At 36.6% G+C, this 69,848-nt stretch overlaps 8 protein-coding genes across 12 annotated transcripts; 3 read left to right on the top strand and 5 right to left on the bottom strand.

Annotated features, from left to right (window-relative positions):
• The first annotated feature begins 14,383 nt into the window (after positions 1–14,383).
• Positions 14,384–20,511, top strand: LOC129745233 (probable ATP-dependent RNA helicase spindle-E). 2 transcript variants are annotated; one of them, XM_055738173.1, is made up of 7 exons: positions 14,384–14,833; positions 15,443–16,507; positions 16,572–17,720; positions 17,842–19,320; positions 19,414–19,535; positions 19,620–19,865; positions 19,946–20,511. In XM_055738173.1, exons 1-7 carry the CDS (start codon positions 14,648–14,650, stop codon positions 20,076–20,078), a joined length of 4,380 nt encoding a protein of 1,459 aa, XP_055594148.1. In that variant the 5' UTR covers positions 14,384–14,647; the 3' UTR covers positions 20,079–20,511. The 2 variants fall into 2 exon arrangements, with proteins under 2 accessions (XP_055594148.1, XP_055594147.1); XM_055738172.1 differs by having other exon boundaries at positions 17,842–19,535.
• A 1,914-nt stretch (positions 20,512–22,425) lies between these two features.
• Positions 22,426–24,985, bottom strand: LOC129745362 (coatomer subunit delta). Its single transcript, XM_055738388.1, has 8 exons — positions 24,572–24,985; positions 24,287–24,510; positions 23,819–24,222; positions 23,583–23,756; positions 23,204–23,517; positions 23,034–23,145; positions 22,796–22,961; positions 22,426–22,734 (listed from the first exon to the last, which is right to left on the bottom strand). The coding sequence occupies exons 1-8, from the start codon at positions 24,612–24,614 to the stop codon at positions 22,606–22,608; spliced, it is 1,566 nt and encodes a 521-aa protein (XP_055594363.1). The 5' UTR covers positions 24,615–24,985; the 3' UTR covers positions 22,426–22,605.
• Positions 24,986–26,512: 1,527 nt separating this feature from the next.
• Positions 26,513–27,693, bottom strand: LOC129745469 (proteasome subunit beta type-5). Its single transcript, XM_055738575.1, has 3 exons — positions 27,440–27,693; positions 26,969–27,361; positions 26,513–26,909 (listed from the first exon to the last, which is right to left on the bottom strand). The coding sequence occupies exons 1-3, from the start codon at positions 27,584–27,586 to the stop codon at positions 26,601–26,603; spliced, it is 849 nt and encodes a 282-aa protein (XP_055594550.1). The 5' UTR covers positions 27,587–27,693; the 3' UTR covers positions 26,513–26,600.
• A 21-nt stretch (positions 27,694–27,714) lies between these two features.
• Positions 27,715–34,624, top strand: LOC129745466 (uncharacterized protein K02A2.6-like). 4 transcript variants are annotated; one of them, XM_055738573.1, is made up of 5 exons: positions 27,715–27,991; positions 28,053–29,664; positions 29,736–29,821; positions 30,270–32,003; positions 32,104–34,624. In XM_055738573.1, the coding sequence occupies exons 4-5, from the start codon at positions 30,819–30,821 to the stop codon at positions 34,513–34,515; spliced, it is 3,597 nt and encodes a 1,198-aa protein (XP_055594548.1). In that variant the 5' UTR covers positions 27,715–27,991; positions 28,053–29,664; positions 29,736–29,821; positions 30,270–30,818; the 3' UTR covers positions 34,516–34,624. The 4 variants fall into 4 exon arrangements, with proteins under 4 accessions (XP_055594548.1, XP_055594545.1, XP_055594546.1 ...); XM_055738570.1 differs by having other exon boundaries at positions 27,715–29,664; positions 30,270–30,519; positions 30,585–32,003; XM_055738571.1 differs by having other exon boundaries at positions 27,715–28,483.
• Positions 34,625–34,688: 64 nt separating this feature from the next.
• On the bottom strand, positions 34,689–37,733 carry LOC129745468 (uncharacterized). Its single transcript, XM_055738574.1, has 2 exons — positions 36,716–37,733; positions 34,689–36,630 (listed from the first exon to the last, which is right to left on the bottom strand). The coding sequence occupies exons 1-2, from the start codon at positions 37,717–37,719 to the stop codon at positions 36,624–36,626; spliced, it is 1,011 nt and encodes a 336-aa protein (XP_055594549.1). The 5' UTR covers positions 37,720–37,733; the 3' UTR covers positions 34,689–36,623.
• A 2,325-nt stretch (positions 37,734–40,058) lies between these two features.
• Positions 40,059–40,723, top strand: LOC129745583 (cysteine-rich PDZ-binding protein). Its single transcript, XM_055738736.1, has 2 exons — positions 40,059–40,364; positions 40,438–40,723. The coding sequence occupies exons 1-2, from the start codon at positions 40,189–40,191 to the stop codon at positions 40,565–40,567; spliced, it is 306 nt and encodes a 101-aa protein (XP_055594711.1). The 5' UTR covers positions 40,059–40,188; the 3' UTR covers positions 40,568–40,723.
• LOC129745582 (mitochondrial DNA helicase) lies at positions 40,611–43,319 on the bottom strand. The gene is made up of 4 exons (XM_055738735.1): positions 42,965–43,319; positions 42,293–42,708; positions 41,920–42,232; positions 40,611–41,846 (listed from the first exon to the last, which is right to left on the bottom strand). The coding sequence occupies exons 1-4, from the start codon at positions 43,161–43,163 to the stop codon at positions 40,720–40,722; spliced, it is 2,055 nt and encodes a 684-aa protein (XP_055594710.1). The 5' UTR covers positions 43,164–43,319; the 3' UTR covers positions 40,611–40,719.
• Positions 43,320–65,453: 22,134 nt separating this feature from the next.
• Positions 65,454–67,514, bottom strand: LOC129745295 (tubulin alpha-1 chain). Its single transcript, XM_055738276.1, has 2 exons — positions 67,336–67,514; positions 65,454–66,968 (listed from the first exon to the last, which is right to left on the bottom strand). Exons 1-2 carry the CDS (start codon positions 67,336–67,338, stop codon positions 65,619–65,621), a joined length of 1,353 nt encoding a protein of 450 aa, XP_055594251.1. The 5' UTR covers positions 67,339–67,514; the 3' UTR covers positions 65,454–65,618.
• Positions 67,515–69,848: the final 2,334 nt, after the last annotated feature.

Here is a 69,848-nt window from a genome sequence, read left to right as displayed (position 1 = left end):
TACACCTGACCATTTGCTTAAACCCGTAACCAGGATCAAGCTTTCTTTTTTCATTCTTCACCTGACCATGAGCTTATACTCAGATTCAGGATTTTGTCAATTTGTTATTCTACCTGACTGTAGGAAATAAGATATGGGTAAAGAAAATAAGGGTGATAAAGTGGAGTCAAGCTAAGAAAAATAATATGATTGAAATGTCCGGGAGCTTATTTACATTCGTATGTTTGAATATTCTATATTACATAAAAATATAACTGATTAAGAAAAAAGACTATTGCAAAGCCCCTCGGACATATCAGAATTTTAAGAGAGTGAACTGATTAATTGAGTAACGCAAAAAGGAGAACATGGAGATTTTGGAGAGTTCCAATAGGGAGCGTGAGAGGGAAAAGAAGGATAGGTTAAATGAGAGTGTAGGGAGTATTGAGGATTCAGTTTATTGACTAATTTCAGTAAGTAAGGAGGGATGTAACAAAATTTGAAGGAAAAAAGGACAGAAAGGAGACGGAAAGATGGCCGCCAAACTGGTCGGTCTCGACACTGACCATGAGCCGTTACTCAGATTCAGGATTTGACTGTATCTACCTGATCTTGAGCTGAAACTCTGATTCAGGTTTGCTTTTTTCAATCTATTGCGCCTTGGGCTTGACCCGACTGCAATTATAAACACTGCCATGAGCTTTACTCGGACTAGTGTTTGACTTAAAATTTCTCTGCATCTTTCTGCACATATGTAAACGCACCGTATCATCTTGAAACTCGCAGCAGTCTACGCAAGGTTGCATCGTGTTTACCCCAAAAGCCAGCATTTGTGCTCAGCAATATTACGAGCATTGTGCACCTAGCGCTTTGCACCACGTATCACTCACGATGTTCTAACACGCAATCTTTGAGATCCCAACACATCTCATCCTGTCATTATTGCTTTTACACTATCGTCCTCACGCCATCGCCTTCGTATTGTCGTGCTCTCGCCAACGTTCCCTCACTTTGTCTCTCTGGGATAAAACAAAAACTCTTTCTAAACTAAACTCTTTCTCCAGTAAAAAGTAACGCTCCTGGCAGGTTCGCCAATGTAATATTCCCGATCTGGACCGTCCGCTGGTTCTCTTCAGACTGAGCCCCTGCTCTCGACTATACTAGCTTTTAATAGTCGGTTATACTCGGGCAGTTTACCTCGTCCGTTAGGATACCACAGTTACCATGACATCGAGCATATTGTTTGGTCGTGCGAGGTCCATCTTGTCGCCAGAACGAATTTTATAGACTCCCTTAGGGCCCGAGGAAAACCACCCCATGTTCCAGTGAGAGATGTGCTGGCTGTGATAGACTTGGACTACATATTCGAAATATATCTTTTCCTAAAAGCTATTGATCTTCGTCTATAATTCTTTTTATTTTCACATTTCCCTATCTATCTTCTATCTTTTCTTCAAAAAGTGAACTAGATATAAGCACACAATTGTAATCAAACAAAACGAGTTTGGCTCCTTAAAGCCTAAGGTCGAATTCACAGTGCGCGCGAAGCGAAGTGCGAAGCGAATTTCTAATTCGCGCGAAAAACCGCTTCTCATTGAAACACGTTGAAAAAAACATCGACCGGCCACAGTGCGAGCGAATTTTCTCGCGAAGAGCCGGCTCGATCGCGCGAATTCATCCAGTTCATCCGGACATACACTGAAGATATTCTCTATTTTTTATCGCAAATGATAATTATAAAAAAATCTTTTTCAAAAGTTTATTTATTTAATTATCATTGCCGTTTCTATGTTGGTTATGAAAAATGCACGGTTTTTCAGCGTAGATTTTCACAAATAACGCGGTGTCAGTCTTTTTCAATTGAAACAAAATCTAACTGGCAATAAACGACCGGTGCCACAATATGCACGCAGCGAAAAGATTTTTTATTTCAAAGGAAAGTGTCGCAAAAACAAAGGATTTTTTCCTTTGATTTTGGGATAAATAAAAATTCTTTTGATTCAAATGCAATTTCGCTTGTTCCAAAGAATTTTTCTTTTGAAAAATCTTTGAATCAAAATATTAATGCTTTAAAACAAAAAACAGTTCCATTTGATGCAAAGTTGTTCCCGTTTGCTACAATGTAATTTAGACTTAGATTTAAAAGGACTGGTTCATTGAACCATTTCCCTTTTATTCCAATTGGAAGAAATATTTTCTGTTGTCTGAAGTTCCTATAAGGAATTTTGAATAATAAAAAGAAAGAATTTACATTTTAAATTAATTTTTATTCACAAAATTAACACTAACACTGGTTCACCATAATTGAATCATCCGGTCCTAATATTGACCTGAGGGCATTCTTTTGGGCCGCTTAATAGAGTTCCGGAAGCAGCTCTAGTTGCTAGCTTTAGAGGTCATCCAACTGGTGATTGTCGCTGAAGATCGGACCGAAGATAATCAGACCGCTGGATTTGGGGCGGAATCAGCCGTGGTCCTGTAACGATGCAAGAGTTTATTTAAAATCTTAAACATTCACTTTTTGATTAATGGATTAACAGACACTTACCATCCTTTATCCTGAATCCTCCTAAATAGCTATCTCTGATTCACTAGTTTTAATTTTCAACACAACCGGACAACTTTATTCGAAATTCGGTTCTTGCTAAATCCAAAATTTCTTCTAAGTTTAAAATTTTAATTTAAAGAAATTATTCCTTTCTGTTGAAAACAATTTTATTTGGTTGAAAGAAAATTTACTTTGTTTTAAACGAAATGTGCAATTGAACAAATTTCTTTTGAATCAAAGAATTTGTTTAAAATCAAAGTTCAAAACTATTCAGTTCAAAAAATTAATTCTTTCTTTCAAAAATTATTCATTTGAATCAGAACGATAATTCATTGATTCAAAGAAAACAGGAGTTTGATTAAAAAAACTGAATGTTTTGAATCAAAGTCAGTTTTGTTTTGTATCAAAATCCAAGTTTTCTCTGCGTGTGTGTATAGGGCGAAGGGGCTGAACGGATAGAAGTTGGAATTCGTTGTCCGACGCCATCTTGAAATCCAATATGTCCCCTTCTATTCAACTTTAAAATGCTGGAAGTGACTGAAAAGCATGAAACTCCCACATCTGGGTATCCGATGAAAGGGCTCAATAAGAAGAAGTCGAATTTGGCTGTTCGACGCCATCTTGAAATCAAAGATGGCGGTTTCCGCTTAATTCAAAGGGCAGTAAATAACTGAAAATCGCATGAATCATCCACATTATAGGTAATTAGTAAGAGGGCTCAAAAAGTAGATGAAAAATGATTGACAAAAATTGAACAAAAATTTTGAGAAAACTGCAGAAAAGCACTGAAAGAAATGACAAGTGTTAAAAAATAAAGTAATAATGACGAAAATATAACAAGCTGTGGTAAAAATATAAATAACTATTACTAAAATTTGACAAAGGACAAAAATTTGAAAGCACTATGACAAAAATATGACAAACAAAATAATGACAAATGACAAAACTTTGAATAAAACACGACTAAGGTGCTGAAAAAATTATACCGAAAAATATAACAAATATTACAAAATTAGACAAAAATATGAGAAAAATTTCACATAAAAAGCAAAACTATGACAAATGTGAAAAAAATATGACAAAATTATAATCAGAATTTGACAATAAAATGACCTGACAGAACTAATATATGGATAAATATTTGACAACTAATTTACAAAAATGACAAAGTAATTAAAAAAATTAACAATAAAATAACAAAACTGACACATATATAAAACTATAAAAAATATATTTCAAAGGTGGTAAAAATATGGCAAAAATTTGACATTAAATTGAAAAAAATAAGACAAATGGGCTAGAATATGACAAAGTTCTCAAAAAAATATGACAAAAATTTGACAAAATAATGACAAAAATCTGACAAAATTATAAAGAATGAAATAAAAAGATAACAAAATACTTTTAAATACATGTAAAAAAATTACAAAATGATGACAATTACGACAGTAATATAACAAAAGTTTATCAAAAAATGACAAAAATCCTAAAATATAATGAATAATGTGTTACAAATATATGGCAAATATGAAGAAAATATGACAAAGACAAATCTCTGGGCTTCCCGCATACTAAAAAACTGAAGCTCAAACAGTCTACCCGAGCAGACTTTGATGCCTCAATCGATAGCAAATAGTAACCAAAATGAGCTATCTATGCTAAAATGATAGCATAATTTAGTATCGCATTTTCGCCGATAGTAAAATTTGGTATCAGTGAAGCATCAAAATGTCGAAAAATGATGTCTAACCAACACCTTAATAAGACATTGAGACCAAAATGAAAGCACTATTTGGTTTTGTGTTTTTCAAGATAACAAAACGAGGCATCATTACGGTTTCATTTATTATGATGGACCAGAAAAGTGAAATCAAAAAGATAGCATGATTTGCTATTCAATTTTTTGTAATTAAAAATCAGATTCAATTATGTGTTTAAAATTAAATCCAACTGAAAACAAACAGTAAATTGGTCGAAGATCTTAATTCTTCAGTCAGTAAATTGGTAATGATACTGATGACTTCCATGAGCGCTTCGGGTTAATTTGACCTGGACCATTTAGGAAGATTACTTTTTCAATTAAAAAAATTAAAAATCCATTCATGTCCATGAACAGGAACGTAAATGACTAGATTTTTGAAACTTTGTATTTATTTAAAAAAAATGGACGCGATATTCAAAAAACAAAATTTATTGTTTTCAAAAATCCTCAAACGCCTTGTTAAATTAATAAACAATTTTTGAAAAAAAGCTTCCTGTATTGTTTACTTCTGGTAAAAAATAAGATAGCATATTCCAACTTTGATCGTTTAAAAAAAAGCATTCCAAAAAATATGGGTGAAATTTTCGAACAAATTTTTCCCAATAGAATAACTTGCACATTTTAACGCCTTTATGTCTACTATTCATTGATTTAGAATAGCAAACTTTATTCTCCTCTTGCTTCATTTTTGTATCTCAAGCGTTGCCTGCTCAAGACCGCACATCGTTATCAATTTTTTTCTTTATACGAAATCTTTTTACGTTGAACATACATTAAGGCGTTTGGCCATCTAGAATTTTGTTTATCACGTCACTGAATCGTACTATAAAGCCTAGTCCACACTAGGCAACATGAACTGCGATTTCGGTTGATGAGACTTGTTTATGTTTACATGTTGGTTGCTGAAAGTCTCCCATACTTGTCGGGAGACTTGAGACATGCATCTCTTCGTCTAGTTAAAAATGAAAACATAAACAAAGTCTCAGCAACCGAAATCGCAGTAAAGTTGCCGAGTGTGGACTAGGCTCAAGGCATTTCCCGACTTGTCAACCGAACAGCTGATTTATCATGTTTACAATTTTCGGCATCTGGTGGTAGGGTTAAAAATAACAACAACACTACGCATGTTCAATGGTCGAATAGTAACGAAACCAAATTGGCAGTGCAATAGTAATGGTTATGCAAAATTCTTAATTTTTTAAACTAGCCTAAATTAAAAAATTGTAGAAATGACATACTTTGAAGGTAATGTTGATGTTATGTGATATTAATTTGAATGAATTATATCTTTTGAAGAAATAATTTAACAGTGCTAATCTACCACCAGATGCCGAAAATTGTAAACATGAGAAATCAGCTGTTCGGTTGACAAGTCGGGAAATGCCTTATACAATAAAAAAAAAAGACGATGAATCATTCCAGTGCATAAAACCTGAGTTGTCATTTTGTGCGGTAGTTGTTTTTGTTTATGTTGTGAAACCAGTGTTAAATTGTTCCTCAGTTTTAAACGAGTTTTTGGTGATCTGGGAGCTCCAGTTTTACCTTCCTACTCAAGGGTCCGGCGCCGAATGACCGACGCATAGAGCTGGGATAAAAGATCCCCACTGCTGGCGTCCCGGAACCATCGTCTTCATTTGCTGCCAGCCAAGTTTTTTGTCAACTGTGCGGATTTCAGCGACTGTACTATGCCTCTTCTTAGATGCCCATCTGGATTCCAACTCCAGGTATGCCGTCAAAAAGTTGCGACAAAATTCGTTCAGACGGACGAAATCTTCTTGGAGTATTGCGCGATTCGGGACTGGAATGATGTTGTGAAAATGTTTGCGAGTAAAGTCAGCACACAGACAACAGCTAACGAAAATGCAGGTTTGTATTCCAGTTGCTCCGAAGGAACGATATTACCTTCTTAATGAACATATTTTTATTGCTGCCCTACAGTTTGCTCTTCCGTTTTGTGTGTGGGTGTTCGATTGCACAGAAAACAACAAGATTGGCGGCAACATGATATTGGCGAGAGGTAATCTGGACTTTAGACTGTAAACATGCCCTTGCGCTCAATCATACAGGTAAGAGTTTATCAATCTACTGATTTGCACCAAGAGTTTGATGATGACACCGGAAGGTCAGCTGCTGGTGTACGTTATAAGAATTTTTAAACAGTGGAAAATAAATGACAGACAAATTTTGAACTGCTCACAGAATTGAAAAGTCTTTCAAAGTACTTCCATTTAGATTCCCCCGTTGTTAAGAAGAATTTTAAATTATAAAAACTGATTCTGGATTGATCTTTCAACTATTCCTCACCATGTTCCAAAACATCGTTGGTTTATCATCGAATTGAAATTTTGTGCATATTTCTTTACAATTTTTTCTCAAATACTTTTTATAATTTATGTTATTTGAAACGGTTGATAACTTCAGGTTTTAGGAGCCAGGACCATCTTCCGGAGTCGGTGTACGGCGTACTCCGGGAAAAAGCCGACCGGTTTAAAAACAACATCGGAGTTGGAAGTATCCTTTAGCTACAAGTAGGTAAGTCCAAAACGTTTCATTTCCATTGCAGATGGCTACCTTGGCCGGCTGTTTCTTCGCACAAGTTGATAAAGTTTTATTTTCCAGCGTTTCAAGAGTTCTCTCAATAAATTTAAAAATGTCGGAAGTTAAAATCTCAGATGCACTCGTCCACGGTATCACTGACGCAAGACCTATTGGCAGGATGTGCCAAAGCAGTCCCTACTCGTCGAAATATTAGTGGACGGTATTCACGAAGCCTGCATAATCATTGTCGGACATCAAGTCATTCTTTGTTTACTGGCCGAAAGCTGTGATAAGCCTCAGTACAAAAATATGATCAAGGTTCCGTGGAACGAATACTAGATTCTCCATATCCGGTTTCAGAATGAACAAGAAGGCCATCCTCGCATGATCAACGGCGCTGCCCTAGTCTTGTTGAAGCCATACAATCGCGGTAAGTTTATTTTTATTCTCAACTGCACAAGGCAGTTTCTGGATTCCCAAGCATTCAAATCCAGTTTTTGACTATTTTGGGGACACTGAATTCAAATTTGTATTTTTTTTTTCTACCAGCTTTACATTTTTGGAAAAGAGATAGAGAACGTATAGATTTTAATTCAATGATCAACTTTCTCGAAGACCACGATTTTTCTGTATTTTTCTTCGTTTTTAAGCGTTCTAAGGAAATTTAACCAATGAAAATTATAGATATCTTTTAAAGCTTAGGTCAAAACGTTTTATTAACTTCAAAAAAGGTGTACTTAAATGAGTTCGCAATCTTCAAAACCAAACACTCAAATACGTCTTAAGGTAATATCTGAAATAATTTAAATTGTATCTATTAAATTTCCTTAGAATTGTGGAATTAATTTTTTTAAAAGCATCGTATCTCTGAGACAAGAATATCAAGCTTAATTCTGAGTTTTTCATTAAAAAAATGATAGAAAGATCCCATATTTGATTTTGTATTTTGGTTTATTAGTTCATGAGTTATAAATGATTGAGTTTAATCAAAAATGAATAATTTTTAAACTTTTAAACAGACAGACAAATTCGAATTCAGAACACCAAAATTATCCAAAATCATTTATTAAAAGATTAACACTTCGATATCAAAAATGCTGTTCCCCTGTCCTATTATTTATGTAGGTACTTTGAAATCTTTTCCAGATAAGGAGCCCTTGACCGAATCTGATTCTGAGAAATATATACGGCAGATATGTGAACAAATCACTCCGGTTTAAGCTGCAAAAATAAGGAAATGATGTCAAAAGGATAACGATAGGAGTTCGATAAAGTATACATTCAGGCGTTTAAATTAAGCCAATTTTAAAAATATTTACATTTAGTTTTAAGTAGGTGGTTACAATATTCAAAATTCTCTAACTGACACTTTTCACCTAATCGTATAGTTTTGAATATTTTAATCACTTTCTTAAAATTTTAGGAAGATTATGACAATATTCAAAATTATTCATTTGAGTGAAAGTTGTCACCTAGTAAGAGAATTTTGGATATTGTAATCACTTAATTAGAACGAATTTTAAATTATTTCTAAAGTTTTAGGAAGGTGTTTACAATACTCCAAATTGTCCGAGTACGTAAAAATTGTCACCCAATCAGAGAATTTTGAATATTGTTATCACCTTAGTTAAAACGAATTTTAAATTGTTTTACGAACATGTTAAAAACGCCTGAATGTATACTCAAAATTAATGCGAATTAAACAAAATAATACACAGAATGTATTCCTTATTCAAACTCTGTGGGTCGTCTACACATAGAAGTTTAAAATGTGTTTTTTGAATAATTAACTTCCATTCAAATTTCCAAAGTAATTTCGAATTAGACAATGAAACTGTACTGTTTAACGGGTTACTTTTTTTATTACTCAAAGCAATTTTAACTATTTTTTTTCAAATCATTAACCCACTTTTCATTTGTTTTTTTTTTAGATATGTTGAACTTTAATTCTTTGTAAGGCCAAGAGTCTCCGATCCCCAGCGACTGTTATTATCTGGTTGGATATTCAGAAATGGCAAGTTTTGAGAAATGAAAGGTGCCGCGGATAGGTATAGGGATTAAATGAGGAATTTCAATATTCAAATGGAAATGCAGGTGAGTAAGTGAACCATGGTTAATTTTATGTTTTGACTCAGTCACTGCTATACAGAGTTACGGTACTTTCGTGGGATGCATCATAAAGCCTCGATATATACATAATATGCATATATCCTGTTGTGCGGTAAACCCTGAGCGGACTTGTAAGACAAATTATAGCAAACTTTGCTATCACGCCTTCAGAGTAAAATTTAGTCTTATTTAGCTTGACATAACTTGGTTGACGTGGTTAGCAACATGGTACAAAATTTGCTGAAACTGAGACCTTAGCTACACCTCAATTTTCGAAAGATTTGAGAGCATAACGATGTTTAATTTTGCTATCATTTGAAAATACGTGATACCTTATATTGGCATCGTTGTGCTCTCCAAGCTCTCGGTAAATGAGGTGTAATTTGGCTCTCAGTTTTAGCAAAATTTGGTATCACTTTGCTAACCAAGTATGAAAATTTTTGCTCTCATTTTTGCTGTGTACCACCTTATGTCAAGCATAATGAGAGCAAATTCAACTCTCAGGGCGTGATAGCAAAATTTGCTATAATTTTGCCATAAAAGTCTGCTCGGGTATACGAAACATCAACAGCTCAAGAAATAGTTATGGCCTCTGTAAAAGTAGCTGTAATATTAAACTTTACTTCTACAACGATAAAAACGAAACAAGAACGTTCGTGTGGAAAAGTGATGGTATTTGGAAATGTGAACGAATGGTATGACGATTAACTTCAATTTTTCTGGAATCGTCAAAATTATCCCGAACCGTTACCCATAGCGTTCATGTTTGCTGTCAAACTCACGTCAAAAATGACCGGAATGCGAATCCCAGATGCCAGATGATTTTACAAGAAATCAGTACACATTTATTTAATCTTAAATATTTTTTTTATATACTTAAACAACTGTTTAGAATAGATCTACTTAAAAAAAAGTTTTTTCTTGAAAACGCCTGCATGCATTGGTTAACACTCTTCTCGATTAAACTGAACAGTCTAAAATAATTCTTCAGTTCAGTTTAGCATGTCGTTTTCATTAACAAATTAATAGTGTGTTATTCATTATTCATTCAAAAATAAATTACATCAAAATCTATAACCATTAAAAAAAAATTTAAACCTAAGAGACCGGTTAGGAATTCATCTTTCAACTATTTCTCATTGATTCCCTCCTTTTTTTTTCTTCACCTGAGGTGAAAATTGCGAGCTTCTCGGAGAATCTCTTAAAAATGAAAATAGATCTGTGTGACAATTGAAGTGAAGCTATTTTTTTCTGTGTTTGACTCTTGCGAGCCAGCTAATCGCAAATAACGATTTTCTAAGAATAAACACAATCTCAATTAAAGAAAAGTTCTTACTCAAAAAATTCGGTAAAACTGGCACCACGGACTGCTGGAGCGGCTCGGAGCGGACTTTGCTGATGCAGTTTTTTTCGCGGTTTGTTCCCTTAATTTTAGGAACAATTGCACGGGCCTACATCCTGATTCATCACCAACCGATCCGGAAAAAACATCCGTTTAAGCAGCTGACCGGTATGTGGCGTAACCGGATGAATTTATTGGCAGCCAGCAGTCAGATCTTCCGGGAAAACCCAAATGTGTCGGATAAACTTTCCTTCTGCCGAAATCAACCTAAAAATCCGTAAGTAATAACAGTCTATCTTTTACAAATGATGATTGAATGGCAATAAATTGATTTCAGCTCCCCGAACATCCGTCATCCGAGCGACGACGGTGGTTTTCCAAAATCTCTAAGCTCTACAGCAACGATTGCTGGTGTTTTGCTGTCTCTGGCCGGGTCGTAAAGCGGTCCCTGCTAGATGGAAACATAGGACGCTTACTTGTTCCCGATACTCATCGTAATGTAAGTAAAATAAATTTAAGAAAGATTAAGTGAAAAAAATCGAATTAATATGCTATCCGAAAATTCCCAAAAATATTTCCATCATTGTGTATGTGTGTGCGTAAACGCCATTCACGCACGATTCTGGATAACGTCATATCAAATCGTATGACATCTTTTTTGATAAATGATTACTTTAAGGAAAACTTAATGAGGTTATCGTCTCTTAGCAGTTTTACGATATCATCTAATAGTTTTTGCAATGGTTACGTTATATGAGGCACCATAGAAAAAACAGTAATCTTAGTACAAACGGTTCGTATAATAATCTTTCCGATTTCCGTAACAGTTCGATTTACGGTTTGATAAATCGTTTAAAATATGCCTACACATGTTCATTCCAGAAACCGTTCAATGCCCTGAAAACGTTATTCATAAGCGTTTTATAAACCATATCCTAACTGTTCCTAGAACAGTGTCTCCATACAAAGGTTTTAATAGTTTTAAACAGTAACATAACTTAACGCCATATTCAACAGACCGTCGTTTTGGAATTCAAGATAAGTGCAATGTTTTTTATGGTTTCAGATATCATTATCTAAACGTTTTTTTACGCTGTTTCCAATCGTTTTATAACTGCTACAGGAACAGTTGTGTTACAATATTTTCGTATTCGGGTTGCGATATGTGTAGCTCAATTGGCGAGTTCAAATACAAGAGTAATCATTGAACACGGTTGTACCGGGTAAGACTTTCAGCACAGAGAACAGAGTTCGAGCTGGAGCTCAACACGTGTGTTTGAATACCAACCTAAGTTTCAAACCAAATGCGTAAGTGGACTAACATACATAAGATGTCGCTACCGGTACACCTATTTTTGTTTTCATTTTTTCGACACGCTTAGAAATTAATACTCATCGCTTATCTCAAAGAAGGCCAGTGCAATGTATGACAGTAACACAAATTTCGGTGTAATAAATTTTAAAACATCATGATTTAAAAAAAAATGCAAATCATATTTCAATCACAATTGAACGCTGTCATATGCCCCATATTGTTCAAACAATTTTGGCGCTGAATTGAAAGTTGAATTCCAAGTGTTAAAGTATGTATTGGTATTTTACTATCAGTTAACAGTTTTCTAGAACAGAAAATGTGAACATAAATGTTATAATTGTAAACTATGACTCGATATTCTGGTTGATGTTACCTGAGATCGATATATGAGGACTTGTAACTCAGGGTTAGTAATCAGTAGAAATGATTTAAGTTATTTATAAACATGAGTTACAAGATACCATCAACCGGAATGCCGACCCATAATTAACAATTATAACATTTATGTTCACATTCTCTGTTATAGAAAACTATTTAAAGAAAGACATACTTTAAAACTTGGAATTCAACTTTCAATTCAGCGCCAATATTGATTGAACAATATGGGGCATATGCTGGGACATATGACAGCGATTAAAGTATGATTGAAATATGATTTGCATTTTTTTTAAATCAAGATGTTCTTAAAATTTATCACACAAAAAGTTGTGTTACTCTCATACATTGCAATGGCCTCATTTGAGATAAGCTATGAGTATTAATTTCTAAGCGTGTCGAAAAAATGGAAAAATATGTGTACTGGTAGCGACATCTTATGGATGTTAGTCCACTTACGAATTTGGTTTGAAACTTAGGTGGGTATTCTCACACACGATTTCAACAAATTTTTGTTCGGGGCCCGATATCTGTTCTCTGTGCTTTCAGTATGAAGAGAAGATGTTATTATATTTGTCATATTTATATTTCAATTGTTATATTTTCAATACTGTTGTCAAATATTTGTCAAAGTTTTTATTTCGTGTTTTGTTATTATTGTAATTTTTTTGTTATTTAGTTTAGTCAATTTAATTAATTTTTGACACATTTTTTTTAATATTTTGGTCATGGCTTTGCCATTTTAATGTCAAATTTATCAAAGTTTTGGTATATTTTTCTAATATTTTTATCACCTTTGCCATATTTTTCACAAAGTTTTGTCAGCGTTTCGTAATTTTTGTTGTCATAATATTGTAAAATATCTTTTCATAATTTTGTTATATTTTTGTCATAGTTTTGGTAGATTCGTTTTCATACGATTTGCAGTCATTTGAAATATTTTAAAGTTGAGCGGAAGCCGCCGAATTGGATTTTAAGATGGCGTTTCATAGCGTCAGACTGGGTGTTTTATGCGATTTCAGCAGTGTTTTTTGCCGTTTTCGCCATCTTGGTTTTTCGGAATTAACGCGGAATTAACGCGGTTTTTTTTGCGCGGTACGTATTCCCCGCTCACAGTTTTAATTCTGCAAATAAATTTGCAAAGATTTTTTCACGTGTAAATAATTTTTGCAAAACACAGAAGGTTTTTTTCAGTGTTGAACCGCTTCGCAATTCGCGTGCACTGTGGCCGGCCTTCAAAAACGAACTTGCGAAATTCATCCGGTGAATGAATATTTCGCTTCGCAGTTCGCTTCGCGCTCACTGTGTTCGTACCCTAAAGGTATGAGCCGTTTCAAATAAAGAAATTAAAAAAAAATATTTTTTCATCTTTTTTACGATAATTCACAAAGTCACAAAATTACGAAATTATGAAAAAAAAAATCATGGAAATCCCAAAAAATACTTAAGTTGGAAATAATAACAAAAAAAAAAAAATAAAATATCAATAATTCCAAAAATAAAATAGAAAAAATACAAAAACTACAAACATAAATAACATACAAAAAACAAAAATTCCAAATTTCCAAAAAATATAAAAAAATACTAAAATGATTAACGAAACAATGTATCATTGACTCTGTGTATTTTTATTTTAAAGCACTTTTTAACGTCTTTTAATCGCGTATTTGTTTGAATCGAAAATTTGTGCCGGTTTTTCATTTTAAACAAAAAGTGCATGCTCCAGGTTGAGCTTTCACTGCTACTGGTCACATTTATATCTGATTTTCCCAAGTATCTATTTAAAACTAGCCTCAATTCTGCTCTAACGTTTCCTATAATATCTTTTAATATATTTTTTTGTTTAGAGTATAGAGTCGTTTTACCATCTTTATGGCATTCGCGACTTTCTATTAACGGTTGCAGTTGGCGGACAGTTATAAAAACTTATCCGATACAACTGTGTTCGATATTTACTGTTGGACTCGAACTCGCGGACATCGGCTCAGAAGGCATTTCAACTGACTTGCCAACTGAGATATATCATGCACAAACCATTTCAATAGATTAATTATGCGGAAAACTGTTGCATGGTTTTAGGGTTAAAGCAAACCCCTCAATTTAAAGCGGCGAATTTAGAATCTTCTTTGTGCCCATACTAAACAAGAATCTTGTGTTTATCTTGTCTTCAATTTCATGGTTTATCAGAGATCACAGATTTTCCACAAACTTCATTTAAATTTTGTTACTCGATTTCATTCAGTGCTTGCCCTAACGTTGTTCGCAATATCTGGCAACTCTGCTTTGAAGGAGTTCATTTTAGTTCATCCGGATCCTGCGAAATGCTATGCCTGCATTTCACTCCCACTCATGGCGAAGTATATTAAAAAACTTTGCATGAATCTCCGCCGTACTGTTTTGTCTTTTAGAGAAAACGGCATTTTCATGCGAAGTGCTGTCGCAAACACACGTCGTTTTTCCGTCACAACAGTGTTTTTTTAATAGTTAAAGTTGAAAAAGTGTGGTTTTGGGCGTTGTATTTCGTTCAATTTATGCGGAAACTATTCAATTTGTGGAGACAATTAAATTTACCAAACCAATAGAAGCAGAAATATCGAAAAAGTTGATTTTTCTCGTGCTTGATTTGGAAGACATTTCCTGAACCGAACAGAGGCGTGCGCTAGGAGCTTGCTAGACAAGATGGATGATATCGATGATTTTTTTGATTTTAGCAAACCCTTTAATCGGGTTGTAATTTCCGGTGGCTATTGCAATGCCACCGTTGTTGAAGATCGTAACATTTTCAACAAACTACCGGAACGGGAAAAGCTTGGAAAAGAGTATGCCGGGAAGTTCAAGAAAGAGGAAGAAGCCCAGTTGATCAATGTAAGTACAGCTTGATGGGGTTTGTTGAATTTCTTGAAGGGAACGGTTTGCATTTTCAAATATGTGAAGGACGAGGATGCCGACATGTTATTTATCCAATTTTTTTTAACACAAAAATGCAATTGTGTAGCATAATCTGAGGCGTAAAACAATTAATGGATAAGTCGAATTACTCATTGTAAAACTAGTTAAAAAAAAGGTTTCAAATTTTTTTTTTTTCAGGAAATAACATGATAAAGAAAACTCAAATATACACGATGCATGTTTTGCTTACCAGCTATGCCTTTGTTTGCGTTTATTAAACATTTTTCCCGTTACATCACTCAAACGTGCTGCGCTGTGATAAAGTTGATTGTACCATTACTGATGCAATTATTTATTAAGTCCAGTCTGTATCTAGAATTTTGTAATTTTTTTTTGGGTTTTGATGGCTAGGGCAAATTTGCCCGACTCGCCAAATTTTGTAATTTATTTTTTTGAACGTTATCATACATCTGTCAATTTTCCTTTTTTCACAAATCAAATGCAATTGAGTCAAGGTTATCAATTGAATTGGCTAATATTGGCAAAAAAAACTAAATAAGTAAAAAAAAATATGTTGCATTCCAGGCTTTCCTGGACGAAGCTGCCGGTCCGTCGACTTCCCGAACATCGAATCTGGAAGATGTGGACGACGAAACGTCCCTGGCCGACGAGGATGAGGAACATGCACGGGCTCTGAAGGCGAAGGAAATGATGGCTCCATTGTTTCAGCGCTACAATTTTGCTATGAAGAGTACCAAACTGTCCATTCGTTCTTCGAAGGATACCATTTTGCAAAGTATCAGAGATAATGCCGTGGTCATCTTACAAGGTCCAACTGGGTGTGGTAAAACAACCCAGGTGCCCCAGTATATCTTGGAAGAAGCCTTTCATAAGAAAGAATATTGCAACATTATTGTCACCCAGCCCAGAAAGATTGCAGCCATTTCTATCGCAAATCGAGTTGCCGATGAAAGGAAGTGCGATCTTGGTTCACTTGTTGGTTATAAAGTGGGTTTGAAGGAGAAACTTTCGGAGGATACTCGTTTGTTGTACGTAACCACGGGTGTGCTGTTGCAATCCCTGATCACATCGAAAACGATGTCCACCTACACTCATGTTATTCTGGATGAAGTCCACGAACGAGAAGTGGACATGGATTTTCTGCTGATCATCGTTCGCCGTTTGTTGGCCACCAATTCTACTAAAACCAAGATCATTCTTATGTCTGCTACTATCGATGCAAAAGAATTTTCGGAATATTTCAAAATTCCAAAACGGTCCGGTTATCTGTCAGCTCCGATTATTTCCGTAGATAAAACCAGACTGTATTCGGTTCGCGAATATTACATTGATGATTTGGACAAACTTCGAATGGACTTCACCATCGACTACGAGCAACCTAGTATTTCCGAGCGTATGTACGAAGTGGCAGCTAAGATAGCGTTGGTATGTGACCGGCTGCAGGACAATGATTTTGAGGAAAGTAATTTGGAGTACAAACCATCGATCATCATCTTTTTGCCTGGTATAAACGAAATCGATCAGATGGCTAAAGTTCTTATGGAGACTCTCGAGAAATGCAAGAAAACGGAAGACAGTACAAAGTTTGAAATTCTCAAACTGCACTCTACTCTACCAACTGAAGATCAGGTAAAGTTTTCATTTTATTTGAAATATCGTAAAAAATAATGCTAATTCAATTTTTTTTCAACAGGTCCGAGTATTCCGTCGCCCAGCACCCGATCACCGAAAAGTTATTCTATCTACCAACATTGCTGAAAGTTCCATCACCGTGCCGGATATTCGATTCGTTATTGATTTTTGCTTGCAGCGTGCACAGCATACCGATTCTACAACCAATTTCAGTTCCCTCAGGACGGAATGGGCCTCCAAAAGTAACTGTACCCAGCGAGCTGGTCGTGCCGGTCGTGTCATGAGTGGTCGCGTGTACCGTTTGGTTAACCGTGCTTTCTACGAACGTCAGATGTTGCAATCGTCTTCACCGGAAATTCTTCGCTGTCCACTGGATTCAGTGGTGTTGAAGGCTAAAATGCTGGAAATGGGACCACCGCACTCAATCCTTGCACTGGCTATGAGTCCACCCGATTTGACCGATATTAGCAATACCATTCTGCAATTGAAAGAAATCGGGGCTATGTTGAAAACAGTAAAGGGCAATTACGAGCAACTGGATGGTGATTTGACTTACTTGGGACGCATTATGAGCAAATTGCCGTTGGATTTGCGTGTTACTAAACTGATTATTTTGGGATATATGTTCAGCGTACTGGAAGAAGCCATCATTATTGGTGCTGGTATGAATGTGAAAAACATTTTCAAGAATCAGTCATCGCTCAGAGAGTACACACAAAAGATGTACTGGGCCGATGGTTCTGGAAGTGATGGAATTGCTATTCTCAATGCTTACACGGCCTGGAAGAGTCGCAAGGAGCAAGCAGGAGACAGGTCAGACATGTCTAACTGGACTCGACGTATGTCACTGGATCTCAAATGCTTGATGGATATGGCTGAATTGATAAGAGAAATCTACGACCGTTTGGGTCGATACGCTTTGAAGACAACCACTGGTCCAAATCGTGTCGTTTGGACTGCTCGTGAAAAAACCGTTATTTTGAAGGTAATTATGGCCGGTGCTTTCTACCCGCACTACTATATCCCTATGTCGGTGGGCGGAAAGGAACTGATGGAGCGTCAATCGTTCACTGAGCTCGGTGGAAGAGATCCTTGTAATACCGTTTTCTTCAGTGGCTTTGATCATGAACGTTATATCGGTCCGCTGTACACTGTGCAGATTAAAAATATTCTCAGTGACAGAGATTACTCCAAACATCCTTACATGAAGGTGAGTTCAAATACTACATATTTAAACTTTTTGCTCGAAAACTTATCCTTATTAAATTAACTTCATAAAAAAAATCTCATTTAATTATTCATCAAATTTTTTCTCAACCATTCTCTTCTAGGTGATGTTTGATCGTACCACAAATCGTGTGTTTGTGACCTTTACCAATTCCGAGGACGATCGAGACAACCAAAGGGGTTCATTCATGCCAGGTCGTGTTCATCCGGATGTGTATCGCGCGATAAAGCTGCGCAAACTTGGAGCCCGTCATCGGGCCATGGAAATCCGTACCATGAGGCAGAGTGAGGCGATTGAGTTTGCCACCAAACTACGGCTGGGACATTGGGAAGATGCAAACGGATGGATGCCGCGCAAGAAAAAGATTCGCAATGCACATTTGACGGTTCTGCCTCCTTTATACAGGCCAAGCGTGGTTTGTCAAGTGACACACGTTATTCACTGCAACAAGTTTTATTTGAGACCTGAGGACAGCAAAAATAAGAGCATCTTCAATGATATTCACCAACAGCTAAATAACAATCCATACATGCTGGAAAGATTCCCGCCAAACTGGGTCTTTTCTGTGGGACAGATTGTTGTGGCTCCCTTGCAGGAAAACACTGATCAATTGGCAAGAGCTGTTTTGAAATGTTACAAAAACGTAAGAAGTAGTGGAGATCCAATGTGGACAATCTTCTTCTTGGACTATGGACATACCTCGGTGCTAGGCCAATCAGTATTCCGTCAGCTTACCGGTCCACTATCTTATCTGGCAGATATTCCTCAGAGAGTATTCGAAAGTTCATTGACTGAAATCCAACCATCAGCCATTCTGTCTCCTCAAGGAGTGTGGAATGCTCAAGCGATCAATCACTTCAAGGAGATGACTATTGGAAAGATTTTCGTAGCCGACATTTATTCAGTAGTGAACGATGTTGCCAGCGTCATCCTTAAAAAGGGCGACGAAATTCCGATTAACTCCGAACTGATCCGGTTGAAGTATGCACAATATGCGGAAGAAACTTATCTGTCAAAATTGGATCATGATATGCGCGAGCGCAAACAACGTGAAATGTCACTAGATGACAACTACCGTATGGAAGTTTATCGGCAAGCTGAATCTAGCCAAATTGAAGAAGTTGATGATGATTTGGAAGATGTTTCTCCACCGGAAGATAGACTTCGCTGCAAGGTAGTGTTATCTGGGCCGCATAGCCCACTGGAAATCAGCGCTTCTTCACCAATTCGCTCAGGTATCATGAAGCCGGTAACAATCGAACCGGATTCTGTTAATTCAGTTCTGCTGGATGCCAATCCACAAGATACCCACGAGAAGCTGATCGTGGCTGCGTTCGTCAACGAAGCGGGCAACCGATTGATTCTACGACAGACCACAATGATGCCAAACATTCCAGGATTCGGAGCCATAATGGCGTTGATGTTCAGTCCCGTCAGTCAGCTCAACAAAGACGAAGAAGAGACTCGTGTGACCAGTATTTTGACTGGTTTGGGATGCGATCCCAAGGGCTACGCTCTGTATCCCGAGCACGATGTTGCTCTATCATTAGATGTGGTGATTAACGATGATGATATTTCTATGGTAAGTGAAAACATTCTTTTGGTCCATATGCGTCTTAAATTATCTCTCGTTTTATTAATCATGTTTGTTTCGTTTATTGTATTATTTTTTCAGATAAACGCTTTGCGCTACACTATGGACAGTATTCTTCACACTGACAAAGACCAGACGGTACCCAAGTTTGGTGATGTATCGATCGCCAAACTTAAGCAAAACATCAAGCAATACATTATAAAGTAATTTTCCCAGGAGTAATATCACTAGGTAACTCGGCACCTAACTGTGATTAACCTCGTTTTCTCTTCTTCTTATTTCCACAGATTGCTGGAACAGGAACGCAAATTCCTGGACATTCGCCATGCGTCCAACACCTACATCTGGAACCAAGGGGAAAAGGATGCGGGCCCTAGTGCCTCAACGTCCAAGAAGCCGAAGACAGAACATTTGAATGTGTACGAAAATGCCATTTTCCCGCTGATTGATCCGTTGAATTTGGCCCCAGTGAGTGCCCGTCGACTGGACTTCCTCAAGAGGCATTGCCGTGAACTGCACAAGCTCGCTTTGACGTGAGTATATTTTTGTTACTGGAATTAAGTACATAACTGATTCTAATTGTTGGTTGTATTTTCTTTCTTTTCCAACACAGGGATGTCAACCTGCCGAAGCACGGTATCACATGTCAGTTGTGTAACACCGTTTTGGAAACATTGCCACAGTTGCGAATCCATCTGTATTCGAAGCTGCATCGGGATCGCGAATCGCAAATCAAGTTCCGCTAGAAAGGTGCCCCATTTTGATTTTATCTTTTTGACGTTTTTGCAGTTCATCTCTTTTTTTTTATCAAGCTACTTGTGGTTCGTGTTGTGTTAGCTGGGCAACATGGACATTTCATAATGTTTAATTACATAGGGTAACGAAAACTTTGTTGCTACCTTCGTTCATCTTCTTTTACGACACCTAATGTGTCTTGTTTTACATAAAAGTGTTTTTCCTTTCTTATTTGTGTCTTCATTCTATGGGCGTAGTTTGAACTTATCGGACGTAATTTAGCATTATTTCAATTTATCAGACGGTTTAAGTACAATATCCATGCTTTCAAATATTGTTGACAATCTTTTCTCCAAGTTAACGAGATCACGATCCACTCTAATGAAAAAATTGAAACTAACGGATTGCTTTTCGTATCAATGACGGATCTGATAGTGTAGTACTCTAATAAAGCGAAGAGAATGAAGCATGAGGTATCCGTATCTACTACAACCATTACTTTTTATCAATTCATGAAATATACTTCTTTAACCATATCGCTACCAGACCAATTGTCTGAAACCAAGTTAAATGCTAGATCCATGAACCACAACGTATAGTTTTATCGTATAAATTCGTATTTAACGTTCCTCAAATCACCCAAGCGAAAGAAATCGAGAATTTTTCCACATACCCAAATAATCAATAAAGAGAGACAAGTCTCATGCTAAATTCAATAGAGCGGGCTGTTACAGAAACATGGATATTCAGTCTTAACCAACAATGCTTTTGGAGCAAGAAGACCACTACGGATTAAAAAATATATAGAGAACAAGTTATGTAAAACTAACGAAGAGGAATAAAATATGTACTACATAAGGACTATCAATTATCACCAAACTTTGGTTATTCATGTTTTTTTCTCTACTAGTGAAATATTACAGTCTTGCTACGAGTTTCGACTAATTAAATCAGTTTTGGTTAAGTGTCTTTTATAATTTTCAGATGTAACTTACAACGTATTAACTTATTGACTGAATGCCTGACTTACTTACCTTCTTAACTACTTATTTATTTATTTACTCTCTTTCTTACCTACTTACTGACTGACTGACTTACTTACTCGTTAACTTACTTACATCTCTACTTACTTATTTGCTTACTTACTCACTTACTTCTTTACTTCTTACTTCCTGTGTTACTACTTACTTGTTTATTAACTCATTTTATTACTTACTTAGGTATTTTCTTACTTACTACTTTCTGCATATCTCGTTCACGTCTTTTCGCAGCATTTGCCCGATGTAGTTCCGTGTTAGAAACATAGTTTGTTTGTTCAAATGTTTTATTAGAGAGGCTTGCTGGGAACATCCGCTTTTGACCGTGAAAACACAGGCTACCAAGCGTTGATGATATTCCGCAGTTTTTTTTAGGGATGCAGCAGTTCATAAAACTTGTGATTTTTGTGCGGTCACTCCAAATGTACTTAGATACGTCCACTCACAAAAATACTAATTTGACGTTTGAGATGATCGGTATTTTTTTATCGGATTCTGCTGTCCAAATGGGGCACTTTCTATCCACAGGGAATGACCTGTTGTTTTGCAGTTTCCACAAAAGGGTTCGACTTGGCAATCGGCACAATCATGATTACGGGAGCAATTTTTTCAAACCAATAGGTTTTTGCAACGGCTTTTAGGGTGACCTGTTGCAAACATCGTCGGCATAATAGAGGCTGCGAATAATATATGCGCGTGCGAACACAAAGGAGACCGAAATGGATAAATTCCGGGATAATGGTGCTGTTGATTGTTAAAATCAACGTTGATGTTTCTATAATCCCAATAATGGCCCAATCTTGGACAACTCCTTCAAAATTTCCTTTGAAAAACTTCATATGCAACTGATTTCGTCGGGTCAGTATTCGCGAGCTGGCATGACAGTAGAACCACCGATCATAGTAGAACTATAGAGGAAGACATGAATTTTCTATGGAATTGTTCACACTTTTCCATCTTGTCTTGTGGTGCCAGGGTCCAGGGACATTCGAATTCAGTAAATTTAAAAAAAAAATAGTTTCTGTTGTTGGTACACCCGGAATTATTCTGTTTATTCTTTGCAGCTGAAAGATTATTTCGCTGCACGCTCAATGTGTGCCTACACTTTTATGTGTGTGTGTGTGTGTGTGTATCGCATTAATGTTGAACATTCAGTTATTTAATAAATTTTATTAAAAAAAACTTCTCATTTTACAGAGAAATAAATTATATGTAACTATTGCCGTTACATAATTTTTTTTCATGCTTCACCTGCACACCGAATCGTTGCACTAAAGGGAGCTTAACTTGTTTTAACTAGAACGGGTGCAAAGATTTTGAATGACTTATGTATTATGTATATATTTTGTTTGATTAGAAACTATATAAAGTAGTTGTAGAATGTATCTATCCTTTTTTAATGCTGTGTTATTGTGTTGCACACTTTACCGATTGAAGATAATGATTTACCGAAGCGGCAACTTAACTGTACGAACCAAGCAGAGTATCTGGTCGAAAAAGTTTACACAATTTCGTACTTCTCTGCGAAGAAAAGCGTTTCCGTGGAATATTTTACATCGGTCTCGTCTTCCACCAGCTGGATCTTGAGCGGTTTCAGATCGGCGTACGGGATCTTCGATGTGAAAGAAACCTTTAAAAAGAACGGATAATTATTAAAATCCAAAAACAATTGATAGATCGATTGGTCTTACATCCAAGGGGAAGAAGTCTCCCGGGATAGAATTGGGTACGCTGAATTCCATTGAACCCTGTTTGCTGGAGGCGTCTATGACGGGCAGATTCCAGTAAAGAACATTCTTACGAGAATCATGATTGTAGTCTCCGTCGCATTCCGCAATCGAGGGAGTTATGTTCATGCTGTTTGAGGAAAAAAAACGTCGTTAAGTGATCGCAATGTTAGATGAGTTTGTTCAAGAAATGGATATTTACGGCATTGGAATAGTTATGCAGACGTCATGCAGCTCTAGTCGAGGATGTTCTAACTCATACTCAATGTTGACATCACATCCACCCTCTGCATTTTCCGATGGCCAGCAATTTACTGAAATTGGTTTGATTATTAACAGAAGATATTCGTTGAAAAACCGTTGGCAACTTACTAGTCAGCGGTACGGCGGACTCATCCTGCGTCTGGTAGCGCCATTTAAGCACACCGACATCCGTATTGAGTGGGAACGGTTTCGCAGGGTTCTTTAAACCGATCTGGCATCGACTCTTGAACAGCTCTTTGTCCACATTGGGATGAGTTTGTAGTTGGATGCCTCGCTGGTCCGAGTTGTCCAGCTGTACCCGAATACGACCGTACTTTTCGTCGGCTATGCGAAGCGTTAGCAAGCCAGACAGTTCAAAGTTTTGCAAACCCCCGTCGCGACCAACACGAACCGTAATCTTGTCCTCCATGCGAAGGTGAACACTGAAAATAAAAAGGTGCAAATGAACTACTAGAACGGTTTCCAAACGGGCTTTAACAATTCTTACTCATCCATCGGGACATCCGAAACAGGTTTGGCCTTTACAGCAGCTGTCTGAGCTGAAGAAGGTGTTGGGTTTGCAACAACCTTTTCGCCTTCACTTTTGAGCTGATCAACGAAGGAATCCACATCGCGATTCTTACCGCCAAGTTTAAGCGCATTCTTCGGAGCAGCCGGTTTCCTTAAATGAAAAAGTTAAAAATTAAAAACTTTACTCATGTTATCAAATCAGATTAAGCTTACGGTGCCGAGGAAGCCGCCTTGATTTCGCCGATTCCAATCGAGGCAGACGAAATGGACGAGTGGTTCGAAATTCCTCCACTGGAGTTGTTCCCGAATCCTTCAGCACCGCCAACGGTTGCAAACGGAAGACGGCCACCTCCGCCGCTCTTCTTCTGTTCCATTCGCTGTCGTTGCAATTCTTTCGCGCGTTCTCGCATCTTCTGCTTGGCTTCCCGTTCCTGCGTTTGCCGAACAGCTTGGTACACCTTCTCCTCGTGCGAATCCATCTCGACGAAGGTTTTGATCTGAGCCAGATTGACGCTCTCTCGATAACCGAGTGCAACGATTTCATCGAAGGCAAAAATCAAGTCAAATGCATTTTCTATGATTTCTTTTTCCTCGAGTGAACGACAGTATTCTGGAATCTGGAACGGAATATTTCAAATTTCAGGTAACGATTTAGACATTATGATTAACAAAACAACTGACCACTTTCGAGAACAATCGAAGCGTCTCCAAATCCTCCAGGATGTTACTGGCTTTAGTGGTGATCAGCAGCATGTACAGCTTTTCCAAGGGCTGATACACGTACCGAACTGAATCGGTTTCCACGAAAGTGTGCTGCTTACCGGATGTCATCAGCTTCGGGAAAGCTGCGAGCAGTCCCTCGATTCGAGCCTTGGTCATCTCGACGAACTGCCGGGAGACGATTGCTAAAAAGAATCGAAAATAGTTTCATCATTTCATATTGCATTCAGTAAGAGCAGCACTTACTTTTGCCAGCTTTGGTGCATACGGCCGCTGCTATGAGAACCATTTCGAGCTAGTTATGATTTTTAAGTTCTGAACATAAGCAAAAAAGAACTACCGTCCGAATTTGGTTCCGTTTCTTGTTTACGATTGCGACGGATATTTGCCAAAGGGCCACCGACTACATAAACGGGAGCGCTGAATAGAAAAAAAATAAATTCCGGCTGACGTGTGAGGTCGTGACGTTTTGCACTTGCGATGGCGAGGCTATGTAAATTCCCCAAAAAAAGTAGTTTTTCTACCCTTATAATTGATCTTTTATAACTTTTCACAGGTAGTTTTTAATTTAGGGCATCTCAGTTCGCCATTCAATGGTAAAAAAACTAATTTTTGACAAAAACTTGAGGGTTTTTTTAAATTAACAATAAATTGCAGACAACACACCAACTTTTTGACACAATTTTCAATTTACACTGACGAAAACCGTCACCTAACTTTTAGAAGATTTTCATTTTTATGCACCCAGAGAAATGCTTTTGGGTTAAATTGAGGAAAATAAGTTGCAAATTACAGTTTTATTTACTTCAAGGTTTTAACTCGACTTAAACCCGTTTTGTTGGACCAAGGATCCACTTTAAAATTTGAGACAATAGAAATTATACCTGAGACCTGAGATGTATGACCTGATTCTTATGAGACCCAAGATCTGAGTTCATAGACTAAGTCGTAAGACATAATACTGAGGCATAAATCAGCTGAGACATGAGAACTGAGACTTGCGTGAGACACAAGATATGAGACCTGAGACATGAAACGTTAGACGTGATCCCTGAAATGTGCTTCGTGAAACGTTTAGACGTTAGACATGCGAGAAGTATTACTTAAAAAGTTAGAAAAGAGTCGTTTGAAGTTGGATGTCAAAACAAAAAATGACCCATTAGAAATGAGCCATGGGAAGTGTATTTTGTTAAACGGGGTTAAACAGTAAGAATTGAGACGTGGAAAGACAAAAGTCGTGAACTTGAGAAGTGAGATTAGAAACCTATGGCGATATCAGATTTCAGAGGTCTCCGAACATCAACCTTCATGTCTCATGTCTGAATTCTCTGGACTCATGGCTCATGACTCAAGTCTAATGTCTCAAATGTAAGTCTCATGTCTCACGCTCACAGGTTTCAGGTCTCATGTCTCAAACTTTGGGTCTCAGCTGTAATATTTTTATATTTTGTTAGGATAGAGTACTTTAACAGTAGTGGCGACTCAAAGGTTAGAAAATTATTTACAAGTAAAGGGGAGAGGACAATAAAAGGATTGCATTCTAAAACAGTTTCCATTGGGGTCCGTTGGTGGTCTCCTATTGCTGTTCTTAAGATCGTAATGCAGTTGTCTTGTCCAAGGTTTAAAGTCTAAAGTTGCAAGTCTCAAGCCTTTTTTTCAATGCCAGGGTCATTCTTCCCTAAAAGTCTCACGTCTCAAAAAACCTCGAACCGGTATCATATGCCTTTTAAAAGCTACTAAAAAAGACATACACCGTCTTAGCCGATTTAGGCTTTACAGACTGAATTAAATGACGTGGACAACTTAAGATTAACATTTAAACACCCAGTACCGAGATAGGAATCGAACCCATGCCATCAGTGGACCAGCGATTAACATCTTACCACGCTAACCACTCGACCACCGAGACGTACTAGGCAATAAAAAACATCTACCTGTTCCAAGTTCCAAATTGTCTGAATGTAGGTTTCAATAGAGGATCCAATCCAAATCTCTCGTCTGCATTTTAAACACTTGCATGCATGTTTTCAAGTTTCTTCTGACTGCATGAAACTCAGGAGAGATTTTAAAGAGTATTACGGCATTTATTTTTAATTTAATCTAAGAACTTAAATTTCGAACTTTGAAAATTTTATATGAAGATTCAGTTTCGGAGTTTGATCATGTAAAGATGCGAATCACAAACACTTTATTCCATTATCAAATATTTATTTTAATTTTAAAAATTATCGCAAGGAGTTTTTTTCATTTATAGTAGAATACCGAACAAACGCCCTTAAGCCCCGAACTTCTGGTCCTTCTCCTCCTGGTACTTGAAGTGCAAGTCCATACAATCCTGGTTGGAAATGTTGACCCATCCGGTCGGCTTGATGTGGTACACTCGCACAATGCCACCGGAATAAGCGTCCCGATGGGTAGCATGATAGATGGCCCGTCGACCCAAATCTTGCGCCTCTTCGTCTTTCAAATCCCACCGATAGCCGGAATCCAAAACACCATAGGCATAGATGGATCCACTTCCTACGGAGAAAACTTTTCCGGGTGTTCGGGTTCCCTCAGAATCAATGTAGTACAGTTGAGGTCCCTTAGAAAGAGGAAATAAGTTAAAATCCGCCCATAGTCAATGCATATTTAAAATCTTACTCGCTTGTCGTATCCGGCCAGCATCATACCCATGCTAAGTCCCATTCCCTTGTAGTAGTAAACAATATTGGACATTATTTTGCTGGCAGCGGCTACCGAAATGCGTTCCTTATTTCTCAGTTCGTAGATCCGGCATTCCTTGGCCAACACTCTATCCCAGTAAACACAATCGGCTGCTCCTCCAGCCAACGTTCCCAACAGATAATCATTGATTTCCACGATCTTCTTCATGGTCTGGGATCCGATGAACTGACCACCAGTGGCTCGGGAATCCACGGCCAAGATGACACCTCCCTGGAATCGGAACCCAAGCGTGGTGGTTCCGTGATCGAAATCCATCTTGATTCCACTGGATTCGCCATGGGATTGCAGTTTGGCCAAATTGTGAGCCGGCTGGAAATGGATTCGGACACAATGATTAGGTGTTTTGCAGACAGTAAAGAGGTAACATAACCTCGATTGTATACTTACGTCCTGGTATGGCGGAACCGCTAGCGAGAAATTGTTGTCCAAGTTTTGGCAGCCCACGGTCAAGTCCCGCTGGAAGGATTGGTAGCCCATTGGGGAGGGATCGAAAAGTCCCGTTTTTGAAAGGCCACAAACGTCTGCTAAAGCCATTTTTAACTGTTTTTCGGGATAATTAAATTGAATTGAAAAGAACTTCGCTAGCGGAAAACTGTTTCGCGAGTGATGACAAACAAAATGCAACACTGACAGCCACAGTAGGTTCACAAAATTTGTTGTTGTTGTTGTTGTTGTATTTTGCGTTTATTTGGCCTGAGGAGCAAGGCCTCATATCGCCATTTCGCTTTTTTTTGTCATTTGACGGCTGTCATCTGTGTAACGTTGGATCGTTACACACGTAACTTAGCCATTTTTAGGAATTTCAGAATCTCTTTCAGCCTTTGTTTGTTAAAATTTTTTGTTTGGTTCTTCACTATTTCACTTATTTTTTGGAAGTTTTCCCAGTCGAAGTGATTCCTCAAGTGGTTAAATTTCACACAGTCTAGCAGAGCATGTTCTGTGGTGTTTATTTTTTGTGGGCAAAGTTCGCAATATTCATGGTTTCCAATTTTCATTTTAGCCAACCAGTACTCTGAAAAGTCATGGCCAGCAAGAACTCTATTCAGCAAACGGATCTCTTCCCCGTCCAGTTCGGCGTACCAGAACCACGGTTTGATTGGAAATTCGGTGCACAAATCGAAAAATTTCTTCCCTTTGTTGCCGTTTAATGCCATTTCTTGATACCATTGGTTCGTTGCGGTTCCCAGTTCCTGTTTATAGCTTCTAATAGCGTCGATCCAAAGCAATTTGTTTAGAACAATTGCATCCGAATTAACTCCTGTCTTGGCCAGGCAATCGGCTTCTTCGTTCCCTGCAACACCGATGTGTCCCGGTATCCATTGAAGTATGGATTTAGTAAGCTGCAAATTGCGACATATTTCGCCTGTCAGTTGATCCCAGCTTTTTTCTATTTGGCAAGAAAGAAGCAGTTGGCATGCTGCTTGTGAATCTGTAAGTATTACATTCCTTTCGGTTTCTAAACTTGCGATTTCTTTCAGGGCTATTTGAATTGCGATTAATTCTGCTGTCATGATACAAACTGGTTGGTCGAGTCGTAAGCTGATCTTCGTTTCGGAATCTCTCATATACACGCCTACACCGCAGCCCTCCGTAGTTTTAGAGGCGTCCGTGTAAATTTGCGTACAATGTCGGTATTCGTTATTTAAGTGGTCCAATGTTATTTGTCGCATCGTGGATGTGTTCATTTTCTTTTTATTGATCGGAACTCCGTCTATGAATGGTCGCACGTCTATGTCTGTTGAATTTATCATTTCATAGTTTTCGTAAACATTTTTGACTCTTTGCGAATTAGTCAAATAGACTTTTTCCATGAACGTATGTACTTTAGAGTTTTGGACATTCTCATGTTCTTCAAGTGCATTTAGTTGTTCGGCAATAGCGTCCTTTTTTTTGAAGTGTTGAGTAATTTTTTTCAAAGCGTAGTAGTACCGTTTTAGGGTTAGAGGCTCCTCGTTCGCCAATGCTGCAAGGGTGTTAATTGGAGTGGTCTTGGTGCATCCAGTAGCTATTCGTTGGCATTGCCTACTGGCTACTGCTAACATTTCCTGGTAGGTCTTTGGAGTGTCTCCGTAAATCGCGCTTCCGTAAGATAAGTAGCTCCCGTACAGTGCTTTATGAAAGAGAATCATCACTCTGGGTGTTGCTCCCTTTTTTATGCTTCCTACAATTTTCAGCATGTTTTGTCGATCTTTTATTTTGGACTTTAATTCTTTTATGTGTGCGACAAAATTGAGTTTTTTGTCAAGGAAAACACCCAGATATTTATAGTTTCTCACATTTTCAATAGGTGATCCCATGACGGTTAGTCCTAGATCTACATTTTTCTGGATGAACACCATAGCCTTGGTTTTGCTTGGGTTCAGCTGAAGATTAAGCTCTATACTGTAATTAGCAAAACGGTTGATGGCACGTTGCGCTTTGTCTATGGCTTCTTTTAAAGTTTTTCCCTGAACAATCTTGATGAAGTCATCAGCAAACTGTACAGTGACTATCTTTTCTTCTTCTGGATCTGTGCTGTGAAGTTTTGTCGTGTAGAGATTAAACAGTGTCGGGGACTATGGTGATTACTTGTGATCACGTCAGCATGATCATCAGAATTGTAATATTTTAAAGTAGGCTTTTCAGTGAAAATACATTCTTGGATTATACATCAAACTGCAAAGACGTGTTTTATTGTTTGTAGAAATTCCGGAAATACCACATCTGGCGACGAGTGAAAAGAAGAATAATTTTAGTATCCAAGGATTATAAGAATTCATTTTATTACATGTAAGTCATTTTTGTTCTTTATTAGTCTTTTAATCAATCTTATAAAACAATCGCACTGTTTTAGAGATTGTATAAAAATCATTCCAGTGACTAAAAAAAAATTTTAAATTTTTTTTTTGGCTTCGAGCTTGAAAAACGGTTGGCTTCGAGCTTGAAATACCGTTGGCTTCGGCCGGGAAAATGATTGGCTTCGAGCTTGAAAAAAAACGGTTGGCTTCGAGCTTGAAATACCGTTGGCTTCGAGCCGGAAAAATGATTGGCTTCGAGCTTGAAAAAAAAAAAACGGTTGGCTTCGAGCTTGAAATACCGTTGGCTTCGAGCCAGAAAAATGATTGGCTTCGAGCTTGAATACTGGAAATTTTTCAAATTTTCGTTGCTCAATTCACTACAATAAATTTTAAATACGTTACCATGACATCACCTGTTACTAATAGTATTATAATTTTAGCCTTCAAATGGAAGCTTGGAATATCTGTCCTTTTAAATTCAATCATCTACATACAACATAAATTCGGACAGAATGGCATAAATGGCGACGTAATTTCGAAGTGATTGTAGCAGCTGCAGGAGAGAAAAATGCAACCAGGTTGAGAAATATTTTACTAGCCAAAGGAGGTGTTGAACTCCAGGATGTGTTTTATTCACTTGATGGTGCAAATGTTGCTGAGGATAAAGCGCATAATGTAGACCCTTTTAAGGTAACTGTTGATAAGTTTATTTTTTTTTTAATTCCATATACTCACATAATATGGTAAAACTTTAGGTAGCTATTGCAAAACTCGATGAGTTTTTCTCACCAAAACATCATGAATCCTATGAACGAAACGAATTTTGTAAACTGTTTCTTCAAACGGGACAAGATGGTGAAAAAGAGTCACTATCAAAATTCCTTACTCGTTGTTTGGAACAAGCGAATAAATGTAATTTTGGTAAATCGGAAGTGGAAAGTCGTGAGTTAAGGATAATTGACAAAGTTATTCAGCATTCTTCACCGGAAATGCGAGAAAAATTACTTCAAGAAGAAAATTTATCCTTAGCTCAACTTACAAGGATAGTCAGATCGACAGAATCGATTAAATTTCAAGCTCTTACAATTAATGAAATTTCCGGACCCAATGTTTTCCAAGTTAATTCCAATGTGAATAGAATTCTAGATCAAAGAAATATTTTAAATAATGCATGTTACCGGTGTGGAGACAAAAATCATTTTGCCAACGATCCATTATGTCCAGCTAGAGGGTTTAAGTGTCCAAAGTGTTCTAAAATGGGACATTATCCTCAGTGCTGTAAGTCTACTGGGAAACAGGTGACTAACAAGCGTCAACATTCGGCTAATTTTTTTCAACAACAGAATAAGAAATTTAAATCACACAACGTACGGTTGATAGAATCAACGGAGAACAATGTTAATCAAGAACAACAGAGTTTCATTTATCAAATTGGAGATGGTGACGAAATGATGTGGTTGAAAATTGGTGGTGTGCTCATCCAAATGCTAGTAGATTCTGGTAGTTCCAAAAATATCATCGATTTCACCACCTGGGAATACATGAAGCAACAAGGAGTTAAAGTTCGTCAGCCTGAGCGTCTACCTAACACCACTCTTCGTGGTTATGGTACTTTATCAAAACCTCTACAAATATCAACAGTGTTTGAAGCAGTTATATCTGTTGATGGTTTACCCCAATCGGAGCAAGTCGCTACATTCTTTGTCGTTGTTGATGGAGCACAGCCTCTACTTGGCAAAGAGACTGCCAAATTACTTGGTGTGTTGACAATTGGATTGCCCCAATCAGTTAACTCTGTTGTTTCATTTGAAAAACGTCCATTTCCAAAAATGAAAAATGTTCTACTACGCATACCTGTAAATTCGAATGTAAACCCTGTAGCACAACGTGTTCGTAGACCACCTGTTGCTCTGCTGTCTAGAATTGAAGAAAAGATTGCTCAATTGTTGGCCAACGACATCATAGAACCAGTTGAAGGTGGAGCTACATGGGTATCTCCGTTAGTTACCATTCTCAAGGACAATGGTGATTTACGTTTATGTGTTGACATGAGACGCGCCAATCAAGCTATTATAAGAGAACATTACATGATGCCGACGTTTGAAGATTTTTTGCCACGCCTGAAGTCTGCTAATTTTTTTAGTCGTCTAGACATAAAAGACGCTTTTCATCAGGTAATTTTCTTTACTGAAATATTTAAAGATCTTTGTGTTTCTGATATGTATTTTAAAATGTGTGAAATATAATTTTTGTTTGTTATTAATTGATTCTCAGATTGAATTAGAAGAGTCCTCCCGTTATATTACAACATTTATAAGTCATAAAGGATTATTTCGCTATAAGCGTTTAATGTTTGGAATTTCATGTGCACCTGAAATGTTTCAGAAGACTCTCGAACAAATATTGATTGGTTGTGAAAATGTAATCAATTATATTGATGATATTTTCGTTTATGGTGAAACTCAAGAAGAACATGACCGAAGTTTGTCACAAATATTAGCTGTCTTAAAAAGTCGTAATATTCTCCTCAATAATCAAAAATGCATCTTCAAAGTACGCGAGATAGAATTTCTAGGACATAAGATTTCTGCTGAAGGAGTTCGACCAATGGAGAACAAAATAGGCTGTTTGCAAAAATTTCGCAAACCTAGAACTTCGGAAGAAGTTCGAAGTTTTCTTGGACTTGTAACGTATATTGGCAAATTTATACCGAATTTAGCAACTATAACAGCACCTTTACGAGAACTTATTTGCAAAAATATTAGATTCAAATGGGAAGCGAAGCATGAAGAAAGTTTTCAACATCTGAAACAAGCTATTTCAAATGTCCGAACTCTATCGTTTTTTGATAACAATCTCCGAACTAGAGTAGTCGCCGATGCGTCTCCAGTTGCTCTAGGAGCTGTTTTAATTCAGTTTATTGATCACACCGATAATGAACCTCGAGTCATTCGCTATGCAAGCAAAAGTTTATCTAAAACAGAAAGTCGTTATTGTCAGACGGAAAAAGAAGCATTGGCTTTAGTCTGGGCGGTTGAGAAATTTTCAATTTATTTGATTGGTCGTGAATTTGAACTTGAAACTGATCATAAGCCTTTGGAAATTATTTTTGCTCCTACATCGACACCATGTGCACGAATTGAACGTTGGGTTCTACGATTGCAGTCTTTCCGGTTCGTTGTGAAGTACCGAAAAGGTTCAGGAAACATAGCAGATTCTCTTTCACGGTTAGTCGAGCAAGAACCTTCTGGAGATTTCGAACAAGATAATAAATTTTTGGTGCTCGCTGTCAAAGAGTCCGTTGCTATTGATATTCAAGAACTAGAAGAAGCAACACTTTCCGATCTGGAGTTAAAGACTGTGAAAGATTGTTTGCGTACAGGAATATGGTCAAGTTCTTTAGTTAAACATTATGAACCATTTGCAAATGAACTTGGAATTCTTAGCGATATGGTTGTGCGTTGCAACAAACTGGTCGTTCCAAAAATTTTACGGCATCGAATGTTAGAACTGGGACATGAAGGTCATCCAGGCGAATCTGTGATGAAGAAGCGATTGCGAGAAAGGGCTTGGTGGCCTATGATGGATAAGGATATCAAGAAATATGTTCTTGATTGTGAGGGATGTAGACTAACTGGACTTCCCAGCAAGCCAATTCCGATGGCACGACGAGAGTTACCGTTGAAACCTTGGATTGATATAGCAATCGATTTCATGGGACCTCTTCCATCGGGAGAATATTTATTGGTTGTGATAGATTATTTCAGTCGATACAAAGAAGTAGAAATCATGAATCGCATTACATCACGTGACACGGTGGATAAGTTGAACCAAATTTTCACAAGACTTGGATATCCAAGAACGATAACTCTTGATAATGCTAAACAATTTGTAGGGAAAGAATTTGAGGAATTCTGTAAAGTACATGGAATAACGCTTAATCACACAGCACCATATTGGCCTCAAGAAAATGGTCTTGTTGAAAGGCAAAATCGATCTTTATTGAAGAGACTTCAAATTAGCCATGCCTTCGGTAGAGATTGGAAGAAAGATCTTAAAGATTATCTTATGATGTACTATACAACTCCACATTCGACTACAGGAAAAACACCTACTGAGTTGTGTTATGGGAGAACAATTCGTTCAAAATTGCCAACTATCGAAGATTTGGAAACTACACCAACATCAACTGATTATCGTGATCAAGACCGCATGAGGAAGCATAAAGGTAAAGAAACAGAAGACATTCGTCGTGGAGCTGAGACATCAAAAATTCAACAGGGGGATAAAGTTTTAATGGAAAATCTAGTTCCATCAAATAAATTATCAACTAAGTTTGGGAAAACACAGTTTACCGTTACAGAAAGAGTGGGTCCAAGAGCGGTAGTGGAGGATGATTCAGGGAGATCATTCGAACGAAATGTAGCTCATTTGAAGCGAATACCTTTAGAACAGGATTCCAGTTCTGAAATTGAAGATCTCGATGAAGCCACGCTCATAAATACACCGATAACGATTGACGATGAAGTATCAGCAAATGAACAAGAACCTGCTATCAATAATACATTAATATCATCAAACGTTGCTGAAGTCCGGGGAAGGTTGTCAGCTAATCGCGAACGTCGAAAGCCTTCAAGATTCCTGGATTATGTCATGAAAGTTCAACAAACCTCAAACTTTGCTTAAACTAAACGAGATATGGTGATTACTTGTGATCACGTCAGCATGATCATCAGAATTGTAATATTTTAAAGTAGGCTTTTCAGTGAAAATACATTCTTGGATTATACATCAAACTGCAAAGACGTGTTTTATTGTTTGTAGAAATTCCGGAAATACCACAGGGACATTACATCGCCTTGAGGTAATCCCGTTGAGACTGTCTTTGTGACTTGACCTTGATCTGTTTTTATTGTCAGTTCTCTGTTATTTAGGAAGTTCTTCACCCATGTGTTCAAATCTGAGGGGAAACACATTTCTGTGAGCCTCGTGTTCAGCTTTTCTACATTTACCGCGTTGAATGCGTTACTGAAATCAAAGAATACTGCAATACTTATAATTTGATTTCTTTTGCCTTCCATTAAGTGGTTGGTTACGAAAGCTAAACAATCTTCCGTCGATTTTCCTGACCTAAAACCAAAGGATAAAGCCGGGAGTAATTTGTTCTCCTCGGTATGTTGTTGCAATAATTTTAATACCGCTGTGTTAGTAGATTTGGTCAGAGTTGATAGTAAAGAAATCGGTCTGTAGGATTCGGGATTACTAGGATCCTTCCCTGGTTTAAGGATAGGAACCACTTTAATGGTTTTTAAATGATGGGGCAATGTACCTGAATTGAAATATGAGTTCATGTCGTTCACTATCTTATCCTTCACACTGCGGTCTAAACATCGCAACGTTTCATATGTGATTTTGTCCGTTCCTGGTGCAGAGCGTTTTTTTTTCGTCTGTAATATGTTATTCCATGACTCTAATGTCAAAAGTTTTCTCGGTTCTTCTATTTGTATGGGAGATTCAATTGGGACCAAACCTACTTGTGAGGTGCCGAAATTGTGATTTAGGAATACATTCGTTTTTTCTGAAGATGTCAATATTTCGTTATTTTTTGTTCTATCGTTATGATGGTATTTGAGGTTTTTAACTAATTTCCAATTAGCTTTTGAGTTTCTTGGGTCTATATTTTTGGTAATTTCACACAGTTTTTCTCTCATAAGAATTCTTTTAGCTTTAAGGAACTTTGCATTTGCTTTGAGCATTGATAACAGGTTGGTTTCGTTTGACAAACCGTTATACATTCTTCTGCATACTTGTTTATTTTTGTAGAGTTCGTTAAGTTCTTGACTCCAATAATATTTGGGGGTTAATGAGCTTATGCAACTATTTTGATTTATCGTAGTCATAACAATTGACTCTAACTCTTTCAGATTGTTAAAGTCCTCCGGTGCTATGGATGCTATTGCTCTGTTAAGATCTTTTGTATTTACTATACGTCTTTTCTTTTTCGAGGTTTTTTGTTGAATCTCTATTTCCACAATCATGTGTGCTGATCCTCCTAGACTATGATCTAATACGTTCCATAAAATTCCGTTGAAAATATCTGGAGTACAAAGAGTCAAATCTATGGCACTCGGTGTAAAATTCAAAGAAGCTGGTATGTAGGTCTTCCTACCATCATTTAGAATTAACAGGTTTGTAGTGCTGATAAGATCGTATAGTATTTTTCCTTTGTTGTTTGTATTGTTACATCCCCAACTAATATTGTGTGAATTGAAGTCACCACCTATAACAAGCCCTTTTATATTCCTTGTTTCATCTAATAGTTTGTTTAATCTAAGTTCCAATTCATTACTAGAAATTCTTGGATTTACATATATTGATATCAAACTTATTTGTTTACTTGGTATCTCGATCCCAATTACTTCAAAAAGTTCATCAGAGCTAAGTTGGTACATTTTGTAGTTATAGACATTTCTGATATATATTCCTACACCACCGCCCAAAGTAGTATTTCTTGGTTTCAAAATTTTATGGTACCCACTTATATTAAGAGAGTTAAGTTTATCTTGATTTGCCCAAATTTCTGACAGTAAAGCTGCGTCATACTTTTTAACATTAAGCTCATGTGATAGCTCGATTTTATTTTTATTTAGACTCTGTATGTTATGTTGTATTATTTTGAAGGCCATCATTATTTTGCGATTTAAACACGATACCCTGTTCGTTGTGTCCCAACAGTTTACCCATCTCTTTCAAGACTTCTGTCATCATCAGGCGCCCATCTTCGTTGTTCGTTGCTACCATCTGTGTAAGAACATCAAATGAATTCTTCATAACCGTTTTATAATTTTCCTTTTGATTCGCTAATAATTGCATTTTTTCCTCCCACCGTTTGCGCAGTTCCAAATATTTTTGTACTGGCATTTGCTCCTGAATTTCTGTATCCTCGTTTTCGTGTGACGTTGAGGTTTTTCTTTTCTTTGTTTGTGAGAAACTGTGACCTGCTTCTTCAAGATTGTTGGGATTTTTTTTCGGTTTTTGATTGTACTGTACATTTGACCTAACGGATTGTTTACTGCTTTCACCATATGTATTTGTAGATGCCATTGACTTTTTGGGTTGTATTTGTTGTTTTGAAACATTGTTTCCGTTTTTTGCAGTCACTGATGCGAAACTCTCATATATACTGGGGAATTCCCTCATGTTGGAAAGTACGTCAAACCCATTTCGAACCTCCAACTTGAATTCATCTTTCGCCTCCTGATAGGTTAGGTTTTGGCATGCCATTAACTTTTTAATGGCTGCCTGTTTCGCTCGTTCAGGGCACTTAGGGTCAGATGCTTTATGGTTTTCTTTACAGTGCACACATTTGGTTATGTTACCACAATTTTTGCTGTCATGCTCTTTACCTTCCGCATCTCCGCAATTTATACACCTCTTCTTTCCCTTGCAGTTGTCCGCTATGTGGCCATACCGTAAGCAGGCATAACACATAACTGTTCTGTTGATATAAGGCTCCACCCTCATGTTTACCGCATATATTCGGACCGAATCCGGAAGCTTGTTAGAACGAAATACTAGACCTACCTTTTTTGTTGCGACCTTTTCCTTATTTACCATTCGATGCATTCGGAAGATCTCCACGATGTCTTTGCTGGACTCGATTTCGTTTGTCAGCTCCGTGATGTCTATGTCATCCGGAATGCCACCTATTACACCCTTTACAGTTACGAAACCCCTCGGTATGTACGCTACATAATTCTTCAGGGACAGATTTCGGCAGTTCACCAGCCTATTTGCTGCCTGCCATTCTTCGAAGTACACTAGTACTTTTGAGCGACCAATCTTTCGAATGTCCATTATCACTTTCGTAAAGCCATTTTGTTTTAACATCAATCCTACTGAAATTTTGTTGATTCCAATTGGTTTCTCCGTTTCATTTTCTACCTCGCTTTCTGAATCGTTTTCTTCTTCGTTTTCTTTTTCTTTTGCTTTTTCTCTTTGCCTTTCTACAATGACCTTATAAGGACCACTATCACTGTGTGTGTATAGACATTTTTCCAACGGTCTTTTTCCGCCATCTTGGATCACGTTCCTTCTTTTCCGTTCACCATTATCAAGAATGCCACTCATTGGTGCCCCTATTGGGGCACCGTCCCCAACACTCATTCCAATCTGCCAATAATCTAAGCCTTCAATGTATTTTCGATGACAAAAGCAACTAATTCACTTTTTGTGCTTCGGATCTTGGTTTTTATTTTCGCTTCACTAGAAATCAAATGTAACCACTGTGCGCTACGGCGGCTCAACCGTCACAAAATTTAAAACTGGAAAATTTTTATTTTTGTTTGGTCGAAATTCAAAAGGTCGTATTCCGAATTGAAAAGTTTCCACTTGCTCGTTTTGCGTTATTTAAATTAAGTAGCCGGAAACCCACAACAAAATTTGGGTTGAAAACAGAAAAAGCACGCAGCCAATTGGACAAGAGACAATCTTTTTTTTTTTTTTTTTTAAGAATTTAATTAGCCTTCAAAAAGTACAGCGCGATAAATGGATAAAAATATGACACATTTCTGCCACAGTTGTCTTTAAAATAATCGAAGTGTTTGCTGGAACCAACTTTCCATTCGGAGTTTGGAGAAACTTACGAAACAACACCAGTTTTTCCGGATTAGTTTGATTGGTGCAGAAAACTAACAACTATTCGTCCTCAAAATCCTCAAACTTTGGGATTCCATTTGGGAGTTTTGCAATTGAAAGAGCGTTTTTCTCCTTCTCGCATCGCATCGCATTTCGTGTCGGAAAAATTGTCATTGATTTCTCGCGTGAGCTTTCATTACGTCGAATGAAACAGAAACACCGAATCGAGAAAAACGCTTCTGAAATTTGCAGAGTATTTTTCAAATCCTAATTTTATTCCTTCGCCGATAACCCTTCAAAAAATACGCAATATTCATGGAAACTAATAGTCTTAGATATTCCACATTATGAATTTATTTTTTTGCAATTTTTAGAGCTATTTTTTAATCATATAGGAACATACGTCTGAACACATTCGTCGTTTGGAGGGGAAATTTGTTTCATTCGTCTCTTTTCTTTCGTCCTTTGATTCGTTCAACTTGCACTTACGCCCAAATGTTTCTGATGCAAACACTATGGGAAATTTTCAATTTTCTCGGCGTAGTGGCTGTTTAATAAGTGAAATATCTAGTGTTGCGGTAAATTGGTGAGTAAATGCATAATGAAATGTGTGAATCGGGTGCGCCATCGGTCAAACCAGCTCGCTGCTGCTGATCAGCTTTCTGTTGCCGATCAGCTGGAGGGGAAATTTGTCTCATTCGTCCTTTGATTCGTTCAACTTGCACTTACGCCCAAATGTTTCTGAGGCAATTACCAGTAAATTTTCAATTTTCTCGGCATAGTGAATGTTAACTTAAGCCTAGTCCACACTAGGCAACTTGGACTGCGATTTCGGTTGCTTAGACTTGTTTATGTTTACATTTTGAACTAGACGAAAAGATGCATGTCTCAAGTCTCCCGACAAGTATGGGAGACTTTCAGCAACCAAAATGTAAACATAAACAAGTCTCTTCAACCGAAATCACATTTCAAGTTGCCGAGTGCGGACGAGGCTTAAGTGAATCGGGTGATTGGGTGACTAACAGCAGCAGGCTGCTGCCGATCAGCCTGTTGCTGTTAGTTGTTATGTTTGCTGCTACTGCTGCTGTTCGGTTTCTTTTCCTTGCTGCACTATTTTACAGCGTTCGATAGCCTGCTTGAGTATCGATTTAAGAACGCTTGAAAACAAGAATCTGAAATAATATTCATTGCCAGGTTGATATTCTGATAACCTCTATATACCTGTATACACTTGTTTGCTCATGGAATCCATAGCGTATGTGCTACGTTTTTCTTCCTCTGCACATTCGCCGTTTGGAAGAAGGGACGTAAGCAACATTGAAATTGGCAATCAAGGTTTTGTTTCATTCGTCATTTTGAAAGTCTTAAATTTTATATATTAAAAGGGTTTAAATTGATTGTTTTATCAATCACATAGGTAGATAATGTTATAATGAAGCTTTTTTAGTGAATATCTCAGTTTTTCAAATTTTGTTTCATTCGACGTAATGAAAGCTCACGCGAGATTTGATGTTTGCCTTTCGAAAGGATATAACATCTCAATTTTGAGTTCGGCTAGAAGTTGAGTTCATCACAAATTTCAAGTAACCTGCTAAGAGTGTGTAACTAAAAACTGTTTTGTTTGTAAACAGAAAGTTTTTTTTACAAAAAATCTTCAAAAATCGTTTAAATTTACTTTTATTTTGGTGTTTTCCGCTCTCAGTTTTCCCGAAACGATCAAAAATGGTTTGTGAAAAGTGCGAAAAGAAGTTGGGCAAAGTGATAACACCAGATCCGTGGAAGGCGGGAGCCCGGAACACAACCGAAGGCGGTGGCCGGAAAATCAACGAAAACAAAGCCCTCACCAGTGCAGCGAAAAACCGGTACAACCCGATGTCGGCAACGTTTGCCCCATGCAGGTAAGATTTGCTTTTTGTTTTGTCGTTTGAGGTCATTCGGTGGTTGCAAGGGTTTTTTTAAATTTTTTTTTAGAATTTGTAAACAGAAAATTCACCAAGCAGGATCGTACTACTGTCAGCAGTGTTCGTACAAAAAAGGGATATGTGCGATGTGCGGGAAAAAACTTATGGATGTTAAAAATTACCGACAATCTTCTGCTTGATTGCGGTTCATATGTGAAGTGTATAGCATTAAGATAGAATAGCCGTATAATTAGTAACATTCTATATTTTAATTTTCCATACCTTCAAAATGCACTTTGATAACATACTTCAAAAGAAAGTAAATACATGGTAATAAAGTGAATCAACCTCATTAATTATCACTTTGTTTGATTAGTTCTTCCGGCGTGGGTTCTGACTTTTTCCTCTTCTGCTGTGCGTAGCTTAAACTAGATTTATCGAAGTCGAGAGGCATTATGCCCAGGTCCCCACTGTAACGATTTTTCGCCACTTGAAGGTACTTTTTTCCTCGCACCGAGGTCAACCGTTTGTCCTGAATGATTAGTACATTGTCAGCCTCCTGGGAAGCTTTGGCTCCTCCGAAAATTGAACTCGTGGTCAGTTCGTCTGTGTCCCGCTCTTTGCGTGGGTGGATCACTAATGTTACATGGCAATTTTTGCGGGTTGCAAACGATCTAAAGGAGGCAATGATTGCGTCCTGCTTCCAGTACCGATCCAAATGCTTCATACTTTCCTCGGAAACGCCCATCATAAACTGCAGATTATCGATAATAACATGCTGAATATCGTGAACGTATTGGGCATGTTCAATAGCTTCCATCACCACTCTTATCGGTTGTTGCCCATGGAACGTCATAAAATAGAGCGGTAACCGTTCAAATTCATCAGCCCAATAATCGAATTCCGCAAGGTTCACATCTAACGGTTGTCCAGCCATCTGTCTCAGTAAGGTGGACGCCAATCGAGTGTTTCTGATTTCGAATGATCCCCACAGCGTCGAAACTCCTTGCAGAGCCAGATCCAAAGAGTAGTCGGACATAAATGTTGTTTTTCCGCAACCAGTTGGTCCCGTCAGTACAGTGAGCTCTCCCTTTCTGTGACCTTTGAGAAGTTTGTTCAAAGTCGGATAGCGCTTCCACTTGACCCCCTGAACTTTGTCAATGTTCTGCAAATCACTCAGAACATCCTGTCTGAGCGAGTGAAAAGTCGTTATCGATTGGTGCAGAATCGGTTGGGCCTTAGAGAAGATTGTCTTCAGGTCCTGGCCTTGGCTTATCGCCTTTGCTGGTGTTGGATGAGCGTCTGTCGGTCTTACAAAGGTACACCGCCGTTCGTCCAATTTTTTGGCGTAATTCCGAGCAGTATCCCACCCAGCCGTGTCGTAATTGAACCAGAGGGTAAGTTTTTGGAAGCGTTCCAGCCCAGGTAGGCACTGTTGGGGAAGGGCTTTCAGATCATGCGGAAGACATATGGCAGTTGCTGAACACAAGTAAAAAAGAATATTATAAACACTATTATGATTATTATGGAACAATGCAGAAGCTGTGCTTACCGTTAATTTTTGCCGTACTCAGGGCCAGCAAATCTATGATACTTAATACTAGAATGGCGCTTGTATGTTCTTTGGAATTTGGTTTGGCGATGTTGAATGAGTGCGAGGTAGAGCATTTCAGATACACTAATCCGGAACAGTTGTTTTCGGGTACCGTTCTTTCGACCAGTCCATTGCCGTAGGGCTGGGGTCCCACACTGAGTACCTTGTAGCCAACCATTTTTGATTCTACATCTATTAGAGGCACATATAAGCTTTCGTCTTTGGAATCCCATTTGGCTGAGATAGCCAAAAGGCTTGCTGGAGGAATATTCTGAGAATAAATTAATTAAGATTAAAATACAATCGAAATGTCTATCCAAAGATTCCTTACATTTAATCCTAATTTGTGACAAACTTTTGGGGCAATAGTTTCATCCACTTCAACCAAGCCTGAAGGAAATTCTACTGCTGGCTTCACGTTTTGTTTCTTGGCTTCCAAAAAAGCATCCCTCAATTTGCGGATTTCCTGTATAGTTTTGCCGCCATAACTTTTTCCGCTGCTGGAAACGAAAAACTTTTCAACATGATCCCACCTTCCTAAATATTGGCAGGCCGAACAGGTGAAATTGCCAGTCGTTTTGTTGATGTAAATGTTTTCCCTCTTGATGGCTGTTCCTGGTGATGGACTTTCCCCGGGAGTGATGTGGCAAACAGGACAACTCGTCTGAATGCAAGCGAACCCCTCAGTAGTTTCCGCAGTCGATGCTTTCAGCACCTTCCGAATGTTGTACAGTGACCAGGTGGAGCCTTGAAAGAAACGTCCATTGATTAAGCCATGATTCTTATTTTTTTGGAATAGATAGCATTAGATCCATGGGTGTCCATAGATTATAATTTATTATTAATATTTATTAAAGACCCTTTAACTTATCATTCGAGTCAAGTTCCTTGAAGATTGATTGAACAATTTTCGAAACGTAAGTCTTGAAAAAAGGTAGGTTTTTTGCGATATTTACGGCGTGGGACCGAATTCAACTCCTTAGACAAAATTGACCCAACATACCTGGAACCGATGGGTCATCTCGTTTGAGGGATTCTGGTTCCCCGTAACTAGTGCTGGACATCCACCGAACATGACCGCCGCCCAACAAAGGAGGAGATAATTGCGTAGTTGCAGATGAACTATTGCGAAGTTTATCTCCCCCCAGCAGATAACGGCTGACTGTAATGCTGTGATGCGCGAGGTAACGTTTCAGGAACATCTTTGTACCACATGTTACATTGTTAGTGAGAGACCTAAATACTTTTAATTTGTAACTTAAAAACTTTGAGAACTTTTCTGATTATTTATACCGGTATTTTGGCTTTAAATTTTATGTAACGTTGTTTGCAATCATGCTGTGCGAAACTGGCGCATCCAGCATATCAGAGGTTATGTTGATTTGTTTACCATCCTTAAAGTGTTGCCAGAAATATTTTGTTGCGCTTTTGAAATGATTCAATGGCTGCGTACTTTCTCTCGTACTTCTTCTACTGCATGGGAAATTGAGACCATTTTGGATAGAAAAATATATTTTCAAATAATTAAAACTTTTGAACGAACTTCTTAATTTTTTTTGTAACATCTTTATTTGAAACGGCTCATACCTTCAAGCTTTCCATTGCTTTGATTCAGTTTAATCATTCAACCAAGTAGGCTCACAACACAATAGGGCTTTAAGGAGCCAAAATCGTTTTGTTTGTTTACAATTACGTGCTTAAATCTAACCCACATTTCCTTTTCATCGCCAGCTTCCCACAGCTATTTAAACACCACAAACAAAATTGTGTGCCTAAATCTAGTTCATCTCTTTTTATTAGAATAGAAAAGAATATAGATAAATAGAGAAATATGAAAATAAAAAAATTATAGACGAAGGTCAATAGCTTTTAGAAAAAGGTATATTTCGAACATGTAGTCCAATCTCTCACGGCCAGCACACCTCTCACTGGAACACAGGGTGGTTTTCCTCGGGCCCGAAGGGAATCCATGAAGTTCGTACTAGCGACAAGGTGGACCTCGCACGACCAAACAATATGCTCAATATTAAAACGATAGAGTATCGCGTCCAAGGAATAATGATTGGACATGAGACGGGAAAATATACGAATAATATCCCGACTCAAGTTCAATCTATTAAACCATGGTTTAAGGCTCACCTTTGGGATAATCGAGTGGAGCCACCGACCCAACTTATCCTCGTCCCAGTTGACAAGAGAGTTTCTTCGAACTAAAAAGTAAAATTCGTTGAAGGCGATTTCACGCTGATACGTGTCGCCTTCCATCGCCACAACCTTTGCCAAAGAGTCTGCCTGCTCATTGCCCACTATCGAGCAATGCGAGGAAACCCAAACAAAGGTGATGGTAAAGCGACGTTTTGATAAAGCACTCAAATTATCCCTTATCTTCTCGAAGAAGTATGGTGAGTGCTTTCCCGGTTTTATTGAGTGGATTGCTTCAACAGAACTCCGACTATCCGTTACAATATACTAGTGCCCAACTGGCCTTGAAGCGATATGTCCATAGCCCAATGAATTGCTGCTAACTTCGCTACATAAACAGAACATGGTGACTGCAGGCTTTGAGAGGCGCTAGATATTTCGTTGAACACTTCAAATCCCGTTGATTCCTCTATAAGAGACCCATCAGTAAAGTACATTTTATCAGCATCGACGTGTCTATATTTAGCTTCGAAAATTCTTGGAATCAGAAGTGGACGATACGGATCCGGGATTCCACGAATTTCTTGCTGCATAGACAAATCAAACTGAACAGAAAAATTATCGTAGTCTGGGCTGAAAACACGAGTTGGAGAGCACGAAGAAGGGTTTACCTGCATTGACATGAGGACATGGTAAATAGACATAAATCGGGTTTGAAAATTTTGCTCAAGTAACCTTTCAAAATTAACGATCACCAATGGGTTCATGACCTCACACCTAAGAGCAAGTTCACTGGTGTTGGGAAAAAGTGGTAGAAATTTTAACAATTACGGCATATTTTGAAAATTTTGCCATGCAAAAACATTTTCAAGATCTGTGGCCTTCTAGTTTTTTTACAACACGTGTTGTATTTTTGCATGCTGTGATGTAAAAATAACAATATTTCTATCACATACGACTGAAATAGAAACAGTGTTGTAAAAAAATACAACGCCCCAAGATCTTGAAAACATTTTTGCATGGTGAAATTTTCAAAATGTCAAAATTTCTACCACTTTTTCCCAACACCAGTGAACTTGCTCTAATGAGGAACCGAAGTGATAGTAGATTGTATCGATCTTTCAAAGGGAGTATTCCCGCCAAAACTTCAGGACTCAGGTTGTGCGTTGAGGTCATACAGCCCAAAGGGTTGTACTCCATTTACCCGAAAACCATTGCCCAGAATGAAAAATCCCCAGAATTTCAATCGCCAGAAAGAACCATTCCCCAGAATTTTTTTTCCCAGATGAACCATTCCCCAGAAAAATTTTCGCCAGAATGTATCACTTCCCAGAAATTTTTTCACCATAATGAACCATTTGCCAGAAATTTTTTCGCCAGAAAAACCATTTCCCAGAAAATTGAAAACTTTTATCCTTACTAGAAATTATTAAAAAAAAAGAAATTGTTACAAAAAAAAGGTGTTTCATACCTTTATTCTTTTGCGGCAAAGCCGCAACCAACGAGGATGAAGGGGCTGAGGCGGCACAAAGCCGCCGAAGCTCCCAAAACCGAGGTGGCCGCCGACCCGCCGTCGGAAGCGGCGGCCCCATTACATTGGTCTAGGTCTGCCGGGGCTTCCTAGGTCTGCGTGAAAGCTAGGGGTGATCCCTTAGCCCTGTCCGCCACGCGACAGCGTGAAGGACAATATTTCTTTAAAGTTCGAACGCGCAGCGTGAGGAGTCGGATACCAAAACTGTTTTCAAAAGACCATGTTTGGCATTAAATAAATTTGAGTACCCAAACCACAAAACATAATATCGCTTCTGAAATAATTTTAGTTGAAAACTTTCAAACATCTGGTTTCGTTTGAAAAATTATTTTTAAAAATTTAATTTCGAATCATATGAAATTCACAAGAATTCATAAGATTTAACAGCACAAAAAAAATAAATACAAGAGGAAATAATCTGGGATTTGTGTCATTCTGGGAAATGTTCTATTCTGGGGAAAAAAATTCTGGAAAATGTTCCATTCTGGGAAAAAAAATTCGGGTAAATGGTGCATTCTGGGGAATGTTTCTCTGGGAAATGGTTCATTCTGGGGTTTGATTTCGGGTATTTGTCATTCTGGTAAAAATTCATTCTGGGCAAAAGTTTTCGGGTAAATGGGATACAATCAGCCCAAAGCTATGCGAAGACAACGGTATTGGATACGCTCGAGTTTGATGTGGTGAGTTTTGGCAGCCGACTGGAAACAGAAGCTACCATATTCCATCACTGGATGAATAGTTGTTCGATACAATTTTACAAGATCTTATGGATGGGCACCCCACCAGGATCCAGTGATTGAGTTTTTTTTTATTTATAAAATTTGAAAAATCGAGCAATAAATGTTCAAATTTTAATATTTATCGATGCCGTAAAAAACTTTACCCAGTATGACGGATTGGCTTGATAATATTACCTACAAACTTTTTACTGGTTTCCTAATGCTATATCAACACTGTTGGTGTAAAAATATTTTTCGATCATTGACAAATTTTTTTTCAAATAAATATTTTTATAATTCAGTTAGGTGTCTGGGGTAGATGCAACAAAATGCAAATCAAAGAAACACCTTGTTAATGTCGTTTCCATGTGCTAGAATATTAATGTTTTGCATCACAAGTTTGTAAACATTGAAATTTCTTTCATCCAAACATTTATTTTTATGATTTCAGCTTGTAGAATTTTTCGTAGTATTACAGACCAAAAAATTACTGCAATTCGTGTTTTGCTGAGTAATGGTTTTTAAGGCATCGCAAATATATTAAAAATTATAAATTTTCATACGTGTTCATAAGATTTTTCATTAAAAACAAAGTTTGTTGCAAGTCACCCCATTTTCTGAGAAGGGAGAAAATCGCATGTTTTTAGGAAATTAAAAAACTAAAGAAACCAATAATTTTTCTAACTAGGCCAATTGGATGTCCCATCATCCTTAAAACTTTTGATGCATAAGCGATAGGATTAACTGTGAACATAAAATTTTTAGAAGCCATTGGAGTTGAAAATTGTTGCATGTTGCCCGAGTTGACGGTGATTTGTTACTTACTCATCGGACTTCTTGCTCGTCGTGTCATCTCCACATCACTTGGCCTGATCGCCACACGTCCTTCCGTATTCCATCCCAAGATGCAGCGATCGTGTCATTTTAACAACCGATTTCGCCACATATTTAGCATGTTCGGGGTAACAATAATCTTCAATAAATTTACACAATCGAATAAATAATATAAAATCTAAATTCCGATTAAAAAATATGAAAGATCAGGTTAGCACAAAGTACCATGAAAAATTGTTATGTTTTTGACCTAACAATCATTAAAGCGATAAAGTTTTAGGATTTCTTTGGTGAATTGTTTGTAAAATTCAGATTTGGTACTACTGGTAGTGTCTTTCCCGGAAACAACTGTCTAGAAATTTATTATCTAAAGCGCCTCATATTGATTTATAAAGATTTTTTTTTTCATGAAGTCATTTTCGAAATATTATGGATTCAAATCGTGGTGTCACGACGCACCACTTTCCTTTTTGTTTCTATAAATTTTCAAATAAAAAGATTGCTATGCTGAAAAACGAAAGCGACGATCCTTTTTAATAATGTGATTTAGTGGTTTTTGCTAAACTAATGGGAATATCACTACTTTAGAGATGTTTGAAAACCCATTCACATATGGAATACTTCCGGTAAGTAACACGCGATCCTTTTTCGAATGACAAGTTAATTTTTTGCAATATAAACAATTGATTCGGTATTCGGTTCGATTTCATGGGGGGTGTTCTACTCAATCAAGCGTAAAAAAACAGGAAGAAATAATAACCATTCTCATCCCACATACTTTGGAAGGCCTAGAAAAAGAAAGAAGTGGTACGTCTGGTTGGAGGGGCTTCAGTGTTGATAGTTTTTTTTTCCTGGTTTGCTCTTTCCTCAAAAGAACATAAATAGATGGAGGAACAGCATTTATTTATAGCAAGGAAAACATATGCTTTTTATGTTGCTCGAATGCAAATGCTCATGCAGTCTGGTGCAGCTGAAACGTTTCTTCTTACAGTAAAGCAACAGCAGGATCAGAAATGAACTTTCTTCTTCTGTAAAATTTCATACGTAAAATGGTATATAAATCATTCAATAAAAATTTAGTTCAAATTTCTATAAGACAGGAGTTTATACATTAGCAGGTCTTTTATTTAAGATGAAACATTATACACTTTAAGTGTTGAGAAAAGCAAATTCAGACTTCCAAATATTTAGGGGAAAGTGTTCATATATGTGTCTATCAGGTTAAATGCGCTTACAGCTGTTTGTTGAAACGACTGACAAAAAATCTAATCAATGCATAATACGCTAATCTAGAACAATTGTTTTTTTAATTTTTTTTAACCTTTTTAACGGTTTATTCAATGGGAAATTCGTACTTATCACGGTTTAAACCACTGGTCTTATTTTAAGCGTTATTTCAACTTCCAAATGCCAATAACAGAACTGATAGGAAAATTCCCTGGCTGAAACTTTGTCGAGGACATCAAAGTGATACAAACTGAGAGAAAAGAAGAAAAGTTGTAATTCTGCAAACAAAGTGATTATTATTTCATTTGAAAAATCTATTAAAAATTAAGATCAGAAATAGTATCCTGACGACTTCATTTACGAACGTTATTTTTAAACTTTCAAAAATCAATCTTTGTATACATTTGACATTTATACATCGGATAATCTGAGGTAAAGAGCATATACAGTACCGTTCATAATTGTATAGAAATAGGAAGCAAGCGCACTGTCACTTCGACTTTGAACTTCCATAACTTTTTACTCTGATGATATTTTTTGATCAAATTTTCTGCGTTAGATAGATCAACTATCACTATCAGCTTTCTGGAGTTTGTGTGACTTGAGATACAGTAATTCTACGAAAATCGGACTTTTTGGACTTTTCTCATTCAAACTGCAATATCTCAGAAACTACGCTACATTTTTTGTTAAAATTTTGCAGAGTGATTGTTGAGAAAATGTTTCCTATGGAAACATTCGTCCAAAATTCTAATGAAATCGCATTTTTAGGTTCATGCCTGAAAAATTGTACGTCCCGTAACTGTTGATCCCATCGATCGAACTTTCCAAAAACTTCAGACATGCTTACTTTATATTTCAACAATCACTCTGCAAAATTTCAACAAAAAAAAAAATGTTGTGTAGTTTCTGAGATATTGCAGTTTGAATGAGAAAAGTCCAAAAAGTTCGATTTTCGTAGAATTACTGTTTCTCAGGCCACACATATAATAGTGTGATAGTTGATCTATCTAACGCAGAAAATTTGATCAAAAAATATCATCAGAGAAAAAAGTTACCGTCAACTGGGGCAACATGCAACAATTTTCAACTTCAATGGCTCTTAAAAAACTTATGTTCACAGTTAATCCTACCCCTTATGCATCAAAAGTTTTAAGGATGATGGGACATCAAATTGGCGTACTTAGAAAAATTATTGGTTTCTTTAGTTATTTTTAATTTTCAAAAAACATGCGATTTTCACCCTCCTTAGAAAATGGGGTAACTTGCAACGAACTTTGTTTTTAATGAAAAATCTTATGAACACGTACGAAAATTTATAGTTTACAATTTATTTTCAATGCCTTAACGACCATAACGCATGAAAACACCAATTGCAGTAATTTCTTGGTCTGTATAAACTAATTTTCACATTTTTTTCTGAAAATAATGATGCTGCATACATTTAGGGGTTAAATAATACTACGAAAAATTCTACAAGCTGAAATCATAAAAATAAATGTTTGGATGAATGAAATTTCAATGTTTACAAACGCGTGATGAAAAATATTCATATTTCAGTACATGGAAACGAGATTTACAAGGTGTTTCTTAGATTTGCATTTTGTTGCATTTTACCCCAGACACCTAACTGAATTATAAATATTTTTATTTAAAAAAATTGGGTGATTGTTTGAAAATATTTTTACACCAACAGTGTTGGTATAGCATGAGGAAACCAGTTAAAAGTTTGTAGGTAATAATATCAAGCCAATCCGTCATACTGGGTAAAGTTTTTTACGGCATCGAAAAACGTTAAAAATTGTACATTCATTGCTCGTTTTTTCAAATTTTATATGAAAATTAAAAAACTTGAAAATCTAGCTTAAGATGCGAAAAATTATTTCATCATCATTTTTTAATCATTAAAAGGTAACTTAATTACAATACATTAACTTTTAAATAGAATCAGTGTGGTGTTATATAAATGTTGCATCCAACCCCGCTGTTGCATGATGCCCCGTTCGACGGCATGGAAGTTTCTATACAATTATGAACGGTACTGTATATTCAATGCCGGATTAAAGGGGGGACAATGGAGGCGATTGTCTCTTGCCCTCCGAGGTGAAAAAAAAAATTAAAAGTTTTGCGGTAAACAGCTATCAAAACTGGTAAACTGTATTAAAGTTCAAAGTTTATTATACTTTAAACTAGGACAGGAAGCCCCCAAAATATAAATAAATTAAGGATTGATATACACATTTTTTAAAATTTCTCCACGGCTCGATGGTATAAAATAAATTTTCTATAAAATTCTCCCTAGATGCCTCAACAACTTGCTAAAGAAACATACATAAATTTTCATAGATTCTAAAATATTAAGTGGGAAACATACTTTGGGGATAACAATTTAATCCACATTAAAGAATTCGATATACAAGCGACATAAAGGCACTTAGAGACGCGCTTTAAAGCTGTTTTCGAGGAAACGCGCTTTAAAGTTTTCTTTTTGTTCGTTTTTCATACATTTTTTCAGATAGTTTTAATTTAGTTTGATCGGAAAACTATGAAAGAAACACTTTATAAATCTGAAAATTTCACCAAATATAGTTGATATCATTTAAAATCGTTATGTTTTGTAAACTCATTTTTGCATTTTTACCATTTTTGGTTTTTGAAGGCTTCATATCGATTAAGCAAACGGTAAATGGTTAAGGAACGTTTCATGCCTTCACCTTTCGACATGCTTTGCAAATATTACAAATTTCCAAATCATAATTCTTATGAAGAACTATCCAAAAAACCTTTGATTTTGAAAAGAATATATATTTCACTATTATTAGATAAATTCTGAATTTCACTGTTTTTAAAACTTATTAAACTAATCCCTAACTTTTTTTTTAATTCGAGTACTTCAAGCTTGATTCAGAGATTTTTATTATCTGATAACTAATATGGAATACGGTCTTATATCAATCAATTTTCAAATTCATAACTTTCATAAATTTCATAACTTTCTACCAATACTTGATTTCCGAGTTTTGAAGTATGGTTCTGCTACTTTTCTCAGAGACACAATCTATGATTTGATTGAATATTACAATGCTCATTATTTTTCCTAAAGTTCGAGCCGTTTCTAAGAAAGAAATGATAAAAAATGCACTTTTTCAAATCATTCACTCATTTTCTAATGTAAATTTTGATTTTTGTTTTTTTTTTTAAATTTTGGTTTTAATTCTTATTTGGATGGCACTAAACATTTATTTGATAAACTTTATTGTGGACTTCTGTTTATTTTTATTTCTTTTTATCCTTTAACTGAATTTGATTTGAATACACTGAGGTTTTTTTACGCGGTTTTTTACACGGTATTTTTTTAACGCGGCTTTTTTTTTACGCGGATTTTCGAATTAACGCGGTTTTTTTACGCGGATTTTCGAATTAACGCGGTTTTTGAGAGAAAATATTCTAACACTTTTTCAAAGGAAAACACTTAGAATCTTTTTGTAGTTGGGAAAATCTTGGCTCTGAGACTAAGAACGTGATACAATCTGAGATCGAGGAAAACCACCTAACGTTCCAGTGAGAGACGTGCTAGCTGTGCTAGATTTGGACTACATGTTCGAAATCTACTTCTATCTAAAAGCTATCGATCTCCGCCTATAACCCTATTTTATTTTCATATTTCCCTTTCTATCTTCTTTTTTCTTTAAAAAAAAAGTGCTAGACTAAGAAAATGATTGTGAAAAACAAAAAAACGAGTGTGGCTCCTTAAAACTTAAACGTATGAGCCGTTTCAAATAAAGAATTATAAAAAAAAAATGAGATCTGAGACCTGAGACCTGAGACCTGAGACCTGAGACCTGAGACTTGAGACATGAGACATGGAACATGAGACCTGAGACATGAGACGATCTGAATTCCACACTGTCAAATAAGCCTCACTATATTCTACTATTCTATTTATCTAATTGATTTTGTTTTTTATCTTAAAAATAAACTATCAATGTACGCAAATTTTTAAATAATCATGGTTCTTACGCGTTTTTTTAGTAACGTGTTTTTTTGTGCGATTTTTTTTTATTGAAATGGATTTTTTACGTGGATTTTCGAATTTCGGGGTTTTTTATGCAGATTTTCGAATTAACGAGTTTTTTTAACGCGGATTTTCGAATTAACGCGTTTTTTTACGCGGATTTTCGAATTGAAGCGGTTTTTTTGACGCGGATTATCGAATAAACGCGGTTTTTTTTACGCGGGACGAAATACCGCGTAAAAAAACCTCAGTGTACTTATATTGAAATCATGCTCTATATTCTAATGTTGATCTTCAAAAAAAATCTTCATTGTTCTTTCTATTTTGTGACTATTAAAATTCTATAGTATTAATTTGTAATTTAAATCATTACTTTGAACTTAATTATAAATTCTGCTCTTGAATTTTATTTAAAATAACTGATATCAATTTATGGTATTATTTAAGATTTTGAATCTTTAGCGAAACATTTTTTTCCGTTTTAGGAATTTTTGCTGAGAATTTTTAATTCAAATTTTGAATTTTAAATGCTGAAGCCACTTGCTTCCACTTAATTTAATTTATCGACCTAATCGGTGAAAGTTTTGTTTTTTTAGTAAGAACATTTCTAGATTGTATAAATTAAAGGCTTATAGTAAATTAATAGAAATGAATAGTTATTGAAAATGAGCGATTAGAATTTGATTACAGGGTAGCTAGCGAACCGGGAAAAACTTTGGAATTTCATCGCGTCACCGGGAAACCGGGAATTTCGGCACCTCACCTGGAAAAATGCCATTGTTTGAAAAATTTACACGGAATTTCAAAAATCTTTTGAAATTAACTTCTAAAGGTAAGAGTAGTTTTTGACAGTCTCGATATAGATTTACATCATAAACGCATATTTTCGTATATTAGTTGACAGACAAAGCTTATATCACTTTTTTTTATTTTTACCAAATTTGTCGAATGTCGGTATTTTTCGGCGTAGATTTCTTAGCGGTTCTTCATATGTTACCAGGTTTAGTTTTCGACGTCAAACGATTCAGTGTTTGATTTACATCTTCATAATTTATTTTTTTTTTGCAAAAAGCAAATATTTTGGCAGCGTTTTTAGGCAGAGTTACATTTTCCTGACGAAATGAATCTCTTTTTTACCACAAAAAGATATGTTGTCGTTGTTGTGTATTTCGTTTGAATTGGCCTGATGAATGAAGCCTCATATCACATGTGTTTTGTATTTCATTCTTCCTATACAACTAGGGCACTACTAAAGTTATTCGTTGTTTTGTATAGAAAACACCTTTTTTCTAAAACATATCTTTAGATTCTTACAAAAAAATAATTACACTTATAAAATAACTAAATATTTTCCTGCAATCTGATGATTTTAAATTTTGTAAAGCAAATCCCTATTCAAGTTTACAAGTTGATTTGATACTATGTTTCGATGCATTTAAACATATTTCTATACAAACTATGCATTTTTTCAAAATTATATTTATTCTAGAAAAACTGAAATTTTTACAGTGGCTCAAAAGAATTACATTTCAATTTAAAAAAATCAAGTTAATCGAACTTGTTTTTGCAAAATTGTTGATATTGTTGAGCAAATCAATGAATAGATGCCAATTTCGTTGGATTCGTTCCAAAAACTTATGAAACCCTGTAAATTTGATACGAAAAGACGTCGAAATATTCAATATGACAACAATTGTTAAAAATTTGAGGGCTTCACACTGATTTTTTTTTATTCACCACGATTTTATATTAAAAAACAAGTATAATAAATACCGGGAAAATCGTGATTTTTAACCGGGAAAAACTTTGGAAATTCAAAACGAAAAATCGCTAGCAACCCTGAAGCTGTGACTCACACGAAATTGAACACAACATCAGGCCGATAAATTGAATTGAAAGGACATTTTATTTTAATTTTCAGTATTTGATGGCGGTAAAACATTCACAGCTAGAAATTTTAAATTATAACGTTTGAAAATTTATGAACTTTAAACTTATTTTTGCTATTTTAAATCATATTTTTAAAACGAACATGATGTTTTAATTATTCTATGGAAAGTTCGAAAAATGATTTGAAATAGCTACTTCATAACTTAATTTTAATGCACAATTTTAACTGAATTCGTATTTATTTTCATTATGCTTTCAATATTTCCCAAGTAACCAAAAGTCGCATAGATACTTAATCTTGTGCATTAAAAGTTCACTTTTGGCTGAGTAAAAGGTCCTCGAGAGAAATGAAAATAAGTGCTTGAATTGGACTTCTGAACGAACATAAAAAGTCTAAAAAAGTAGCATAAAACATTTTTGTGCGTTCCAAGTACTTTAAAAAATCCAAGATTCAATTTGGACTATCGTGCTTCGTTACGAACTTCTTAGGAATTTTTTGGTTCCATAAAGAACTTCTTACGAACTTCTTGGTTCCATGCAGAACTTGTTACGAACTTTCCCTGAAGAACTTCTTAAGAACTTCAATGCAAACGTAAACATTAAATTTCTCACAAGAGTGAATAACAGAAAATCAGATTTACCAATATACGAACAACGAACTGACCCACAAATAAATCAACTGTTTTGATCAAAATGGAAAGATGACATAAATCTTAAAGATTATTCTTAAAATAAATTTCACATTGTTTTTAAATTTTGACAATATTCATATCTAATAAAATTTAACACTGTTGGTAATAATCACAATATATTAAAAAAAACTGAACGTGATTTTAAAAAATTTTGCAATTCTTTGCTTGTATAAAAAGATGAATATCTGCATTTTCAACAGAGTTTGCATTAAGAAAAAATTGTATAAAACTTGATTATTAAATCGTCCATGTGTTTAAATAAATCAATTGATTTATTCTAAATTAAGAGACAAAATTTAGCTACAATATTCGTACCATAAGTTTATTCGAATTTATTTTACATGTTACACTCGTATATAAGAGCCTTTATGAACATTGGTTGAGCCACATGCGTTTTGCAAACGTTCCGACAATTTCGCAATTTTCGATGTGTTTTTTTGTGTATTTTCGTGCTAAATTGGTGCCCGCGTTTAAAGTTGAATGTTTTATCAATGGAGTGATGAATTATACCAATAGAGTTGTCTTGTGACGTGAAAAACAACAATTTTCTTGAATCGTTTCTCATGTGAATTTCATTCAAAAAACTGCGCGAGTGTTTTATCTCTTTCTTCCTTCTCTAGTTCATTCGTCGTTTAGAGCTAAAGTTAAATCTCGGGAAAGCATGTACCATCTCATTCACTCGAGTAACCATAAGGTGTCCGAAAAAATTGTGTTGCTTGGATTTGTGTCCGGATGAATGGCTAAAAACAGAATTGGCCTATCTAAAAAAACAACGGCTGGTGGAGTAACTTTGAAGATAAGTAATATCACGTATTATTTACATATTAAGCTCACTGCTTTACGACTGCTATATACACTAGTGAATTAATCGTGCCTTAAGTTATATTTCATTTGATTATTAAATCGCCATTGTACCGTGTTTTACCACAAAATGCAAAGTAATCAAATTGACGTTCAATAGAGTTTTGATCTGTCATAGGCCCTTGTACATCAGCACTATCAAGTGCCAAACCATCTCATCAGATGGAAGGTTTAAGAAAATCGATCAGCGACGGTCTCAGGTTTTGAAAACGTAATAGGTAAAGTGTATGTGCAGGAAAAGAAAAGCTTTTAGTTTATCCCTTTCACTCACTATTGAATAAAGTTAAGTGGATGCCGCGGGGTGGTCGACGCCGTCTGCGTGTCTCATTTTTTCCCGATTATAGTGGCTCTATTACAAAAAAAGGTTGAGTTGCGCTAATAATGGCTCAACAGATGAGAGAGAGAGAGACAAATGGTGTGCGTTCTGGTATTTTGTTTGGTGCATAACAACGAGTGAAGGTGAGAACGCAAAAATAATATGCTTATGAGATATATATAATCAGTAGGTAAATCTTTTTGTTAGGTACGAGTAAAGAATATGACACATCTATGTGGGTGAGAAGAAATGTTTTAGACTTTTCCCCCTTCAAGTTGTCTTTCTCGTGGGAGGTCTAGCGCCAGAGTTGGCCAAACTCGCGATGTTTGAGACTTTGTCAGGAATACACTTTCAGGATGTAGGATAGTTCTCTAGAAAATAATGAGGAAGAAAAAGCAACATTCAAAACGAGCGCCTATCCAGATACTAAGGTATTTTAACAGAATCGAAATCCTCATTTTCAATGACACTTCATAAAATCCACGCTTTTCGTTAAAAGCTTCCATCAAATGCAGTTTTCTCCATAAGACTCGACAATTAAAGAGGTTTTTCGGAAATTTTGTTCAAGAAAAATTATTGGTAATTATTTGATAAAAATACATCGTATAGGATCTTTGTAGTGACACATTTTTAAAGTTATTTCGTGTTCAGATAAGGCGGCTTACACCAATTTTTTTTCTTTCATTAAAATCTTACCAAGCTCACAACCGTTTAAAAGACTGTTTCTAATTGATCTTGATAACCGGTAGCCTTTCCTTTTCGTCTAGTTTATTTACTAGAGTCTTATTCAACTCTGATACTTAAATTGCTCTTTTGAAAAACACGGCACTAATAGTCCTTTAATTGAACCATAATTTTTTTTTAGAAAGAAGACTTTTTTAAGTATTTAATGAAAATGCGTAAAAGATTAGGACCCTTTTTTCCAAATCTTATAATCTCGTTTGTAACTTCTTGATTAATTTCATTTGTGCTTTTGTTTGCAAGGTTTTTTTCAGTTTTAATCATTAACAGATTATCTAATTTTGTCGAATTTACAAAAGAAGCAAAAGAAACCTCAGACAGCTTCTGCAGTCCTTTGTTAGGAAGTCATTTTAAATTAAATATCAAAAACATTTTTAATACATTTTAAAGCCATGTCTTTAAAACGAGGCCAAGATCAGTGAGATTAGCATATGGCAGACCAATTCCAATATAGAAATCATGAAACTAACGAATTATTATGAGTATGGTGGATGAAGAATGAATTAACATTCAGGGATTGTTCTGTCTGAGTGAGGTGAATTATCAAAATAAATATATATTTCTTCCCTTGATTTGTAAAGGTCGGACTACAATTTATTTGGCAGAACCGTCAGACTATTGTTTTTGTTCATTAAAATTTTTGCATTATTGAATATATTGTATATGTTTTTTTTTATTTTTATAATGGATTAGGATTCATTAAAAGGATTATACTGCAATTGTTCCAACGAAAGATTTGTTGATTGACATTTTAAATTATAGCTTCAAGGATTTTTCAAAATAAATTAATCAAATCAATTGAATTTAAATGTTGTTTCCACGATATTACATTTATAAATTGGTTTTTACTTCCCTCTAATCGTTGCTCTTAGAAAGCTTGCTTCAATAACGATTTTTAAAACGGATAGTTTGAAAGCTCTTAAAAATAAGCGCTTTTTGGAATCGGTTTCAATATGCAGCGTAGGGAACAAGAAACTCTATTGCAGGTTGTTACAAAATACAACAATAGTTAGATTTCAGAATTTGTTAAACATTGCTGATACCTGTTGAAAATAAAAATCTCATCGTTTACAGGAGTGGCCTCAGCAGGAGAAAATAGGAGTTTCAGTAGGAAACTTAGGAATTTTAGGAGAATAGGAGCATAGGCTGTAGTGGCCACGTCGCTTACCAAGGTGACAGTCCATGCCACATTACCTTGACCCCCAAACACTCAGCGTGAGATTTGTGGAGGGATGGCGTACAGCCGGTCTCCGCAAAACAAATCATCACATGTGCTGCACTTCCCTTCCTTCTATCGACTACATGGACTTGGCCGGCGTCGTTATTGGTTCATATTGAATAGTGAGATTCTCAAAACTGTACAGTGAGATTGTGATGCTTGTACCCAGCACCTTTCATTTGGTTCATTGTGCAATGTTGATTATCTCGAACCAATCACGGAGTGCAACCATTATGCCATTGGCCAGGAGGGGCCGTAGGTGGACCGTAGTTGATAGCAAGCTCAAGCTCAAGCTCAAGCTACACTCGTATATAAGAGCCTTTATCTTGCTTGAGATTCAGAAATAGGGAAGAATTCTACAATGTGGTGAATTCCCGGCTAAAAATAGATTCCGATTCTTCAGTTCTCTTCTCAATGGGTGGCTAGCTCTTACAGCAGCTCCTGCAGCACCTGGAGCATCGCCACTATCGACTGGCGTTGAGTTTAAGTTCTTGCAACCGGGAGTACATGAAGAAATTTGCTTTTCTTGGGAATGTAATTTGTATTTCAGCTATTCAAGTTTTAACTTGACCTCCAGCTTTCGGGTTCATAATATTGGTTCGATTTATATTTGTGCTGAAAAGTCAGAAGAAAGTTTAATAATTAAAAACGTACTCATAGTTTTAGAAACTCACATTCACTGTTGTCAGATCCGCCATGAAACATTTTGATGCCTCGTTTTGTGAAATGCAAATGTTTACGTTTTTCATTATGCTGCCTACTATGAAAAGGTAAATTCTAAACATAATTCAAATTGATGTTTTGAATAGATCAAACCAAGCACGCCTATGGTTCAAAGGTAACGTGTTCAGCTCTCATCTGACGGATCCGGGTTCAAATCTTCCAACAAATAAGTTTTTCAAGTAAGTATAGAATTCATTAAAAGTAGAAAAGATATATAAGATTACATATGAAGGGGGAGCTAGAGAAAATATATTTTTTGTTTTTTTTTACAAAGTCTCATGCATTAGCGTAATAGCCTTCTACTCAGCTTTGACTATGGAACTTGAAAGTATCGATAAGAACCTCAATTTTAAGCTTAGTAGAATACTATACAGCCTTAAAACATGGCTGAATAAGCTTTTAAGAGACCGTTTCATGGAATTTTTGGTTACTTGGGTTACAACAAAACTTGGAATTCCTTATTTTTATTTCTATCAGTTTCGTATTTGACCATTCAAGAAATCACCCATTTAGTTGATTTTTTTTTTCTTATCGATAATTCACATTTAAAATCGTGATTAAATATTATTTCAAATTTAAGAAATTTCAGAGCAATTTCTCAATCATCCCTTCAATTAAAAATGAAGAAAAGTAATGTAAATAATAATGATTAATAATTTACTATTTTTATCATTTTGCAAAAAAAAATTAATCATCGTTCATTTCTGATCTGGTATCCACCATGGGTGCACGGATTCACCGCAGTTTCTGCCTAAGTATGTGCTCCCATGCATTCTTTAGACCAGGGGTGAACAACCTTTTGAACCAAGCAACGGGCCAATTTGAATTCCAATTTTTATCAGCAGGCCGCTCATAGAAAAAAGGCTCTTTAATAACACTAGTTTACAAAATTTAAAAAAAAATCGTGAACTTGATTAACTGACCAACATTTTTAATGTGAAATCGGGCGCTGAATCCGAAAATGAAATTCAAAAAATCTCAGTAGAGCCGTTTTTGAGTTATGCTCCAAATATGAAATTTCGAAAAAATTAAAAAAGTTCTTGTACTTAGATTAAAATATCTCGGACGGCATAACAGTAATTTGAAATCCCTCTTTTGCATATTGAAGGTGAATAAGTTTTCTATCGATCGTCTGAACACTTTTTTTGCGTTTGACCAACAGTATTGCTGATATTAGTGACTTTATGAGAAAAAAAATTATAAAAAACGCATTTTTTTAGAGGAAATTTTGTATCAACGAAAGTTTTAGACTCGATGATAGCATTTAAAAAATCTGATTTTCTTTTGCGCTTAAATATCAATTCAAAACAAAGATTTCAAGTGGTTATTTATCAAAATCGGTTGAAAATTGAAGAAGTTATTGCTACTTTACAATAACTGAAATTTTTGGAGTTTTTAATAATTTAACAAACCGCAGTACACTTATCATAGTATAGGAAGAATGAAACATGATAAATCTCACTCGCTCCAAGTCAAAATTATTTATTAGCTTACCAGAAGGTCACATGCCAAGTTTCAGGAAGATCTGACCATAGGGAGGGGTTGCTTGAGTCTCAAACGTGAATACCCAAGCAACCAAAAGTTCGAATATCACTTAAGGAACGAACTAATAAGTTCATATATAGCTGTAAAAAAGTTCTGTGGAACTTTTTTGCTGTTCAAAATGCTTTTTCGAGGTCCATGGAACTTCATTCTTTATCAAGTTCAGCCAATACTCAAAAAAAGCTTTAAAGTACTGTTTTGGTTTCTGTTTCTACTTTTTGGAAACTTTAAAGTTTGTATGAAGAAAAACAATCTACTTGTTACATACTTCTCATTTATTTCAAAATCAAGTAGCTATCAAAGGGTTGCAAGTCTTTTTGTACAGCTCAATAGTTCGTAAAAAGTCTCTGTTGTACTATTTTGTAAACTTGAAAGTTTTTAATAAGTCCCAACGGGCGTTCAAAAGCAACTTCGTATTATAGAAACTTTGAAGTAGATTTAAAGGCTAAAATCTACTTTTTTCGAACTTTAACACGTGTTTGCATAAATAAACAAATCGTTACTTGGGAAACAACTATATGAAGTACACATTAAGTTCCGGAAGAACTTTTTAACAGCTTGAAAGTGGGAATTAAGTAGAAATAAAGAACCTGAAAGTCGTTTTAAAGAAAATCATCACATCGAGTAAAATCGTTGCCTACTCATGATGTTCATATAGGGCAACAAGTATGGATCTCAACTTTCAAGCGGTGAGCTCGGGTTCGAGGCTTGGTAAGAACAAGTTTTTTAAATGTAATGTGTTAGTAACAAATATAGTTGATTGATTAATATGAATCAAAATAGCAGACTTGAGAAGGCAATTGAAGGAGCGGAAGAGTATTTTTTTCGATTTTTTATGCTGCTTATAAAGTGGATTTTGAAGCTGGTTAGAAGTTGTTTGACGATTTATGCGAACTTTTTGTCAACTTTACAGTTCGTTTAACTACTTAAAAATTGAGCTGAAAAGAAGTTATATTAGCATACTCGATTAAGCTGATCAAACCTGATAGAGGAATGTTATCCGAACTTTTGGTTGCTTGGGTAAAGTTTTGAGATATTTCGCCCGGAAGGAACGAAAAATACTGGTTTTTCATCAATAACTTTTTTCATCACTAGTTGATTGTTTTTTATGGTTGATTTTCTTAAAGCCTAAGTTGAGACAAATATTTCACTCGAAGGCTGTAACTCGATTGGATTTGAAACAGAAAAGTTATTGCGGTTCAAAGGCCGCAAATTTTGTCCAACACGCAATGAGTACTTTTTACGCATTGCGTTTTATACGACAATTTTCGACCAAAATACAATCTTTGAACCGCAATAACTTTTCTGTTTCAAATCCAATCGAGTTACAGTCTTCGGGTGAAATATTTGTTTCAACTTAGGCTTTAAGAAAATCAACCATAAAAAACAATCAACTGTGATGAAAAAAGTTATTGATGAAAAACCAGTATTTTTCGTTCCTTCCGGGCAAATTACCTCAAAACATTATTCACGTTTGAGACTTAAGCAACCCCTCCCTATGGTCAGATCTTCCTGAAACTTGGCATATGACCTTCTGATAAGCTAATAAATAATTTTGACTTGAAGCGAGTGAGATTTATCATGTTTCATTCTTCCTATACTATGATAAGTGTACTGCGGTTTGTTTTTTTTTTAACTTTGTTTATTTGAAATGGCTCATACCGAAGGTTTTAAAGAGCCAAACCCTTGTTTTTGTATTTACAATTCATACATTGTATAGTTGAAGAAAAAAGAATAAAGAAAAAGGGAAAACAATTTTATACACGAAGATCTATAAGGGTATATACGGACGATAGTATTGGCGAAAAATTGGCCTCAGCCATAACCTCAAATTTTGATTTGCTGGCGGCCTCACCAGTGATGCTAGGTTCGTTACTAAAATTGGTATTTGCTTGTTTTAAACTGATTATGATATTTCTGAATTGATTAAATTTGTAACTATCAACAGCTTAACATTTGAATTAATTACAGGGCGCTCCTGAATCGATGAAGATAAGCCATCTTCTGCTAATGAATTTTCAAGGTGAATTCAAAACATCTGAAGTATATTTTTATGTACCGCTTGATAGGTTAAAATGAGTTGTTTCTAACTTCTAAACGAATACAAAGTCATTCTCTGTTACAAACAAGTAAATTAATGAAAGCCCCGTCTATGTTGACTTTGAAAATAATCGCCTACATGCTCTGATAATTTTAAACATATCAACATAATTCGCTACATCGTTTAAGTGTGCGATACAGTAAGTTGTTATTTCATGTAGATAAATGATGATTTAATTTCATATTCGAATAGAAATCGACGGAAAAGTTGCAAATTCTCAGTACTGTTGGAAATGTTTTTCAATAACAATGCAATTACAAAAATGTTATCATTTTCCAAACATCAATGCACTTGGCAGCCCTGAACACCCAAAACACCAAAACACGAACATCTGTGTATCGCTTTTTGACAGGACGCATTTGTTGATATTAGTACCGGAAAATCGCGTTTATCGTGCGCCCTTCTCAAAAATCGATTCCATTCTCCCATGGTTTGAGGTTAGGGCTGAGGCCTCCTGCTAAGGTGGTGTTCGTGTAGAACTGTCAATATATCCTAATAGATTTAAAGAAAAGGTATAATTCGAACATGTAATCTAGGTCCACCGCAGCCAACACATCCCTCACTGGAACGTTAGGTGTACTGCGGTTTGTTAAATTATTAAAAACTCCAAAAATTTCAGTTATTGTTAAGTAGCAATAACTTCTTCAATTTTCAACCGATTTTGATAAATAACCACTTGAATTCTTTGTTTTGAATTGATATTTAAGCGCAAATGAAAATCAGATTTTTTAAATGCTACCATCGAGTCTAAAACTTTCGTTAAAACAAAATTTTCTCTAAAAAAATGCGTTTTTTATAATTTTTTTTCTCATAAAGTCACTAATATCAGCAATACTGTTGGTCAAACGCAAAAACAGTGTTCAGATGATCGATTGAAAACTTATTCACCTTCAATATGCAAAAGAGGGATTTCAAATTACTGTTATGTCGTCCGAGATATTTTAATCTAAGTACAAGAACTTTTTTAATTTTTTCGAAATTTCATATTTGGAGCATAACTCAAAAACGGCTCTACTGAGATTTTTTTGAATTTCATTTTCGGATTCAGTGTCCGATTTCACATTAGAAATGACCTTCAGTTTACTGAGTTCAAAAATGCTGTAAACTAGTGTAATTATCTGACCTTGAGAACATAAGGAAAAAAAAACAGAAAAATTTCTATAACTATGTACAAATTTGTGGCGAAAAAAAATAAAAAAGGAAACATTAAAAACTCTCCAGCATCGTTTATCACATAAGGTTCATCACTTAATCAAAGTTAGTTTTTGAGGTCTATCTTTACAACGTTGGACGTTGAATCGTTGTTGAAATTCATTAATCAAAATTTCGTTTTTTGCGTATTTCTAAGAAGTTTTTCAACAGTTAATGTTTGCCCTCGAAGTCCTGATTTTTTCCATACGAACGGTGACAAAGACATTTTTATCATGAAGTTCCGTATAAAATGTTGAGCAAAGTTATCAAAATTTAAAAAAAAATAATTTAAGAAAATTTTATCGAAGAATCTAGGTGAGAGTTTATATTTTTAATTGTTATTTTTTTAATAGATTTTAAAAGATTTCCTTCATTATATTTTGATACCCCTGGGAAAGGCTTAAGGATAAGGAAACCACTACGTGATATTTTGTTTCAACAGGATATGGTATCATTGAAACTCAAATTCTAATTCTTAAAAAAATGTTGTTCTGAATATCCGGACGAGATCCACCTGAGGATCAACCGAAACCCATTGGAAATTCGACTGAGAAATAGAAAATCCAAGACTCAAAAACTCTAGAATTTAAAAACTGAACTACAAAATCCAGAAATTATAAAACCGATTGAAAACATAGAAAAAAATAAATTTAATTTTATATTATGTATTGATAGTTTTTATTATGTTTATAAAGCGGTTGACTCAAATTGATCAAATATTAGAAGCCTTAGTTTAAGTATTTTTTGCTTCTAAAGGAAAAAACTGCAACAAGATTTCTAACTCTAATTTTTGAAAATCTTATGTTATTTTTAATAAGAATTTTTGTTTTGTGTGTAGAGACTCAATTGGTTGCCTTTTTGAGTATTTTTTTTCTCCTGAAAATTCATCTTTGCCAGGAGAGAAAAAAATAACTAACATAATGTGGTCTCTCCACCAAAACTTGGTATGTATTTATATTTTTTTTAAGTTTTTAAATTCATAAGATTCTTTCATGACTTGTTCAAAGCGTTTCACCCTCAAAATGCACTGATTAGATATGTTGTCTTGTCAGCCATTTCGTCAAACGGCTGTAGGCGCATTTATTTAACCCGCTAGGCGTATTTATAGGAACACTCTTCCCTAAATACGCGTTCCTAAATACTGTTCCTAATTCATGCTGCGAAACCGAGCCGATCGAAATCAAACGATGAGTCATTTGGGTTGAACAAGTTTGTCATCCTTGTATGGTGCTGGTGCTGCTGGCTGGAGCAAGAACAAGGAGTGGGTGTAGGGTAGTTGCTGGTTGACGTGTCTCGTAAAGCTGCTCCGTTGGAATCGATTCAACTTGTCAATGCGACATGAAAGTAACAGAAAACACATAAAAAAATGCGTAATTTCCATAATGGGCACCGCCGCCCGGTATCGATTCAACAGAAACTTGTAGTAGGTAATTGTAGTTTGGGGTTGAATATCTGAAGGAAAAAACACAGGTGTGGGAGTGAATTTACTTGGTAAGAATACCATTAATCAGACGCAAGGTGAACGGGAAGGGTGAAATCGATACAGAAACAAAAATTATGACCATTGCCGTGGGTTCATTGGAGCATAAATGTGGCGTCGTCGGCACGTGATTGCATCATGCGGCACCAAATGGACGACCGAACGTCGTCGTCGTCGATCTTCCCTTGTAGGGAAAGTTGACGTCCCCCACTAAACAGAGACTTATGTACTAAGAAGGAAATGTGATGGGTGAAATAAAGTGGAACGATTGAGATTTTTTTAGACATGCTTTTATGCTGCTTTATTTCTGTGAATTTTGAATTTTGCTATCAAAAATCGAGAAATAGCGAGTTGTAGTTTTGGCGCGGAAAACGGTGCATGCTGCGTCGTGTGATTTCGTAACGGTGGTTGTAGGGAAAATTCGGGCAGCTTCTTAGTATTCCTCGGCACCTTCGCCTTCTCCTTCGCCGGAGTCCATGCCGACTTCTTCATAATCCTTTTCGAGGGCGGCCAAATCTTCACGGGCTTCGGAGAATTCTCCTTCCTCCATACCCTCACCGACGTACCAGTGGACGAAGGCACGCTTGGCGTACATCAGATCAAACTTGTGATCCAGACGGGCCCAGGCTTCGGCAATGGCCGTGGTGTTCGACAACATGCACACGGCACGCTGAACCTTGGCCAGATCACCTCCCGGAACCACGGTTGGTGGCTGGTAGTTGATACCGACCTTGAATCCAGTGGGACACCAATCGACAAACTGGATGGTGCGCTTGGTCTTGATGGTGGCAATGGCGGCGTTTACGTCCTTGGGGACAACATCACCTCGATACAGCATGCAACATGCCATGTACTTGCCGTGACGCGGGTCGCACTTGACCATCTGGTTGGCCGGTTCGAAACAGGCATTGGTGATTTCAGCGACGGACAGCTGCTCATGGTAAGCCTTCTCAGCCGAAATGACAGGCGCGTAGGTGACAAGTGGGAAGTGGATACGTGGGTATGGCACCAAGTTGGTCTGGAACTCAGTCAAATCTACGTTCAGGGCACCATCGAATCGAAGCGAGGCGGTAATCGAAGACACGATCTGACCAATGAGACGGTTCAAGTTAGTGTAGGTTGGCCGTTCAATATCCAGATTACGTCGGCAGATGTCGTAGATAGCCTCGTTGTCAACCATGAAGGCGCAGTCCGAATGTTCCAGGGTAGTGTGGGTGGTCAAGATAGAGTTGTACGGCTCAACAACAGCAGTCGAAACCTGAGGAGCTGGGTAGATGGCAAACTCAAGCTTGGACTTCTTGCCATAGTCGACCGACAGACGTTCCATAAGCAGGGAAGTGAAACCGGATCCGGTACCACCTCCGAACGAGTGGAAGATCAGGAAACCTTGCAGACCAGTACATTGATCGGCCAGCTTACGGATGCGGTCCAGCACCAGATCGACGATTTCCTTTCCAATGGTGTAGTGACCACGCGCGTAGTTGTTGGCGGCATCTTCCTTGCCAGTAATCAACTGCTCCGGGTGGAACAGCTGCCGGTATGTTCCGGTACGGACTTCATCTACGACAGTCGGCTCCAGATCCACGAAGACGGCACGTGGCACATGCTTGCCGGCACCGGTTTCGCTGAAAAAGGTGTTGAACGAATCGTCACCTCCGCCAATGGTCTTATCCGAGGGCATCTGACCATCGGGTTGAATTCCATGCTCCAAGCAGTACAGCTCCCAGCAGGCATTACCAATCTGAACACCAGCCTGGCCAACGTGCACGGAAATACATTCACGCTAGCGAAAGGAAAAGAGAAAGTACCAAAATTAGTTACTTTTAGCCTTCGGTGAAAGGGGGAAATCCAATTTGGACAGAAATAACTGCATATTTCATCTTTTTCTTTTATGCTTTTCACTGCAGTGCGACTCAGCCGGTAACATGAAAATGGGTGTGGTTCAGTTATAAGAGAAAAATAATACAAAATTGTGAATTTTTTTATGGCAACTTTAAAGCAAAATTCAAATGAGTCATTTATCGAGGAAAATGAGTCATCACCATCTAGTCATCTACCATCTGGGAGATGAAACATGCAGTTCCTCAACTTTCAAACTTCTCACTTAAATAAAAACCAAAATTTCTTATATTTCCTCCAAAAATACTTACCATCTTGACTGCAGAAAAACGATTTCTTCACAAATCACAAAAAAGCAGCAGCAGCTGTAATAAATTACTTCAACTAGGGGAATTAAGCACTCTTCTATAACGGAGAACCTCGCGCTTGGGAACAGCAGATCAGGACGCTTTCCAAACTGAGAATGAACCGGTTTGCACGAATGCTAGCCTATTTATGAGGTTTCGCTCTGCAGCAAGGGGAAATAAAATTGCAAGAGAAAAAAAAATCTGTTATGCGCAGACGCCATGGAAACGTGGGCCGGTCCGATGTCGGCGTCGCCGTCGCTGTTCTCGGTTGATGGAACAGTGTGTTTGCTGCGATGCAGTTACCATTTTCCGAAGCCACGCGGTTGACCGGGCTGGAAGAAAAATAAGTAATAGAAGATTGCTGAAGGAAAGTTGGGGAAACAAAATAACGGATTTTATTACACAATGGAGATTAATTTTAAGCATTCGACCTGTGCGAATCCAGAATTTATAACCCTGAATTCGGAATTAAGAAACATCTGTTGTTCTGAATAAAAAATTGTTCATTAGCTTAAGAACTATTATATATTGTTCACTGAATCAAGAATACAGAATTTAGTATTCTGAATTCCAAATTCTCAATCAAAATTTGGAGTAGTGTGCAAACTGTAATGTACCTATCTAGAAGATAAGACTCGCATACCTTTTTTGTTTAAAAAGAAAAAAGAATAATTTCGTGTTGAACTGTTTAACAACCAACATATAATATCTGGAGCTTCTTTTCTGTAACTTAAGTGCTCATCAAAACGGTCAGTTAATATGGGGGAGATATGGACAGTTCTTTGTGGGTGATTGGTTTTTTTTTCAACAGAAAATCATATCACACCTTTTGGAGCATCAATTACAGATCGTAAAAGGTGATACGGTCAAAATTTGGTCAAGGGAAAACGCGTGTAAATCGGTGAAATCGTTTATTTAAAAAATCAAATTAAATTTCTTTTTCAAGTTTAATTAGTATAAAATTCAGAAAAAATATTCAGTTAGGCTTCCGCTTTTCCAAATCCGAATTGCCGGGCCTTACGCTTAACTCCTGCCATCAGATTTTGTACAGCCAAGGTGGTACACCTTCTTCGCCGCAGAAAGCCAGTTTGCCTTGAACTGCTGCTCGTCCTTAGCAGTTTTTTTTGGTCTTCTTTAGGTTCCGCTTGACAATAGCCCAGTATTTCTCAATTGGGCGGAACTCTGGCGTATTGGGAGGGTTCTTGTCCTTGGGAACCACCTGCACGTTGTTGGCGGCGTACCACTCCATGGCCTTTTTATCGTAATGGCAAGATGCAAATCCGGCCAAAACAGTACGGAGCAACCGTGTTTCTTCAGGAAAGGCAGAAGACGTTTATTCAAACACTCTTTCACGTAAATTTCTTGGTTGACAATCCCGGAAGCTATGAAAATGCTGCTTTTCAAGCCACAGGTACAGATGGTTTGCCAAACCAGATATTTCTTCGCGAACTGTGACAGTTTCATGTGCTTGAAAATATCTGCTACCTTTCCCCTTCCTTTTGCCGTATAAAACTCCTGTCCCGGAAGCTTGTGTCGGCTTTGACGTAGGTTTCGTCGTCCATTACCATGCAGTCAAACTTCGTCAGCATAGTCGTGTACAGCCTCCGGGATCGCGCATTGGTCGTCGTATTTTGTTTATCATCGCGATTTGGAGTCACTAGTCACTACCTTCTTGTAAGTCGATAGTCCGGCTCGTTTTTTGGCTCGATGCACGGTTGTAGACGATACACCTAGCTTATTTGCGGCATCTTGGAGAGAGAGGTTAGGGTTTCGCTTGAAACTACCGGCAACTCTCTTTGTCGTCTCAGCGGCTTACGGTTTTCGATTTCCCCTCGATCCAGGTTTCCTGGCTGTCGACAAACGTTTCCCAAACACTTATTACATTTGTAACGGTTGATTTGGCAACTTTTGGCGATGTTGCCAGCTTTGCGTGCGAATAGCTCGGATTTTCGCGATGCGCGAGCAAAATTGATACGCTGCTCTTCTTCCTTGGACGGCATTTTGACAACTGAAGAGTGAATTCCAAAATCAAAATAGGAGCAACATTCTACACACACACACACCTTCAAAATGAGGGGTGTTCAGGTTTTTTAAATGCAAAATTGAAAGAAATACGTCAAGTTGAACTTGACCAAACTACCGTATCACCCTTTACAACTCTCAAAAACTAAACTTTATCTTCATTCACTTTGACGAGGGAGTCGATTGACGGAACACACTTCTAAACGATTTTCGTTGCTGAGAGTCATGAGTTCTTTTAACGATTGTAACGACTCAATTTGTGTTATGCAAGTTATAATTGTAACTTATCAATAGAATGAGTCTATAAACTATAACATTTCAATTGCTTTTGGACCCTGTCATGGCAAATACGAAGTTTGTTCGGAACCCATTGTTCATAATCACAAAAAAATAACAAAAATCCTTTGAAAATTGTTCGAATTTGATCATGTTCTTGTAAACTTGATACGGGATCC

The sequence above is a fragment of the Uranotaenia lowii genome, chromosome 2 (assembly GCF_029784155.1).
Source record: "Uranotaenia lowii strain MFRU-FL chromosome 2, ASM2978415v1, whole genome shotgun sequence".
Classification (NCBI taxonomy): Eukaryota; Metazoa; Arthropoda; class Insecta; order Diptera; family Culicidae; genus Uranotaenia; species Uranotaenia lowii.
Note: the sequence above shows the minus strand (reverse complement) of the source record. Positions and strands in the feature narration are given on the sequence as shown.

What these genes read in the sequence shown, in the direction of transcription:
- LOC129745582 (XM_055738735.1), bottom strand. Translation starts at nt 43,163, where the DNA reads ATGTTCCTGAAACGTTACCTCGCGCATCACAGCATTACAGTCAGCCGT. An exon ending in AGATGACCCATCGGTTCCAG is followed by an intron (nt 42,709 to 42,964) that starts GTATGTTGGGTC and finishes GTTTCTTTCAAG; the next exon opens with GCTCCACCTGGTCACTGTAC. An exon ending in GAGTACGGCAAAAATTAACG is followed by an intron (nt 41,847 to 41,919) that starts GTAAGCACAGCT and finishes ACTTGTGTTCAG; the next exon opens with CAACTGCCATATGTCTTCCG.
- LOC129745362 (XM_055738388.1), bottom strand. Translation starts at nt 24,614, where the DNA reads ATGGTTCTCATAGCAGCGGCCGTATGCACCAAAGCTGGCAAAA. An exon ending in TGCATAACTATTCCAATGCC is followed by an intron (nt 22,962 to 23,033) that starts GTAAATATCCAT and finishes TTCCTCAAACAG; the next exon opens with CATGAACATAACTCCCTCGA. An exon ending in GAGACTTCTTCCCCTTGGAT is followed by an intron (nt 22,735 to 22,795) that starts GTAAGACCAATC and finishes TTCTTTTTAAAG; the next exon opens with GTTTCTTTCACATCGAAGAT.
- LOC129745468 (XM_055738574.1), bottom strand. Translation starts at nt 37,719, where the DNA reads ATGTTAAAACAAAATGGCTTTACGAAAGTGATAATGGACATTCGAAAG.
- LOC129745583 (XM_055738736.1), top strand. Translation starts at nt 40,189, where the DNA reads ATGGTTTGTGAAAAGTGCGAAAAGAAGTTGGGCAAAGTGATAACACCA. An exon ending in GCAACGTTTGCCCCATGCAG is followed by an intron (nt 40,365 to 40,437) that starts GTAAGATTTGCT and finishes ATTTTTTTTTAG; the next exon opens with AATTTGTAAACAGAAAATTC.
- LOC129745469 (XM_055738575.1), bottom strand. Translation starts at nt 27,586, where the DNA reads ATGGCTTTAGCAGACGTTTGTGGCCTTTCAAAAACGGGACTTTTCGAT. An exon ending in CGGTTCCGCCATACCAGGAC is followed by an intron (nt 27,362 to 27,439) that starts GTAAGTATACAA and finishes ATCCATTTCCAG; the next exon opens with CCGGCTCACAATTTGGCCAA. An exon ending in TGGCCGGATACGACAAGCGA is followed by an intron (nt 26,910 to 26,968) that starts GTAAGATTTTAA and finishes CCTCTTTCTAAG; the next exon opens with GGACCTCAACTGTACTACAT.
- LOC129745233 (XM_055738172.1), top strand. Translation starts at nt 14,648, where the DNA reads ATGGATGATATCGATGATTTTTTTGATTTTAGCAAACCCTTTAATCGG. An exon ending in AAGAAGCCCAGTTGATCAAT is followed by an intron (nt 14,834 to 15,442) that starts GTAAGTACAGCT and finishes GTTGCATTCCAG; the next exon opens with GCTTTCCTGGACGAAGCTGC. An exon ending in CTCTACCAACTGAAGATCAG is followed by an intron (nt 16,508 to 16,571) that starts GTAAAGTTTTCA and finishes TTTTTTCAACAG; the next exon opens with GTCCGAGTATTCCGTCGCCC.
- LOC129745466 (XM_055738573.1), top strand. Translation starts at nt 30,819, where the DNA reads ATGCGAGAAAAATTACTTCAAGAAGAAAATTTATCCTTAGCTCAACTT. An exon ending in TAAAAGACGCTTTTCATCAG is followed by an intron (nt 32,004 to 32,103) that starts GTAATTTTCTTT and finishes ATTGATTCTCAG; the next exon opens with ATTGAATTAGAAGAGTCCTC.